Below are 72,089 nucleotides of genomic sequence, written 5' to 3'. Positions count from 1 at the left end.
ACCAACTTAGTGTTTCTTTGGATAAAAGTCAATGCAAATCGAGACTTGCATAACACTTTCCTAAGGTTTACATTACAAAAGTAATGTAAACCAGATGCAAAGTGTTAGTAAATCGGGCTGCAGTTGAATAAGTAGGGCAAGGAGAAGCTCAGGATCCACAGGTAATCCATGGGTTTTCCACCTAATTTTGTCACCATCCTAGAGGCCAAGGTGCCACAGTGCTCCTAAGCTGGCAGCTGCCACAAATTAAGAGACAACTGGCTAACATCCGTCCTAAGCTGGCATAGCAGAGCGAGGTTTTGACCATCCAGAGATTGGTGACCGCAGAAGGCTTGGACAATAAAGGTTCTATATATGTATATATAAATAAATATAGCCACTCTGTAGTTATAGTGAGGGTTAACAGAGATGAGAATTTCTCAGATTTTTGTCCCTTAATAAGTTTGCACCCATTTGATGAAACTGGTGGATGGACAGTCCTGTGTGGCAGCCTGCTCGTAGCAAGACTCTCCCTGTGTTCTGCCTGCGGGGGTGAGTGAGCGACCGGCCATGTGGGCAGGGGGCTCTTTTTTTCTTCTATCGCCTTCAACTCTTTGCCTCACAGCGGTTGGTCTTGATGGTCGGTAGAGGGCAGCGTGAGGATCGCTGAAACCATCCGAGTCCTCTTCCCTCCCCTCTCTGTTGGAGTCTGACTGCGTACTGTATACTGTGGAATGGGGCATGGCCTGCGAGCCCTGGGAGCATAACGCCAGCATATATTTTTGGCCAGCCTAGATATGTGAATCCATTGGAGCCGGAGCCCCCTGACCTGGGCTTCTGCTTGTGGGACACGCCCAATTGTGTGACACCGTACTTGGGGAACTCGGAGGCCACCGGCCTTTGTTAACACTATTCTCCACTTGGAGGGCTCGTTGTGGAGGAGGAGGGCCCCATAAACCTGCATCATGACGGGGAGTGCCTCGGAGTGGCCTGGGACTGCTGCTGGGTGCCTGCTGTGTGGAGTTATGGTGTCACTGCAGCTGAAATGTGATGGGGGGATAGCCTTGAGTTCCTAGATGCACAGAGAGCACTCACCAGGGGCCAGATGGACTACCTGGCCCAGCAGCACTCGCGGCAGGAGGGGCCACCGACGCCATTTCACCGTGCCTGGAGGCACACAAAAGGGCAGCATCACTCCCGTGGGATGCACAGAGAGCACTCACCGGGGGCCAGACGGACTACGTGGCCCAGTGGTACTCGCGGCAGGAGGTTTGCGGATGCCATTTCACCACGACTGGAGGCGCACAAAAGGGCAGCAGCACTCCCTCAAGGTGGGACGCACGTGACTAAGTCCGGGCCAAGGGCGGGCCCGTCCACACCAGTCAGAGCCTGATGGAGACTGGGCTGGGCCCCCCTCTAACAACAGGCCCCCCGCAATCCTTCGCCGATCTCCAGGTACTGTCTTCTGACTTTACTTTCTGCCTCCACGTACAGTGTGCAATGTGCAGTATTGTGGCGGAGCGACTTACATTGACAACTTAAAAATGAGTAACCTCGCAGCGATTAAGAGCAAGAGGGCCAAGGGGACCTTGGATGCCTTTATAATGAGGGCAGAATCACTGCTCTGCCATGAAATAGCACTAACAGAGAGGTGGCTGTCTCTTGATCCTACCTTATTTCCGAGGCGATCCTCACTAGGAACACACAATCTGGCTGGCATTCCCAAAAATCAAACTCTAATTCAAACTTGTTCACCACCATTCAATTCAGGGGCAGCACTGGCCGCCCTGGATACCCTGGTCCCCGCACTTGATGACTCGATAGCACCACATATGGATTCCTCTAACGGGCCTGGTATAGCCTTTAGGGCCCGGACTTCTCACCTACACACAGAGAGCACAAGGGTTAAGATGAAGGCATCTGTGAACCACAAGAAGGGTGCGGGCCCATTAAAACAAAAACAACAAAAGGGGCCTCAGCGTAATCCTCAGTGTGATTCTGTGGTGAGGACCTGTTCCATAGGCACACAGACTACAGACGCCTCTTTGTTAACGCAACCACCTCCCTTGGAGGATAAAACGGCCACCATTGCCACCTTGGACAGTGTCCTTGAAGGGATTAAGGAATCCATAGACAAAAACTTTGCTCTATTGGACGGTCGTCTAGAGCATCTGAACGGTGCATTGACTAACTTGTCTGGACGTTTAGAGTTGTTTTCCCCCTATGTACCTCCAGGCACTGAGGGAGGGCCAGGGCCTCGGCAATGCTTCCGACCATCAAAACTCAGCCTTGGTTCCCCTAGAGAAATTGTTGGCCATGACACCGGTCATTGAGGACCTGCTAAGTAAAGTACTGGGTGTAGGTCTAAATAACATACTGTATAATCCCCCAGTGAGCACACTAGATGATGGCAGGACAGCTAACCCCCTTTCAGCAGTGCTCTTGCAATCAGTCTCAGGGGGAAGTGTTAGCTTTAAGAGCATTTTTAATTTAAATCAAAATAAAGTGCCAGCCCAAATAGCACCCAGTGACTCACAAAGGATGGTCCAATTCATGCACTATTTTTAGGGAAAGGTTCAGGGTAAACGGTGAGGAGGTGACTTTAAATCTACCACCAAAAGCCACATCTTACACAATAATATTGGTGAATGTACCTCAACTAACCTCCAAGTCAACTGAATCTTGGGAGTCCTTACGTAACAAGGCCCTTTGTTGGCTCGGATCTAAATCCGGCCTAACTGATGTCCAATTTCGGGAGTTTAACATGGCAAGGAGAGTAGGATGGGTGGGGAAAAGAGATAAGAGGTTCCCTGGCAACTGCATTCTTCTCACATTTGGAACACCAAACCTAACACAAGAGATCTTGTGCCAACAGGGTTCCTATCATGTGACCAATCATGGTATAAACGTACTGCCCTTGGGTTATTTTTATCCTCCTACAAACTATACTTCCTATGTAAGACAGCAGACCCCGGCTTACCCCATGAATCACTCCCAACCCAGCCTACGCTTGTTTAACAGATATGAGGGGCTTTCTTCCCAGGAGGACATTGATTGACTCAGTAATAGCAGTAGTAATGTGGCACAATCCCAAACTCCGGGAATAACTTCGCCATGTATAGTTCCCACGGCCAACGTCGAGCAAGTCGACATTGAGGTAGGAGACATTCCTAATAATTATGATACCCAGAATGGAACAACTTAATTCTCCATAGACATCACTCATAGTGACACATCAAATAGCCCTGATGGCCCCTATGCCACCCTTTCCCCACCGATTGCGCATCTCAGCCTGGGCCCAGTACTAATGAAATGGATATTCTGATTTGGAATGTGGCAGGCCTTAAAGCCAAACTGACTAACCCTGCCTGGCTGGAATTTATTTATAAATTTGACATTATATGCACTCAAGAAACCTGGACTGATAATATACAACATATTAATGGTTATAAAACATTCCTCAGCCCAGGGGTCTCTTCGAGTCAGGGGAGGAATAAGGGTGGCCTTTGTACCTATGTGTCCTATAGATTAAATGCACGCAAGATAGACCTTGCGGAGTCCAAGATCTATTATCAGGTGCGTGAAATCAATATAGACAATAGTTTTAATTAGTCCTAATACATTTTTATAATAACACACCTGTTGGGCACATTGAACAAATTCTAATGCACCTGCAGAGAGACTTGGATAATATACAAAGGAGTGCTGGAAAAGACTACTGCATAATTTGGGGTGGGGACTTTAATTGTGGACCCTGCCCACATACCGTAGGAGATGTCTGTGGTATTGAATTAGATGATGATACTGATTCATCCCATTTCTTACATTCTGCTCCCGGTGACCAATTCAATTTGTTAAAATACATTTTGGATCTGAGTTTTGCTAACAATGTATGTTTATTCCCAACTCCTTTTAGTAACACTATTAATGGTCGTGGCCTGTCTTCAGTTATAGACCACATACTAGTATCAAATAGATACGCAGACAGAATACACTATTTTAAAGTACATCCCATTGCTTTTAGTGACCACTACCCCATTAGCATCCTTCTAGATCTTCCTGCCAAGGTGCTAACTAGCAAAACATTGGCTATCCACCCGGCGGAAGATATTGTTATTAACAGACAAAATGGCTACACAGTCAAATGGGCAGGCGCCAATACATCCGAATTATGTAAGCACCTTTTAACTATTTGTAAAGACGACTTCATGGTCTGCCTCGACGAAACTGCCAACAAATCTGACATTCTTAGCTCCTTTATAAATATATCCCAGTCTATACAAAATAGATTACGGGTAAAAAGCAAAGCACGGGTAGATAAGAGGAGTGGCTGGTTCGACTCTAAATGCTCAAAGCACACGGGGAGTAAGATAAAGGGCTAGACTAGCTTACAAGTTATCCCTTAAGGAACACAAGTCTGCCATAAAGTTAGAATTATGGCAAAACCTAAAACTAGAATCAGATCTGAAAGACATGAAAGGTTTCTGGAAGGCCATGAATGACCCCTTTTTTGCTCCGGGTAATTCGCCCGGCATTAAAATCCCAATAGGGGAGGATAAAGGGGTGACTCACTTTTCTGGTCTATATAACAACCTGGCAGATCCCCAAAATGAAGAGGCCTTAAGCATAAACTCCTCATATGATCTTCCGATTGAAATCGATTTTGATGCAGAGGAGGTAATTTTAGCTATAAACGCAAGCATGGGTGGTAAGGCCCCGGGCCCAGATAGTATACCAGTGGATTTATTTAAATCAAGTCCAGCGCTCTGGGGACCCTTGTTAGCTCTGGTCCTAAAGGCTTGCTCCACCTTGGGATCTACACCCACCTGGACGGAGTCTATACCCGTCCCTATTTTTAAGAAAGGTAACCGTGATGACCCGTCCTGTTATAGACCAATATCACTACTGGACTGTTTTACAAAGGTGGCCGGGCGTGTTGTGTTAAACCGCCTCCAGCTCTGGGTGGAGGAACAGGGCAAAATTTCAGAACTACAGTACGGTTTCCGTCAAGGCTTGGGAACCGTCGAACAGAGTATGAATTTGAACCCCCTGCTGAGAAAATATTTACAGGCCAAAAGGGGGAGTCTATTTTTATGTTTTGTTGATTTGAGTTCAGCTTTTGATTGTGTCAACCACCAGAAGCTATGGAGTATTTTAGAGACCATGGGGGTTGATCCACCCATCCTAAATCCTAGATGCCAGGGCCTGGGTGAGCTATGGAAGAGGTGGCGAACTCAGCCACAGCTTCACTGTAAAGAAGGGGGTGAGGCAGTGGTGCGTGCTAGCACCCCTCCTGTTTACCCTTTATATCAACAGTCTCGGAGCAAAACTAAGTAGCGACTGTCAGGATCTCCCATGTATAAAAAGACGACCAATTGGAGCATTGTTACATGCGGACGATGCTGTCCTATTGGCTCGTACCTCCCTTGGCTTACAAAAAGTCATCTCTAGCTTTACTGCCTAGATGTCAAACCTTGACCTCCATGTAAATATAACATTCCCAATGAAATGTTGTAAGCCCAGTATCAAGTGCCGATATTTCTTCATTGATAATAGGAAACTCGAATTTGCTACTCACTTTTCTTACTTGAGCATTGTATTTGAAAGAAGGGGTCTATGGTCTAAAGCCATAGAATCTGGAAAATTATTATTTTGTAAAGCAACTGGTGTATTGATCCACTTTGCCAGAAAATTAGGAAGGCGCCCAATCGCAGATCTACTAACAATCTACAAAGCTAAATTAACACAGATTGCTATGTATAAAGCAGGCATCTGGGGTTATGCTAATGTTGAGTGCCTGCAGCTAGTAGAAAATAGGTTTTTAAGATATCTCCTAGCGATTGCTAATAGTACAGCCATATTCATATGCCACGCTGAACTAGGTTTGCCCTATCTTTCAGATCTGATTAAACTACAGCCTATCCTGCTGTGGCACAAGGCTTGGACCGGTACTTCTACTAGTCTGAACAGGGACTTGATTAACAATTGCCTGTCCCTTGATGAGGCAGACCGCATTCCCTAGTTGACCTATGTTAAAATTTTCTTGGAGGATCTAGGACATCCTGAGTATTTTTCCAACCCTGACAGTTTGAATAAGGTCACCAGAAATAATCTTAAATCTCTATGTCTAGATCACTTGGAGACTATTAATTTAGCTACTAACATTGTGAAACCGTCAGTGAGAGCACACCAACTACTTCTGACTTACTCAGGAATACAACCATACCTATTGAATACTACAGGAACTTATGATAGGTTGTTACTGACCCGTTTACGCCGGTATTTTTCACATCAGAGTCACTTTTCCAAATATTTACGATTGGTCTTGCTCTCTATGTTTATGTCCGTGTGATAATATCTCTGCTCAGTCGACAAATCATGTTATGTTTTTTTGCAAATTTTATTCTATGCTCAGGACAAAATGGATTTTACCTATTTCAAAGTGGTATGGCCTGAGACAATGTGGACCTGCCTTTTTAAAGCTGCAATATTTGAATGATGTGACCCGTGACTGATCATATTGTCAAATACCTGAAAGGGGTGGTTAGATACCGGATGACAATGAACGGTCCTCCTCTTCCTTAAATTGTCTGAGTTCTTTTTTAACCTATTTTATTCGAATTATGTTGATGTATGCTCTCTTAATATGTATTGTGCTTTTATAGTTTAACACTTTTAAATCGAATAAAGCGTATTCTGATCTGATGAATCTCCAGGAAACATTGCAGACCTGTTGCACCCGAGACATTGTTGGAGGATTGACATGTTTCCAGCATTTGGGGAAGGATTGCAAACACTCTTGCCCTCCACTGCATTTTTCATAGACTTTTGTATTTCACGTAGCAGGAAAATTAATAAACATAGGTATTATGGTGCACAGAAAATTCTTGTGGGTATTACAAGTCTGTAGGGTAAGTATTTTTTAAGCTATAAGGCATGTTAAGTTAGCTATATCTATTGCAGGGGGATTGCCCCAAAATTGTGCCCTATTTCACAGCAGTACTGCAGTACATAGCGTTGACAAGACATTGGGTGATTGGCTAATGACTGCCTTTAGAAAAGTTAAAAGCAGCCATGTTGTTTTCAGTTACAGTGTGCCTGTGTTCTGCATTACGCCTTCAGATCTAGGTAAGTATTAGGTTTGGTAAAGTGGTAATAGGTAGGGAAAAAAATATTTATATGTTTCTATATATTAAAAAAATAAAGAGAGTACTGCGGTACTACCTCAGAAGTAACGCGGTACCCCAAAAATGTTTACAAAATTAAACATACACTATAATCCAAAATTATTTTTACCACTGGTAGTGTACTAAAGTCTATATTAAATTTTCAATATATTTAAATATGATCCAAAAAGTAAATAAAGTAGCATATTAATAGCTAGAAATTACGCACCACATGAAAAAAAGTGGAGTTCTCCCTAGATTGCTATAAAAATGTATAGAAACTTTTAAATAGAATTCCCTACCTATCACCACCTAAATAAAGTGGTAATAGGTAGTGAACAGCATCAAAAAAGCCCTAATACTTGAGTATATGCAAGAGCCTAACCTAGAACTCAACAAAACGCAGACTGCAAAATGCAACAAAACGTTGATAATAACTACATGGTACTACTAAAAATGACATGGCTGCCTTTTACTTCTGGTAAACACAGCCATTAGCCAATCTCATACTGACTTCTCCTACCCATGTACCACGGTGTACCACAAACTTACCACGGTAAACCAAGTTCTTTAAAATGTATAATTGTATCACTACCTACACTATTTAAACATACTTTCAAAAATTAACTTTTACTCCTCATAATGTATATTGCTGCCACATAACAAATACGTTTACATAACAATTACATCTGTTCACACACTTCACACTATGTCTGTTTGAATTAACATCCCCCACTCTATGCCACCCCACTGTATGTCACTCCACTTAATGCCACTCCATTCTACCCTCTTTACGTCACTCACTACACACCATTACATTCTATGCTAATTCACTGTATGCCACTCCACTCTTTGCCACCCAACATCACAGACTCTACTCTACAGTATTATACTGTATGCCACTCTGTGCTATGGCACTCCATCTACCCTACTTTCCTGTTTTCCCCTCAACTGTATGCTATTCCACTGTATGCTATCACACTGTAAGCAACTCCAAGCTACAACACTACACTCTATGCTATTCTACCCCGCACCATTTCAGTGTACACTTCTGCACTCTACACTACTCCACTGTATGCCATTGCACTCTATTCCACTCCTCAGTACTCAACTGTGGTATACGCCCCCTCTACGATTATCCAGTGTTTACTATTACCCTGTACATCACTACATTCCATGCCTCTCCACTACATGTTACTCCAATGTACGTCACTCCACTCCACCAAAAATTTAAATGTATACCTCATAATGTATATATTCCTGCCGCATAACATTTACATCTTTTACACACGTTCACAATACATCTTTTTCTATTAACACACTCCACTCTACTCTGTGCCACTCCACTTTACGCCACTCCAGTCTAAGCTACTTCACTCTACACCACTCCACTTTATGGCACTCCACTATATGACACTACACTAATACATCGTACCCCACTCCACTCTACTCCACTCCACATTACACCACTCCACACTACATACTCTACTTTACGAGATTATACTTTTCGGCACTATGTTCTATGATACTTCAGCCTATGCTACTTCACTGTTTGCCCCTCCACTATACGGTACTCCACTGTACATTATTCCACTGTACGCAACTCAACAACACTACACTCAATGCTATTTTACTCTATTCCATTCTACTTTGGGCCACCTCCGTGTACAACCCTGCAAACTACACTATTCCAAAGCATGACATTGCACTCTATTCCGCAACTCAACTCTATGACACTACAATCAATGCTATTTTACTCTATTCCATTCTACTTTGGGCCACTTCCATGTACAACACTGCAAGATACAGTATTCCAATGCATGCCATTGTACTCTATTCCTCTCCGCTGTACTCAACTGTAGTACACGACACTCCCCTCTACCACAATCTAGTGCATGCTATCATACTGTACAACATTACATTCTATGCCACTACGATACATACAACTCCACTGTATGTCACCTCATTCTACATTTCTATAGTCTAAACTATTCCACTGTATGACACTTTACTATGTGCTACCACACTATATGGTACACTTTACTCTATGTTACTAGTGACCGCCACTAAACTCAACATTGTTCCACTCATCACTGCTCCTCTGTATGCTAGCCAGTGTATGTCACTCCACATTATGCTACTGTAATGTACGACCCCCGCACTCTACGCTATTCCACTCTGCACCACTCCACTGTATACCACTCCACTCTACTCCAGTCCACTAAACACTATGCAACTGTGCACCACTACACTGTTTATCACTCCACTCTTCACCAGTCCCCTCTATACCACTCCACTGCATACCACTCTATTTTAGTCCACTCCGCTCAATTCCACTCCACTCTACAGTATTCCACTGTATGCCCTCCACTCTACCACACTCCACTGCATGCCACTACAGTGTACTCCATTTCAGTAAAACCTTTTCCACTGTAAGGTGCTACACAATACGACATCCCATTCTATGGCACTCTATGCCAATTCACTCTATGCCACTTCAGTCTACACCACTCAACTGTTCCTCATTCTACTCTACCCCAGTCAATGACACTATACTGTACAACAGAACACTTTACAACACTATCCTCTACTGTACTGTACCACACTCCACTTAACGACACTCCACTCGACAACAGAAAACTGTACAATTAGAAAACACACTTTTGTCACAAATGTATTGAAATTCCCTTAAAAAACAAAGGTTAAGGATTTGTTATTGCTATGAAAACTTCATTTCTTCATTCCATATAAAACCAAATTCAACTATACATACATTAGAAGTTCCAAAGTTATAGTTATAGATTATGTTTAGAATTTATGCACCACCTTCCCATTACTATAAGTCACGCACCTCCGTACACAATCTCACCTCACTCACTACACTACATTAATATACATTATCTACTGGTGGTCACCAGTAGGTAGTTGTAGGAATGGCCATGTTTCCATGTTTTTTGACTTGCCTTTATCTTTAGCGCCATTTGATTAATTTTCATGAACTTTTCCAAAGCAAAAGTGCACTGGGGATTTTACTTTATATGGAAAGTTTGGGGGTGATCTGTGAAGCAGGGGGCCGAGAAAAAGGTGTATCAAAAAGGTGAGATTCCCATGTTAATTCCAATGGGGATTTTGAACATGACTACAGGCTGAATCATTGGCCGAAATTACACCAAATGTGGCAGAAAACTAGCTCTTGGTCCAGAAAGAGTGATTTTTGTTATTTGTTTTTTTTTTTTTTTTTGGTAAACCTTTATTTCAAAAATCAGGACACAGCTATTCAGCCGACAGCCCGAAGGTTCGGCAGCATTGAGAGTTAGATACAGTGATGTGTCCCCAATACAGTACAAAGAGTAGTGCAAAGGTCCAATTTTAAGTAAACACAGAAAAAACTCACAACAAACCCCAGCAAGGCAAGGACATTGAAAGCCCATGGTGAAAGCCCCCAGGGGAGGCCGGACCCCACTCGTCTACTAGTTACAAGACTGTGTACGGCGGAAGAAGGGGGACAGCAGAGGCCCAAAACGGTTCCTAAAACCAAACTGTGCTGGAAAGAAGATCAGGGGGAAAGCTGTTCCTCGGGAGGTTCCAGATCCGGGGCAAGACATATTCCCCCCCTGTATTGGTTCCACCGCCCCCAGATGGCATGCCACTTCCGGGGGTGACCTCTGGAGCAATAGACCGTCTTTTCCCTAAACATGCTCCAGTCCATGTTCTCTTTCCACGCGGTCAGTGTAGGGGGTCCCGAGGAGCCCCACAATCGCGCGATATCCCGTTTAGCGACCATGTTACCCAGAGTCACCCATTGGGTCTGCGCCTCATCGAGGTCAGTGGGCCCCCAGACGTTCAGGAGGCAGCACCGCGCCTCCGGCTGCACAGCAATGCCCGTCACCTCCCCCATAACTGCATGGACTCTCCTCCAGAACTCCACAATGACACCACATTCCCAAATGATGTGCAGGAAAGTACCCACCATACCACATCCCCTTCTGCACAGGCCATCCTCCGAGAATCCCATGTGGACCAGCCTTGGCCCCGTCACATACACCCGGTGCAGTATTTTAAGCTGCACCAGCCTCAGGCGCGACGGGATCGCAACCTCCTTAGGAGAAGAAACCGCTGACTGCCAGTCCTCATTATCCAACTCAAGGCCATCCCTAGTCCACTGTTCTCTCAGCCCCAAAAGCATGTCTGCCCGGACGTTAATCAATTTCTTATATATGAGCGAGATCGTGTTCTCGGGCATATGACCATCAAGGACCCGGTCCTCAAGGGGAGAGGACTCCGGCACCTTCTCACCCTCCACGAGGACTGATCGGAGGGCGTGGCGCAGCTGGATATACCTGAAATACTCGGAGGGCCCCAGCTCATACTCAGTCTGCAGCTCCTCGAAGGACTTCACCCTCCCCTTATGCAGCACATCTCCCACCTTGGATATACCTATCAGGTCCCACTTATCAAAGCCCTTCGTATGCCAGAGTCTTCCCAATCTCTCCGATTCAAACAATGGGGTAGCGAGGGTGAGCCTATCCTTCCAGCCCAGCGAGTCAGTCGCCATCTTCCATACACGCACCGCTTCACCTGTGGGCCCCGTGAGGGACGGGTCTAGGGACCGCGAATACAACGCCCTGTAGTAGTTGCCACCACGCAGCCACCACCTGTCCATGGCATACCCAGGGCTGAGGGCGGGGCCATAAAACCCATGGTTGATCGCACTCAGCTGCGTGGCCCAATAGTACCGTCGGATGTCTGGGAGCGCAATGCCCCCATCGTACCATGGGAGCGTCAACTTTGAAATAGCTATTCGCGGCCGCCCATCCCACAGCAACGTCCGTTGGAGGCCTTCGACCTCCCGAAAGTATTTGGCCGGTACCCAGTCCAAAGTGTTCTGGAGGGCGTAGAGGAAGCGGGGAAGAGACATCATTTTGAACAGGGCCGCACGCCCAACAAGGGAGAGCGGCAGCCTCCGCCAACCTTCGACATCTCACCTCAAGCGTGCCAGGGGAGGGAGCAGATTCTTCTCGTAGCGCACAGCAGGGTCCATGGATATAAAGATCCCCAAATACACGAAACCCTGCTGGGCAACCTGTATCGAACATGTACTAGGGATCGGTGGGACCTCGCCACTAAGAACGTACAAGTACGATTTGCCCCAATTAATAACAAGCCCCGAGTTCCTACCGAACGATGCGAGTACGTCACAGACCACTATAAGTGACTTCTTAGGTGAGGCAAGATACAACAGGATATCATCGGCATAAAGCGAGATACGGTCCTCGTGATCAGGCGACCACCGAAGGCCCCGTATATCCGGGTGCCAACGTATCCACGCAGCCAACGGCTCAAGGGCGAGGGCGAATAACAGAGGCGACAGGGGGCAACCCTGCCGAGTACCCCTACCAAGCTGAAACGGAGTAGATGCCCGACCATTCACCACAACATTCTCTAGCGGCCCCCCGTACAGCAACCTAACCCAACTCACAAAACCGCGACCAAAACCAAACTTGGCCAGCACGGCCCACAAGTATGCCCACTCCACCGTGTCAAAGGCCCTCGTGGCATCTAGAGACGCCACAATAGCCGGTTCACGCAGCGTGCCCGCCCTGGTGATGACGCCATGAAGACGCCTAAGGTTTAATGCTGTGTTTCGGTGCGGGATGAAGCCGGATTGATCCGTGTGGACCAAGTCGCCAAGTACCCGAATCAAACGGGTCGCCAGGAGTTTAGCCAGAATTTTCGGCTCAGCGTTGAGGAGTGAAATGGGCCGATAGGAGGCGCACCTATCTCGGGGTTTACCCTCATTATGTATGACCACGATCGACGCCAGCCGCTGATCCAACAGAAGGATCCCATCCCCCCGCGCCTCCAAAAACATGGCGCGCAGGTGAGGGGCGACCCTATCCGGGAACAGCTTGTACAGATCGATCGGCAATCCGTTCGGTCCAGAGGCCTTACCCGAGTTTAACGCGCGAATAGCCCCCGCCACCTCGTCGACCGTTATGTCACCATCCAAATCGTCCCTATCTATGTCAGAGAGGCAGGGCAACTCGATATCACGGAGGAGATCAGACGAGTCCTCGGGCGGCCTGTCCGACACAGAGGAATAAACCCTACGAAAATACTCCGCGAAACACTTCACAATCCCCTCAGGTTCCACAATCGCCTCTCCCCTCTCTCCCGTCAACTCTGGCACCACTCTATTGACCCGTTCTTTCCTGTCCAACCACGCCAGGAGTTTCCCTGCCTTATCACCAACATCATACAGGCGGCCCTGCTGTTCCCTACTGAGGGTCTTAGCGGCGTTCGTCACCAGGTCCCTATACTCCGTCTGCTTCAAGCAAAGCTCATGCAGTGAGGACTCTGTAACCTCCTCCTCCATAGCCCCCTCAAGGGCCGCGATCTCCTCCTCTACCTGCCGTACCTCGCCATCCCTCCGACTCTTGGCAGCCACCACCAGGGAGAGGGCTTCCCCCCGAAGCACGGTCTTAAAAGCTTCCCACAGCGACACCGCCGAGTCCACGGTTCCCAGATTGTCCTTAAAGTAAGTATCTACCTTCTTTACCAGGGCGCTGCGCATCTTGGGGTCTCGGAAATACCATGGGTTGATGGGGGCCACCCTCCCTCCTCCCTCCCGACCTAGATCCAGCCGGATCCACACTGGCGAGTGGTCAGAGATACCGCGTGCCATGTGCCTCGCCTCGGATACCAACGAGGCATATGCGGCCAGAGTGAGCAGGTAATCAATCCTGGAGAGGCTACCATGCGCCCCGGAGTGGAACGTGTATTGACTCTGTGTGGGGTGCCGGAGCCTCCAGCAGTCTATCAGACCAAGCGTGTCTAGGAAGTCTGGAAGCCATTTCTGAGCCCCCCCTGTGTCCCTGGGCGGGTATCTATCCAACAGTCCGGAGCCCACAGCGTTGAAATCCCCTCCCACTACCAGCATACCCCCCGGGAGAGTCAGCAAAGCCCTGCCCAGATCAGCAAATGTGGAGGCCTGCAGGGCCGGCGGGACATAAACCGAAACCAAAACCAAAGTCCTTCCTTCCCACCGCCCCGCCACCGCCACAAACCTCCCCCTATCGTCAACAATGGTGGAGTCCACCTCAAAAGGCAACGATGCTCTAACGAGGATGCCCACACCCCTGGACCCAGAAGAGAATCCCGAGTGTGCAATGAATTTATACCCCTTCCTATTCAGGGCATAGCACGTATTACCTATGAGATGCGTCTCCTGCAGCAGGGCAACATCTGGCATTGAGCGTTTCAAAAATTGCAAAACAATCCCCCTCTTGATGCGATCCCCCAAACCATTAACATTCCAGCTTATAACACTTAAGCCTCTACCCCCCCATCCTCAAACGGAAAGAGGCCCACCCCACACCCGAGGAGCCACCATGGAACAGCCCTGAGGATAATCATCATGCCTTGCAGAAATAAACCCCCCAACAACAAACTCCAAATCCCCGAAACTCCCCCCACCCTGCACCCCTGCTGCAGCTTACAAAGCCCCCCCAACTTGCAGTGTGCCTGTCGCCCTACAAAACCAAAAGTCTACAAAAAGTACCCTAAGGGAGGAAAAGAGCACCCCTCGTCCTCCCGCAACCCTCCACAGTTACTGCACTCTGTTCAAATCTTCAAGGATAGTCAAATCAAGTCAGGCCGGCTCTGAGATATCAGCCCTGTCCATCCCGGCCACTGTCTCCATGCTCGGCTGTGTCGTCCCCCGTCCGTCGCCGGGGCAGAGCGTCCAGCCATTCGTCGGCCATAACAGGAGAGTCAAAAAAGAATGTCCGATCTTCGTGCACCACCCGTAGTCTGGCAGGGAAAAGCATGGCATACTTCAGATCCAGTTCCCGAAGCCTCCGCTTCACCCCCAGGAAGCTCTGTCTCTGTCTCTGCACCTGCTGGGTGAAGTCCGGATAAAAATTCACCGACGCGTTCTGGAAGGGAACTGGGCCCGTCACCCTCGAAGCTTGCAGGATAGCGTCCCGATCTCGAAAATGAAAGAGCCGGGCGACAATCGGCCGCGGCGGGGCACCCGCCTTGGGCCGCCCGCCCGGCACCCTATGGGCCCTTTCCACCGCAAAAAACTTTCCAAGGCCCCTAGGCTTCAGATGATTAAGGACCAAATCCTCAACAAGCAGGTCCGCCGAAGCCTCATCCGAGGACTCCGGGACCCCGATGACGCGCACGTTGTTGCGCCTTGCCCGGCTCTCGAAGTCCTCCAGCCGGCGGGCGACGAGGTCACTCAGCTTACGGACCTCGGTCTGCAGTTCTGCAACATCATCAGTGAGGCCCGTGGTCTTGTGGTCCAGGTTCTTAACGCGTTCGTTCGTCTTGCCCAGGTCCGAGCGGATCAGATTGACATCCACCAGGATGGCATCCACCTTATGCGCCAGGGCCTCGAACTGTCTCCCCATCGAGGTCTGCATCCCGTCGAGCGCGCCCATGACATCCTGTAGGGAGAGCTCCGGTGTCACAGGCGAGTCCTCCTTCTGGGCATCCGGCGCCTGGCTCGATCCACTCGGCGATGCTTTCTGGAGAGCGTAGCGGTCCATGCTGTTGACTTGGGTATACGTTCCCCGCCTGATAGACTTAGTCTTCAGCCGATCCCCTTCTGCTTTGCCCAACATAATGGACTCCAGGCAGTCCAGTGCAGTTAAGACTGTTGCCTCTCAGGGAGAGGAATAAGGAGTGAGCAGTTCTGCCTTATGCTGCCAGAGTAGCCCGCCGAGCGTCCTTGGGGTAATAAAGCCACCCAGAGCTCTCCAGTGTCCGGGCAGACAAAGGGAACGAAATCGAAAGTGAAAGAGCGGGGACCTCCGTCCGACAGTTCACACCTCGCCTGGCCGTTGTTGATCAACTAGGAGCCGGGCATCCTGCCAACTCTAGCCCCTGGCATCCCCGGGAGATGGGCCGCAATCTTCCGCCAGGCGTAAGTCCGGTTCCCGATGGGCGATCCGACCGCGGGTAGCATCAATCGCCTCCCTGACAACTCAGCAACACGGTGCCATGCATACCATCAGGATTAGAGACAGGATAGTCGACGGAGGGCGCGAGGGTCTCGGGAGCTCTAAGCTCACGCGGCCATCTTGGTCAAGCGCTAGGCTCCTCCGAGCTGATTTTTGTTATTTGATGTAAATCTGTTCAGTAGTTTTAGACTTTGAAAGAAATCCAAATTTGGAATTTGGATATCTAGGGACGCTGATCCTCTGAGAATCCAACAGTCCCCGTGCTGATATCTGATTGGCTGCCAACACTTCAACCAGGAAGTGTTGGCAGCCATCTTGAGACTCTGATGCTGAGTCCCCAATTTATTTTTTACAAAAAGAGCAAAGGTGGGAGTGTCAGGATACCCTGACCCCCTCGCTCTGGTCCTGGGGTTTCCCTGAGACCCTGGCAGGACAAAAAAGCATTTATTTAAAACATTTTTGCTAGTAATTTGTGACAGATTCATGAATCCGTAGGAAAGAAGAAAAACAAGAGTGAGCTTGTTTACTGCATAGCCCCAAGAAGTGCCAGGCCTGCGGGCATAACAAAGAAAAGGATGGGGTGTATGCAACCCCCTCTCACTGTATTTTTTAGTCCTGGGGGCCACCACCTCCTCCAGGGCTTTATTTACATATTTGAGGGGGTGAATGGACCCCCCTCCATTAGGCTCTTTGAACCCCAGGGCCCACCACCTCCCTGATTTTTTATATATTACATGGAGGGGGCCACGTGGACCACCCATACTGGGCACTATAACTCCAAGGGACTCCGCCTCCCCCGGGCACAAAACAAACAATTAAAGGGGGCACACTTCTCTGCATTACCACCACACAGTCATCTGCGCCCCCTCATATGTAATACTACAAAATTTCATAAAAATCCAGGTGATGGCTTTTGTGCTAGGCGAAATAAAAAAGGTCTATTGAAAATGCATTGGATTTGAAGCCTGTTTTAGGACCCTACTTTTTTATTTGCACCCCTGTCACCTCTACGTGTGGTAAACATAAGTGGCACACCAATGGAGGTATATTGAACCATTTATTTATGCTCAAAAATGACCTGCTTCAGTTTCACAGAACCCTTTGTTGTTGAATTAGATCCTATTTCACATATTATACTTATGAAAGAAACACTATGATTGGCTACATGTAATATTGGTCTACTTACATAGCCCCAAAAATACTTAAAAATCACATTGAACAACAAATGGACTAAACTGTATGCTTTCAAAATATTAGAGCATACCTATAGCTATTTCAGTCAGATTTTAGGGCATGTGACTATGTAAACCAATAGAGTAGAGAAACATAAGGGAAAGCAACCATTTATATGCTATGCATTTTGTGATTTGTTGAATCCATATGTGAAAGACAGATTAACTTTAATCACATTATAAAATAAACAAAAACTATGCTATTCAACAAATACAATGGAGCTGTAATAAACATTGCTATTGGATTATATATATCTTTAGGCTGTGGCTTTGTTTTGTAATTTTATATATAGGTATAGCTACAGTTAGCATGATGCTTTCAATATTTTACCCCAAAAAAACTAAAATTACACTGTATACTAGATATCAGGCAACACTTAAACACACCTACAAAATGAGAAAGTGGACATTCCAAAAAGTAAAATGGCAAAGATACTAATATATGTTTGCCAACTGAGAAAGCTATTTGTCCTTACAATATGGTTATGCATGCAAAAAAGATTCCTGCAACTGCTGCTAATATTTCTAGAAAACACACCTACAAAAACAAACAGACTAATTGTTTTCCCTCGTACAGTTGCACAAGAAGGAAGAGCATTAGAAATAATATATGAAAACAGTTTAAAAATAGAGTACATGCAAATGTTTCCAATATGTTTCCAGTTCAAAACAATTACTGCCAAACTGAAATATAAACAAAATGTTAAACTAACTGAGGAAAAGGTGTTTGATATGAAACAAAAATGATTTATTGTAACTATCAATCGCATGAAATCAGTAACACGTTTAGTTTTAACATATAAATTATATGTTAGGAAAGAAAATGCATAGGTTAAACTTTTCAAATATCTTTGGAAGCTGTTGGAGACACACTCCCAGTGGTGAATCATACTTTCAAGAACACTAAATAGGTCCTATCTGTAAATAATGAAGGACGTTGCTATGAAGTAATGCATGGCTCTATGATAGGGTTATACAAAAAGTTAAACAAGTAACAGACCACTGAAAACAGGATTTTGAAGAGACAGCTACTAAACATCCTCTTTAGAAATGGAATTGCCCTCCATATGCAAGATTCAGACGAAGTCTTTGGAAAAGCTAGAGTTTTTCAGTAGTTTAAAAAAAAAACATTTGCAAGGAAAAAAAAAGATTTTACAAACATTGGCAAAGGCCCATTTACTGATCTTACACAGCTACAAGGCCATTCTTTAGCCTGTCTTGATAATGAAATATGTAATTCAACTTTTCATTACATTAAGATGCTCTCAACTTATCAGTCAACTTTACACTTTGTCAAAAAAACAGCAATACATTTGGGCTAAATAAAATACATTGTACTCTACTACACTGTAACACAGTGAAAGTCCTATCAATTACAAACAATATACAATCAAAATACCTTAGTGGCAAATCTAAAATCGGTGTCCAAATATTGTATACTCACAAATTACAACAGAAAATCCAATTATTGATCTGACACAGTATGAATTCGATATTTTGGAATTTAATGAAAGCATCTCTGAATTGCCATATAAAGTGTGTATTTGCTGTAAATGGACACATTATGCCAAACAAACTAAATATATGGATTTACTACAAACAACAGACAAAGAAGATACAGCAGCTTGGTGGAAATTTGCTATTTATCTTATTGTGGAAAACAAATATGATGTTTGTGCTGATCAGATCGTATGTCATTCTTGCCTTAGAAAACTAAACCATAACTGTATGCCTTGAGATGCAATTTATATTAATTTGGAGATTTACTCTATACCTTCAGAATTTCATTTTTTTTATTTACATGAAGGTATATTAATTTAAAGTTTACATCCATGTTATACTATTATTAGATTGCAGCCTTAATCTGGGAAATTTCAACAACAAGAATTAGTCTGTGTACCATTAGATGTAAAACAAAACATTGAAACTGTGGGAGTAGAGCACACATTAGAAGAATCCTTTATCGTGTTAGTTAATGGAGTGCCAACAAAAGTTATAAAAAATGGGCAAAGAATTAATAAACATTTCTAAAATACAAGACTCTAATTAAAATCTGTTAAAAAATAACATTCTCTAAAAAAAATTTAACCTTAATGACTTCATATATGTCAGGAGCTCACCTGTTTTTCTGCAGAAGCGCCCAGGAACTGAAGACAAGGTCCGCTCCCTCCCCTAATCACCCGTCGTGCCTATCAAACCCTAAGCAACAATGGTGATTAGAGGAAGAAGGGAGACAAAACAAGGAAAAAGGGGGAAGAAATCCCTCGACGTGGTTCACCTTCCACGGGTCTTTCGTCCTAAACAAAACTAAAAAAGAAGGGGCATGTTAGATGGCAATGTGTATTTTCTTTATGCAACAACTATAAACCCTTGTATGAGTACCTTAATACTCCCTTCTTCTGATAAGGGCTGGGGAAGATGAAGTATAGTCCAGGATACTGTGCTGTGTGGAAGGAGTAGAGTACATAAACACACTTAAAACAGTAAGAAATACACAGCTAGGTTTATAGAAGTAACACAGTCTTGCTACACTACTGGCCGGTAATTAATGAGCTGAGTTGAGGTGATTGGAACTTAATGATTCCTTTACGTTTTCATAACTACACGTGACTTGTAGAACTTCTAAGCATTTGGAGAATAAAATCCCCTGTCTTCATGTAAGAGGTTCTTGAGTACATAGACAACAACAAAAAAAGGCAGCGCTGAAACACTCTGACCGTAAACTTCAGTTTCCGCTTCTTTTCAGTCTCGGTAAACAAAGTCTCGACTAGCAGTAAAGGGAAGCAGGCTGGAATGGGGGCTTAGGAGAGCAAATGAGCGGAACTACAGAGCAGGGGTGGTCCGGCGGACAGGCAGAACCAACAGCCAGAAGTCCGGCCGACAGGCGGAACCCAAAGCTATCGTCCCGCCTGCCCGCGGAACCAACCCATACTGCCATCCGGCTCGGTAATTTGGGGGCAGAAATTGAGGCAGTCTAAAGGAATAAGGAATTTACTGGAGCCAGGGATCCAGCATGCCGTCAGGGGTCCCAGAAGATAACGGCAGCAAAAGGTACCGGCGAATGCACAAACAGGTATACAGTAAACAGGAACCGCCGCCGGGAGTGAGGGACTCGACGCAAACCAGAAGTGCAGAACCAAAGCGGGAACACTAGAACGCAAAGCGCGATATCCGGGGTGAGTCAGGCTTTTTAGCTTGCCTGACTCCCTCGTGCATGCACGTTCCCGAGCCACCATCTTGAATTAGTGTTACCGGCAATCATGACAATATATACCACTGACCTGGTAATGAAATATGAAACTAACGTTGGTCAGTATGAGAAAAATATTAAAGAGCAGTTGGAAGAAATATATGAGTATTTTAGTATACAACTACTACACTCTAAGGAATTATTGGGTGCTGCCTTCGAACTGTAGCTAAGAAAGAGGCTACAAAAAACACCAGTTAGTATCATGGAAAAATCTTTAGAGGCTAGATAATATCCAATTTTATTTCCAACTGGAAAAGGAGGGCAGTATAATGATCGTCCTATTCAAATTTCTGCATAGGAATATTATTCCACAAGACTGTATCCGGAGGATAGGCAAAACATACCTTACATTTTTACTTTACAGTATGAAAGTGAATTATCAATTACCTCTTATGCTGTTGCGCATGTGATGCAAACTGGAATAGGATTTAATAAATTAACAGCTAAATATTTCCTTAACCAGGTGGAAAGCAATGACAAAAACCTGGAATTTAACTTAATAAATATTATGGCATGTTAGTGAGGTACAAATGAATATTGGTTCTGAAGACATGGAGAACTATATATGTTGAGGAATTTGGGTTCATCGGCTTGGTTTCTTTCTTTAAGTTGTGCTGGAAACTTATGGGATGAATTATACTCTTTCCTAATTGAAGATAACAATAATTTCACAGCTGTTGCATTTCAGGCAACTGGGAATTATGTTATTTACATTCAGCAAATGTTTGCAGAATATTTACTCACAAATTCCAATGTATGCTTATGTTTTTAACAAATAAAGTGAAAAATCCCCTAGGAGCAGTTGTTGAGTTCTTTTGGAGAAAAGTGTACCAAGCGAGAGATGCACCTCCTTTCATCTGCTGTTATGGATTAAAAAAAAGCACCTTAATTTGGATATGACTCAGGTGAATCTGTTCCTAAGTTTACTGAGCAATATTTTACTTGTGACATCCCAAATAGAGAAAGAAACAAAAACTGTTTGAAAAAAGTATTCGTTTTCAAAATCACAACTGCAGAAAATACTGCATACAGAAATTTAAAAACTAACCTGAACAGTACAATAGATGTCATTTTGGTTTCCCCAAGACTAATTTGAAGTAAAGGAAAAGTCAACAATATTTTGTCTTCTGTTAGGCATGCCGTTAAAGGAAAGTCCCATAAAAGCACATAAAATGGACACACCTCACAGCAGATTAATGACTACAATCATTTAATCTGCATAAGTGGAAGGCTAATATTGATATACAATATGTTACTGACAATTCTACTGCTGTTGCACATTATGTGGCTTTATATATTACCAAAGCTGAAATAAACAGATATGAAGGGAGTCAGGGAAGATATATCTGCTGAGCAATCTTTAACTAAAAGGCTGTATCAATTTAGCCTTCAAATGCCATCTCATAGAGAGGTTAAATATTATGAGGTGGGTGACCATTAATGCTCTTCAAGTTTATGTGCTAAATCTCACACCATTCCATGACTTATTTTAGAACTAGCATCCTCTCGAAGAAGAGTTTAAAAATGTTTACCAGACATTGAATATCTTGCTCACTTTGAAACTGAAAACAAAAACATTGTGAGAACAAATTTGTTCAGCACTTAATACCTTAACAGAAGTCATTTATTGGAACAGTTATCATTATATGATATTTCAAATTTATTCTTCCAGAAATAATGTTGTTGAGAATGTTTATCATGGGAAAGCTCATGTCAATGGAACAGACGTGTTCTTATTACGTCAGTCCAAACCTACTTTAATTATTCACCAGAAACGTACATGTGAATATACTGCCACTAAATACTTTAATTTAATGTTACAGTTTTTAGACCATGACAAAAAAGGAAGAATTGATTGGAACATCAATATCATATGAGACAGCTTTTTATGAGTACAAACACTATATTTGAATAGCAGAATTCCAGATCTATGTTGACATGTTAGACCAAGAACTTTAGAGGAGAAAGAAATCCAATCAGAAATATTATACAATTCTGCAAGTATTAATACCCTTTTAAATATTACACCTGTTGACTGGCTTGGACAACCACATATCGGTAATGAAGGTACTGTTGTAATGGGTGAGGTGGAACTTGCTATGGGGGAAATTCGTAAGGATGGTGAAATCTTCAGTTACCTTCTATCACAATTAAAAACTCAGCATTGTGAAAGATTTGAACTGATTCAAACAACTGTCGATCATGGCCTTCAACATGAACATAGTTTATGTTTATGTTTATATTAACATTGTCAGTCTATAATAAAATATATATGAGGCTAGGCTGGTACAGGTAAAGGTTTCCTTATAAAAGTTATAAATGCTTACCTTCAAAAAGTTACAAATTCAAACTTGTCATACAGTGTTACTGCACTAACTAGATTAGCGGAACATAAAATTAAAGGAATCACATTTCTCATATAGTGAAATTACCCAAAATATGGGACAAGCAAATGATGAAGAATATGGTAAAATATTTATAGATATTAGGCCAGTAATTGCAACTGAAAAAGCAAAATATATACTTTAAACAAAAAGCATATCTAATTTAATCATTTATAAAGTGTGGCAATCACCTGTGTGGGTCCCAAGGTGCTGGAATTGCTAACTGCCTCTTAGAGATCTGTTCAGGCAATGAAAATATGTGGAAGGCAAGGAGAAATCACTCAAAAAATTGACCCATTGAGGTCCGCTGAACAAAAGCACCTTGATCCTGGTTGCGTCAACATCAAAGTTGTAAGTCACAGCCAAAGCAATACGTAGTGTTGATCCATGCAGTGAGGGCAATGCCCCAGTCCTGGTTCATGCAGCAGCAAAGATGCCTTGGTTCCGATGAGCAAAAAGCTGCATTGCAGAGATTCACCATTGTAAGAGGATGCCGTCAACGTAGATGCAGTGACCTTGTGTAGTGGTGGTTTAGAAGGCGATGAGTTGGGGCTGATCCACATAGTGATGCCAATGGGACTGTTCTGGTTACACAACAGGAGCGATGGACTGTTTCCTATCCATACAACAGGAGCAATGCACCAGTTCCGATCCACCCTTCAGGGGAGATGCACCAGTTCTGTTCCACGCAATGGTGCCAATGTACCTGTTTAACAGGGGATGCATGGGTGTTGCTGAAGCAAGCCCCTTAGACTTCACTTCCAAGGGTCCAGTACTGGGGTAGCACCACTTGGCAGATCAGACTCACAGATGGCAGAGTCCAGGTGCAGAAGCAGGTAAGTTGAAAGTCTTTTATGTCCCTGAAACTTCAGATTAGGAGTCCAGCCAGCTAACCCTTGGTGTCAAACTAGGTTTAAGTGATGCAGGTCCAGTCCTTCTCCCCCAGGCAGGGGAACAACAGGCAGCTGGGCAGCAAGCAAGGCAGGAGCACAGCAAAGCAGCATTCCAGTACAGTGGCAGTCCTTTGACAGCACAGTAGTCCTTCTTCCTGGCAGAGTCTTCACAGATCCAGAAGTGTATCGATGAGGTGGTGTCAGAGGTCCAGTACTTATATCTAGTTGTGCCTTAGTAGTGGAGGAGACTTCAAAGACAGGTCTTTGAAGTGCACAGAGGTCCTCCCTTCTTGCACTGATTCCAGATGCACTACAGAGGGGTATGTATCCCTTTGTGTGGGGGGGGCTGGACACAGCCTTTTAGTAAAACGGGAGGCTGGGTCTAGCTACTCCCTGACATCCTTCCAGGATGACACTTCAAGTGACACCTAAGTTCCCATTGTGTGTAGCTATCTAAGGGGAATACACAAAGCCGGACTGTCACCCTTCACAGATGTGTATCAGATAGAGACAGCAAACACCATACAGCTAAATTATGAAACTGCCAACTTTCCTAAAGTGGCATTTTCAGAACTGCAATTTAAAATCCAACTTCACCATAAGCTGTGATTATAAATTGTGATTCCAGAGACACCAAACTTGCAAAGTCTATCCCTTCACAATTGGAAATTACACTTAAAACATGTAATAAGGTAATCCCAATGTTAGCCTATGGGAGAAATAGGAATTGCAGTAGCGAAAACAGAATATGAGACTTTCTTTACTACCAGCACATTTAAAACCTTAAAGTATATGTCTGCCTCTTAAATACATTGCACCCTGCCCTCTGACTTGTCCAGGGCCTACCTTAGGCATGACTTATATGTATAAACAGGATAGGTTTGGGCCTGGTAAGAGGTTTATCTTATAATTGAAGATTATCCTGCACTCAAAAGTAATACTTGTGAACCTAGTAATCAAGGTAAGTGTGCTGCTTCATGACGGGGCCTGCCCTTCCCCATTGATAAATGTCTGCCTCCGTAGTTCACCCGAATGTGACCTAGATATCAAGTGCACTACTAGTTAAGCCCATAGGCTGCAATGTATCTCATACTTTCTATAAAAATAACAATCCATAATATACACTATATTTTTGCTAGTCTCAAAAAACTCATTAACACTTGAACAATTTGTCACACTAAACAGTGCAGTTGTGTTTCATACAATGTTACATCACATAAATTTGAAATGAAATAAATTCTTAATACAACACAAAATTAACAATCATGACTTGTATGTAGATCTCAATGCATTTTGGGTGATTTCAGTCTTCTTCAGGGGTAGCTGTAAAATCAATGATAATCAAATTACCATATAACAAAGAACAGTAACTTAGAAACAATGGGGCATTTTAGAAACACCAAAGGGCAGAGCAAAATATCTGGAGAAAGCATAGAAAGCTCCATCCATGAGTTGCATTCACATGTTGAATTTGCTCTTAAAAATCAAATCTATGCTCAAACACCTGTGCTCACAAACCACCAAACCTCTGCCAATCTTATTTAGATAAAGACTTCAGGTTAATCCTCAATACCCAGCTGTCACTCATTACGGCTAAAAACATCAGATAATATGTGTAATGGGCAGATTGTTTTAGTGCACATCCCCATCTCAGTGAATTGTACTGCAAATCCCAGTATACATTTGGAAACCCACTTGCTGAGCCAGTATTCACAGTGGCAAAGCTGTGCATATGCACCTGCACTAAAAACACTATTCACCTCGTCAACCATTAGCAATAAATTAATACCTCTCCCCATGCATCCCTGTGTGTGATGTGGTTGCATAAGATTGCGAACACAGTAGGTGATCCCGTAACACTCACCTGATCACATCACGTCATACACACAGCTCAAATTTTAATAGAGAAATACAACAATCATACTCTGCCCTGAAATGCCAATAATGTTCTAAAGCATACTCAGAAAGTTCCATTACCTTAATCACATGATTTCCATCTCTAATGCTGAAAACTAAAACATACGCTGTCCTTCATCAGATCTCGTCATGCACAAACCTCGAATTCTGCTACAAAAAATCCACAATCATTTTTCACCCTGCAATGCGAACAATGCTCTAAGGCAAACCAAACTGTTCTAAAAAGAATGCCGTCCTATGTCACACAATCATACTGTGTCCACTCCCTTGCAGAAAAAGGAAAGCTTGAAGTCAGGTGATGCCCTTCCCTATAAACCTCAAAAACAGACTCACAACACAACCCTAGCCGATCTGGTGAACTGTGTTCCAAAGAGACAGTCTCAATGGTGTAGAAAAACGTTCTAATGTACATAAATGAAAATAGATTGAAAAAAGATATCCGCTTCACCGTGCCTTGTGCTGCAAGTGCCTCCTCTAGCCCAGTGAAACAGCATAGACCTAGTGGTTATGAAAAAGTGAACAAATCACTGATGGATCAGAACCTAAAACATATTCTTTGATATTAGAGCTACATGGTATGTTGTAAATTGAATTAAATCAAATGAAATCAAGACACATCTATGAATGCATTAATAAGCATATCCTAGCTGATAATGAATATCAACAAAGAAATACCCTATAAAAACATTTCTTCCTTATCATTTAACCCATTTGATGGCAAACTATTCAAGAACATTATTCAAACATTTGCTCTCTGCGCTAAGGATTTCTGGATTTTGATGTTGGGATGGATGGTGGTCCTCTCAATGACTATAAAGCGTAGCTGTGCTATATTAGGACTGTAATTGTAATATGATGATTAAAAGTCTCAAATCCAGTGAAAATGTGTTCAATATCACATACTACTTGGCCATGAAGCTTTTATTGAAATTAAAATGCATAGGTTTTAAGACAATTCTCAACCTGTGATTACACTATTTCATTATATGGTATTGAATACGTGTAGTTGCATGAAGTCTTTGGTTCACATCCTTTTTCATGGTATATTCCAATTGTTTCAAAAGTTGTCACTGTTCTTTGAGTTGTATTGAATGCTTGTACTTCCTGGATAAGTTAATAAATAGTTGATGCTTCTTCCATTGTGTATTTCTTAGTGTCTGCCTAATTTGCCGTAATATGAGCTGTCTTCAAACAACATGTTTGTTAGTGGTACAGGATATGAAGAGTAAATGGAAAACTGTGTGAATTTTATAATTGAAGATAATCCTGCTCTCAAAAGTAATACTTGTGAAACTAGTAATCAAGGTAAGTATAGTGGTTTGTGATGAGGCCCACCTGTCCCCGTTGACAAATGCCTGCCTCCTTAGTTCACCCAAAGGTGTCCTAGAAACAAAGTGCACTGCTAGTTAAGCCCATAGGCTGCAATATAACTCAACCTTTTTATAAAAATAACAATCAATAATTAAGCCTGGGTATAAAACTCTGCTTGTGGAGGATGTGGTGTTACCATTAAATTCCAAATACCTCAATAGAGCAGAGTGTTTTTTTGTTTATCGTGCTAGAAATGTCCTTTCGCGCATGCCGGATCAATTTGCAGGGCACTAGCGATCGTCCACAAGATTTTCAGGGCCATTTGCAGGCGCCATGAGATTTACTAAGGGGAGGGCCGCATGCTCCGGTGAGATTTTACGGTTGCCAATACTCCATTCGGGCACAACTGCGACTTCTGGCAGATGTTTTCTGCTGTACCCTATCCTGAACGTGCAGGATCCACCACAGCTGCAATCTGGGGAAGATTATCTCCTCGAGAAGCATCAAAAAATAAATTCCTGCAATGACGATTTGGAGTTAAAAACCTCCTCAAATGGACATTTGTCTTGGGTTTCTTGTGCGGGGAGCCATTTTAAAAAAAAGTTTTTTTCAACTGGAAGGAAGTGCCCCAGAGTCTCAAACTTCCTGTTCCTGTCCAGGTGCCTCCTCCCAGTGCTTTGTCCATCTCCTGGTTACTTTGTATTTGTATTTTGAGCTCAAAGGATCTGTCGTGGCTGACCCTGGTTTTCTCCTCGGGATGACGCTGATGCTATAGAGGGGTCAACCTCCCATCCGTCCCCAGCCCGGAATACGTATAATACCCTCGGACTCGGGAGACAGGTGGGCGAGGGAAGGAAGGGAAGGTGCTGCAGGGAGAGAGACCTGAAACGAAACAAGCAGACGTTTAGACACTGCGCATGTCTTCCCCTCCCCTGTCTCTATTTTCCTCCCGCTATCGGTTGTTCAAAGGGTGTTCTGGCCGTGGTCTTTACCCAGTTAATACCACTGGCAGGGTGGAACACGGTCTTTGATGCGGTTTAGAGCAGGCTCGGGGGTCAGCTCTAGCACTCCAGAACCCTGAGCCAAAGTAGCCCAATACTTCTTGAGTTATCGCGCTGTCACAGTATTCTTTCTCTCTCTTATACTCCCGTCACTCACGCACTGGTTTGTTGTGCATACGGGGAGAGACGGTCTTTGGTGTTTAAGGCTGAGGGTGGTGAAGACGTTCTGGTAGAGACCGCCGGGGGCGCTACTACTCCAAGCCCGGGAATCCGTGGGGCCGAGGAGCGCCGAGTGAAAGGAGTCTTTAACGGAATGAAGTACAAAAAAAAGGAAAGAACGGAAGTACGTTGGGTACCCTCTCGCAGTGCCCTGACAGTTTGGGGAAACTGGAGAGCTCTCGGCACCCGATTACTCTCTGGCCAATCCACAGGTGCTCGCGCTGCCACTCTATGCTCGCTAACGGGGAGCAGAGGAGCGCGCACCAGGGGTATGGCAGCCCGGAAATGGGCGTCCGGGAGGATCCGAAGGCGCTGTCACTCACCTCGCAAACACGGGGTAGATGCAGCAGCGGTGAGTTCGTCTTGGAACTCGGGGTTTCTCTGGAGGGAACTTCGAGCAGGGGAGTCCTGCTGACGAGGCTGGAGCTGGGCTGCGAAGGTGCGGGCCGCTGAAGTGAAACGGGCATATCCGGAATCATTGGCAACGCCCCCCGGCGTCGGGACGGCTTTTATTTCCGGACGCGCTAATGGCCGCGGGAAGTGTGGGTTCACTGCGCCACCTGGGAGATGTAGTTTGGTGCGCTTGTTCAATGTTGGAGGGTCGCTCGGTTTCGCACCCGCCCGTATGCTCGATCATGACAGGATCACTCTTTGTGTCTGCTGCATATCCCATTGAATTTAAGGACTTTGTAGTTCAGATTTCACAAGTAAGTTGAACAACTGCTGTTGTTTGGTAGACTAGAGCCATGCACCTGGATTTATTTATACTTTTAATGGATTTTTACAATGTATTGTGGTGGGTGGCCTGTTATTTTAGTAGAGTCCTAGTGATATTTTTGCATTTCATTTTTTTTCTTTTGTAAAGGAAATATGTTGCACAGTTCACTACATTTTCTCAATATTTTTTTGATGCATGTGCTATATTGATTAAATTCAGTATGTGGCCTAGTCTGCCAATTGGCTCTCCATCCAGTAGGCCCAGTGCTCATCATGGGTGTATGGAACAACTGTTTCTGAGGTGTCTGTTGAATTTGAAAAATCATTTAGGCCATGGATGGATTTAGATTGAAATACAAATGTATTTTTCTGTGATATTTCATGTTTTTATTTCTGCAAACTGTGTATAGGTGGGGCCATGACTTTGAAGGATGCGTGTAGTTGTAAACAGAGATTTTTTAGCCCTGTTAATTTTTGGTTTTGGCATTGCTGAATTAAAGCTGTGTTCTTTGTTTTACCATGCCTCCTTTGTCTGGCCAGTGAGTGTGTGTTTGCTATATCCACCATTTGGCTTTGTTGCACATGCCATGTGGCCAAAGGCAATTTTGCAATTATATTCCGTGTCCATGGGCCTGCATGTCTTCTTTGTTTTTTAGGCCTCCTGCCTCTTATTGTGACCATGTGGCTGGCGGCCATTTTGTGTAGGCAGCCAGTTTGCTTTTGCAATAGGCCTGCATGTCTACGCTTTGTAGTGGCCATGCCTTCTTGCTGGTTGATGGCACCATGTGGCTGGTGGCCTTTTTGCCTAGGCAGCAGCTCTGCTTTTCCCATCGGCCTGCATGCATGCTGTAGGAGAGTAGGATCTGCTTCACATGGGTACCCCTACTTTTTGCTGGTGTTTCACTGTTTTTTGACCTTAGTATGGCTGTGGCCCTGCTAATAAGGACCCCAGCCTAGCTGCTTCCTCTCTAAAATGGTTTCCATGTACATTAGGTTCATATCTAATTGGATTCTGGAGTGCCTTATAAGCCCCTAGTATATGGTATACTATGTACCTAGGGCATAGGTACCTCAAAGGCCTACCAGGGGCTGAAGCATGTATTATACCACCCCTGGGAAGCACTCCAAAATGGCACCACAAGTCTGCTACTGCAGCCTGGGTAAGGGTGTGCTTGCATCACTTACAGTGGTATAGGCTACCTATATCACTCCATAGCACACACATATAAAACCTATAAGTCACTCCTATGGCAGGCCTTAACAATCCTGAAGCAGAGTGCTTGGTTTTTATGTGAGAGGGTGCCCCTGCATGAGCAGAGGCCCTCTGCAGCATTCAGAGTACCTCCTCTGATGCTGTTTGTGGTGCAGCCTGACCATAAGCTCTTAAGTGCATAATAACCTCGCGGTAAATGCTAACTTTGGGATGGCTGCACGGAAACATGTCGTGTTTGATGTCAAATGCTTTGGAAAACTGCCCCCGCCAGTAGAGTGAGAGACATGTTCACACTGGTCTAACCCAGTAGGACTTTCCAGAGACATAGCATCACAAAATGGATGCCTCTGCCACAGACACGGGTCTGGCCTCCTGCTGCTGACCGAAACTCCGGCAGGTGAGGCCTGGACAATAAGTTTCCTGTCCCAGGGAGGTGTAACCACCTCCCCAGACAGGCAGATGTGTATTGGGGCTGGGCAGGAACACTGTCTTTGAAGTCCTGCACTGGGAGCACACTTGGTGTCCCTGTGCATAGTCCAGTTCAAACCGGTTGCAGGGGCTACCTGCCCCTGCTCTGGTGCAAAACTGGACAAAGGAAATGGTTGTAACCACCCCTCTTTCCCAATCCTCCCATAGGTGGGTCCCTATAGTATGTCCAACCCCCAAACTTAGTATAAGTATGGGAACCCAGTCCTTGCGACTTTAGATTACCCTGGACGAAACTCTGCAACATATATCCTGGACCTTCGACGTTCTACTCTGACTAGAAGACTGAAGAAATCTCCCTTGGGGTCAAGGAGTGACTCCCCTGCTTGGCAGGCACCAAAGAAGCAACTGACTGGTCTGCATTGCTGAAGCTGCTGCCGGACATCGAAGTCTTTGCATCACCAGAGGTGGATTTCCAGACTTTCCTGAGGTTACCCTGGGGCCCCAGCAAAGCTGAGGCCCATGACTATTGTGGGTGATGTGGAACCTTGACCCCTGGACAACGTGAACTTTTGCAGCAACACTATCTTCTGGGTCTTCCTTGAAGTTGTGCTTTGGGATCTGAGTAGCCCCAGCCTTGAGCACCTCCTGCACCAAAGATTGCTGGCCTCCACTCCGCGAGTGCCCGTGGGCCAGTTTCAAGTGCGACCGCTTGAGGCTCCTTTGCGATCGCTAGCCCGTTAGCTAGTAGGTCACCACGAAGGCAACTCCTCTTCTGATTGGGCTTTTCTGGTTGCTCCAGATGTGCCCTGACTTATCCTTGCTGGGTGAGTCCTCCAGACCTTGCTGGTCTGCACCACAGTCCTTTCTCTGAATTCCAGTGACTTGCCCTTGCCAAGGCTTATTGGGTCCAATCTGGTCGCTGACACCGCAGCACTCGACAAACTTTGTGGGACAGTTTGAATCCAGATCCTGGTTGTCATTGGCACCTCCTGGACCTCGAGGCTGAAGAGTCAAGACACCCATCAACTCACCTGAAGCACTCGACATCTGTGGGCATTGGTCCATCCTGCCCTCGGTCACTGGTAAGTGACCCAGACTCTGTCCCCTCTGCTTTCAGGTTCCTTACATCCTAGATCCAGGCTTGCATCACTTCGGACACTTCTCCTCTTCACGGCAGCAGCACTTCTTCACCAGCGTCCATTGAAATCGATGACGCGACCTGACACCAAAAGACACCTATGCACCTGGCTTCCCTGGGCGAGGTAACACGAGCACTCCGGTGCTCCCATGGGTGCTAGCCCTAGAACTGCCTAAGTCCAAAATGGTTTGGTCCTGACTCGATTCTAAGTGTCCCTCATCTTTAAATTTCCAACCGCGACATTGCCCATAGAAGCTAACGGGAACCCGCGGTTGTGTTTACACACTGTACATGGCCCCCTGTGTCACTACCTTGGGTGGTTCCATGGGGTCCCAGAGATTCTACCGGCTCTAGGCCTTGTGTCTAGTTCAGTCGTGGTTCTTATACCACTTTATTGGTATGTGGTTTGGTACGCCCCTAGGCCCCAAACGTGTATTTGTGCTATTACTGTTGATTGCTAACTTGTAAATTAAGTACTTCGGACTTCAGTCTCATAAAGAGACTAGAGGGGTGTGTTTTATCCTAAATACATATATTTTAAATATATACCTGGTGGGGTTGTCCTCTCATTTGGTCATTCAAGAGATTATACACTGGTAAAACAAGCTGCTTTACATTCCTTCAAGACTTAGCCTGAAGGCTGCTCTCCATAGCTACCACTAGGATAGCTTTCAATAAAGGTTGTCTTTAACCTATTCACCATAAGGGGTTGTTTGGACTGATACAGGGTGCGCGCTATAATTAGTGGACAGCATATATCAGGCCAACTTCTCACACATGCGTTCTTTGTTTTCTAGGCTTCCCGCTTCTTGTTGTGACCTTGTTGCTGGTTGCCATTTTGCGTAAGGCAGTGCATTTGCCATAGCCTTGCATTCGTTCTTTGTTTTTGGCCATTCCTTCTTGCTGTTTGTTGTTGTTGTTATTATGCATGTAAGTCTTCTTATTTTGTACAGGAAAAATGTTGCACAGTTAAGTGCATTTTCTCCTTGTTTTCTAATACATGTGCAATATTCTTTTAGTTTGATTTACTATATGGCCTAGTCTGCCAATGGGCCCTCCAGCCAGTCATCGTTGTGTGTAACATCTCTTTCTGTGTTTTGTCTGTTGGATTAAACAGTTTTTGAAGGCCATGGATGGATTTTGAGTGAATTACAAATTGTGTTTTGTTTCTGTAAACACTTTTAGCCTTGTTTGTTTGTACCGCCGTGTGGAACGGCTCAGGCATCTTCACCAACGCCAAATGCCGTGAGGGGAACGGCATACAATCCCCAGCAGCCCCTTCCCAGCGCAGGGAAACACAGTCACTACAGCGCCTCCAGCTGCCACAAAAGCGCTGCTAAACTCCTGCAGCGATGATGGCCCGTCCTTGCCTGTCATCGCCCGGAAGAGGCAAGACAGGGCCATTTCTCTAACATTCAGGATTCTGCCTCATAAACTGAATTCGCCAGCAAGGTACAGTGACCGACTAACTTGAGTGTTCCACTATCTGTAATTGGTTGAAGACTGTGAACTTTGCCACTTATTGGCGACCCTAAATAACTTGCAACTTGCACCCTAAAGAACCCTGCTGCTTGTACATTTGGACTTTGTACTTTTGCACATTGCTCGGTTTATTCTTTTAATTGTATTTTAACAACATTTGTACAGTTTTGTGAAACCTGAATTATTTAATAATGACCTGAGGATAACTGTAACCTAGTGATAGTATTTGTACTTCTCTCTTTTGGACTTTGACATTATTATAGGGAATAGCACATTGAACTTTACATTTTGTGGGGTGGGCTAGTGTATAGTTTGTGTATTGGTCGACCCTTTTCTCAAGGATACTTAGTTGTAGCCCTATAGGTATTGTAGGTAATTAATCGATCAACACTATGGGGAAAAGGAAGCAGGCGGCGAGCCATACATCGAAAGCACCAAGCAAGCATAGGAAGATCAACATGACTTTGTTGAACTATTTAACAGGGGCCGTCGGAGATATTGAAAGATAGATTATCTCCGTGGAGGAAACATTAAACATTGATACGATAGATCCATTATTACTATCACAAAAAACAATGGATAGCACTATGCCAAGGGATGTAGAGGTGGTGGAGAAAGATCTCCCTGGCAATATTCCCCTTGAGCAGTGGAAAATTGGGTGTATTCAGGAAATTTCCGATGACATTTCTCTTGGGGAATTAGAAAGTGATCAATTACCTCCTCCAAAATAAACCTGTAAATCGCCTAATTCGAAGATACCCAACAACACTGTAGAAGGTACAGTTGTAATTCACCCGATTCCCACTTCCACCCCCAGACTAACCAAGACCCACCCAAGAAAGGCACAGGGGAAATTGCAGGGTGTAAAAAATAAAATGCAGGAGGAAGGGGGCATCGTAAGTGCCCCGAGGGGGAAAAACACCCATAACGAATCTACATGTGAACTGGTAAATTTGCCGTCAGTTATTAAAGACTTAAAGGAGTTTGTTACACAAACTATCAATACTCTCGTGGGCAGATTGGACGAAATTGAAGTAGTCCTAGAGAAATTTCTAGCGGCCCAGAACAAGGTCATGCAAGAAAAGGGTGCAGCAACTCACATACACACCCAGAGAAGGGAGTCTTAAAAACTATACCCCGGCCAGTTAAGGGATCACAAGGAGTAAGTGAACAGGGCTAGCGACATGATTTTTTTCCAAACGTACCTGTGATTATAGAAAGTAGAACCCCACTAGAGAGTAAGGTGCATAGATCCAAAGAGACAGGTGGGACTGGTCACAAAATAGCTGAAAGGGTGGGGAAAGCACAAGCACAATGATTAATAATGTCCCTGGGGTGACATATAGTGCACAAACACTTAACCTGCCACCAGCAGCTATACTGTATACCATCATTTTAGGAAATGTTCCCTTGCTTCCTTTAGCAGCAACGCAAACCTGGCCCGCCCTAAGAAATAAAACCATAAATTGGTTGGGAAATAGAACAGGTTTAACCAACGTATTCTTCAGGGAATACAAGATGGTGAGGAGAATTAACTGGGTAGGAAACAACAGTAAACTCTACGAAGGCGATTTTATACTTCTCTTACTAGGATTACCTGCCTTGGTAAGGGAAATTCTATTGAGAATACACCAACCAAACCCAACTAATACTAGTGTGCGAGTTCTGCCGCTGGGCTTCTTTTATCAGCCACCAACCCCAACTAAACCCAAAAATTATGGATCTTATAGACAGTTTTTGGATGGTCCCCGCTATAATCTAGCAGTGTCAAATAGATTTGGGCCTTTAGCTACATTGGATGAAAATGACTGACAACCAACCAGTAGGTACCCGTCTGAGAGCGAGAACGACCATATTGTTGAAAACCCAAGTGTATTAACCCAGTTTTGCTTGATCTAGGTTGAGCGAGCGGATGAAGGGGAAAGTAACCTTAATAGTGATGATTTTTACGAGGTAGATTATACGGAAAGAATTGACCAACTAGCAGGAGCATGCAGAATCCTTTTTTGGAATATAGCGGGCTCAAGGAATAAAGTGAACGATCCGGTTTGGTTGTACTTTATTAGCAAATTTGATGTTTTGTGCTTGCAAGAGACATGGGTCATCGATAAAGTACACATCAATGGATTTAAAACATTTCACACACCTGCTATCTAGTCACTGAGGGGAAGACCTAAGGGGGGGTTATGCGTATATGTCTCAAATTTGCTAGGGGTACATAACATCGAGATGGTCAGCTCTGAAATGTATTACCAAATCGTCCTAATACATACGGATTCAAACTGTGTATTGGTTTTGATTAATTTTTATAACAATGTATGAGGATAATAGTAATTTAAAACTAAAAGGTGACATTGAAACTATTCCTATTTGGGGTGGGGATTTTAATGTCAGTTTGTGCCCATTCGCTGAAATAGGGAAATGTGGTTTAACTTTGGATGTGGATGATCCTCTGATTCACTTTTTACATTCAGACAAAGGAGAGCTGTTTAATGAGATCATATATAAACACGACTTTGGTTTCTCAAATCGTTTATGCACGCCCAAAGTGGAGTTTGGCCACACATTTATAGGCAGAAGTGCTAAATCAACCATAGATTTTATCATCATGCCAAATCGCCACGCAAGCTATGTGATAGAGTACAATATCCATCAAAATGTCATGAGTGACAATTTGGCAATCAGTGTAAAAGTAGCTATCTCCAAAAATGTATCATGGAAAACTCATAATAAAGTAGCATGGGTGCAAAACATAGAATTGGGAAGACAAAATGGCTATGCAATCCGCTGGGCGAGCTGGGACCCTGTGGAGCTAAGCAAGGAAATAGTTACAAAGGCATTAGACCCTATCCTAATATGTTTAAGTGACATTCCGATACATGAAAATGTTTTAAAAGCCTTTAACTGTATTTCCGGGACAGTTAAAAGCACGCTGCAAGTAGAATGTAAAGGTACGCGCAATTTTAGGAAGGGATGGTTCGACAACAATTGTACAAAAAGTTATTCAAACCTAAAGAACGCTCTACATAGAGCGGCAAGAGATAAAGAGCAGATTAGGGCCTGTAGAAAGTTGAATAATGAAGCTAGGAAAAGTAGGATTAAGGAGCTAAAAGAAAAGGCCTGGAAGAACCTTAGCGATGCCTCCTCGAGCAGGGATAGCTTGAAATTCTGGTCAGCAGTGAACGCCCCATTCCTCAATAATAAATTAGATACACCAACAATTGAGGTGGCGATAGAGGGAAGAACTTTGGTAGACTTTTTTACAAGCGCCTACTCCAAACAGAGGGCTACAGAGGAAGCAGTCCATAGCCAAGATATAGGGAGGGCCCACCAGAATTGTACGCCAATTAATTTTCATATTTCACTCCAAGATGTTACTGCGGCAGTAAAGGCAAGCAAGAGTGGCAAGGTCGCTGGCCCTGATAGGATACCAATCGATCTCTTTAAGTCGAATCTGGAGATGTGGGGCCCCATCTTAACCAGGGTTTTACGAGCATGCTGTGAAAAGGGATTTATAAGCACATGGTCTGAATCAATTATAGTCCCCATTTTCAAAAAGGGTGACCGGGAAAACATTTTTCTCACTGGTTGGCACCTCCAGCTCCCTCACCCACCTCAGATGACCTCTTCTTGCCCCTCGATGCTTATATAAAACATGAAGAAAAAAAAGATTAGTGGTAAATAAAGAATCTCTCCAAAAAGTTTTTTTGGCAAGAAAAGGCAATCGCAATAACATTACATTATTTTATATCTCTAGCCCGGAACGTTAGTGGCACCACACACTTTCAGTAGGTCATCGACCTCGATGACCTACTTGAGACGGCCGCTACATACGACGGAATTCACATGGACAGGGGTATATCATAGCCCTACGACTTCGTCTTTACATATTATTGCACGGGAATTTTGGTTGTTATGTGATGCGATAAGACGCAAGTTATTCTAGCTTTTGAAGATAAATATTGGATCCACTGAAAGTGTGGGGTGCCACTACTGTTCCGGGATAGAGATATAAAATAAACAAATAGGTAACTGGTCAACTTCTAAGTGGAAGACTCTGAACGTTTACGGATTACTTCTGAGTTTGATTCAATACTCATATAAGCCTTGAAAAAGTTACTCTGTAACGAAACACGTGTCGGCTGCCGGTCCAACGTTCTACAGGAGGATTACTGATATGTGCCCTCCATCTTTGAAATATAGTGCTATTGAAATTATTTGCTTTCAAACACATTGCCAAACTTGTATGTTCCATATCTTTATTAAATTGAACAACAAGTCAAAAACTATTTTGCTGAATTTGATTCTTGTAACAATAAGAGAAATATCCATGAATTAATCTGAACTGATTAGAGTGCTGAGGTTTACTCTTATGTTGAACATTTACACTTTGACAGTAGTGGGGTGTAGGTCATTAACCTTGAGGGGCACCAATACTGTAACGTACATTTGGAATGCTTACAAAGAGTGATGTACTACCAATAAGACCACCGCTACCATTGATAAATATTGTAAAGAATGATTAGGTAGCGCCCAGTACCTGTCTAGAATAAAGGTCACATAAAATAATATATGTAAAGTTAACTTACCTGCATGTGAGCAGAATGCTTGCTAGTTGGGAAACAAATATTAGCAATACAAGGCCATGGGCTGCACCCCTTCCTGGTACCACCTTCTGCAAGGAAGGCGGTACCTTGCTACCACCTTTTTTGGGGCACACTTACCTGACATGATGCTAGAGGGCAGAGGAGAGAAAATGTAGAAAATATAAAAACCAGAAATACGAAGGAAGGGAGTAAATAAAATAAGAGAGAAGTAAAGAGAAAAAATTAAGTACAAAACACACACAAAAGTAGACAAATGTGCAAAATGCACACTTAGAAAGACAAAGGATAAGATAATAAATAAAAAATATCAGAAAAAAAGTTTTAAAAAGCAAGGATTGAGGAGAATGAAGAAGTATCAAAATGTAGGCTCCAGCACCATAAACAGAGTAAGAATCAAGATGGCCAAACTATGCGCGTCTGCGTGGTTCAGTTCATGCGATCTTTCTGCCCAAAAATGTAACTCACATTGCCGTATGGCAGAAGCTTCACGCGAACAGGTGGGGCAAGAAGCTCCGCACACTCGTGGAACCCCGCGTAGTTCAGCAGAGTTTTCTTGCAACTTTGCAGAGTTTCGCATGGCGTTGCTACACGGACTCTGCCCACCCTTTTCAATAATATACATCAAATTTTTGTTACTTTCAAAAAGTTCATTAACACATAAACAAATGGTCATACTCTAAATACTGCATTTGTTTTTCCAATAATGTTACTTCACATCAATGTGAAATGAGATACATTCTCAACATGACACAATTAACAATCACAAGTTTTGTGACTGTGTGTATCTGTGTGAGTATCTGTCTTAGTGGCTGTATAGGTGTGTGTGTGAGTGACTGTATGGGTGAGTTAGTGAGTGCCTGGCTGTGTAAGTGGCTGTATTGGTGAGTGAGTGAGTGAGTAGGTGTGTGAATGGCTGTACGGGTGAGTGACTTGCTGTGCGAGTGGCTGTATGAATGGGTGAGTGGCTGTGTGAGTAGCTGTAAGGGATAATGAGTGGATTTGTGAAAGGCTCTATGAGTGTGTGAGTGAGTGTGTAAGTGGCCATATGGGTGAATGAGTGGTTGTGTGAGTAGCTGTATGAATGAGCGAGTGGGTGTATAAGTTGTTGCATGGGTGAGTGAGTGGCTGTGTGAGTAGCTGTATAGGAGAGTGAGTGGCTGTGTGAGTGGCTCTATGGATGAGTGAGTGGGTTTGTGAGTAGTTGTATGGGACTGTGATTGTGTATATGAATGGTTGTGTGGGTGTGTGAGTGGCTATATGAGAGGTTGTATGGGGGTGTGAGTGGGTGTGTGAGTGCTTCTATGGATGATGTCATCAATGATGTCATCAGTGATATCACTGGCCATTTCATGAGTTATATAAAATGTGATGGCATGAGCAATGCATTGTGGGGGCATAAGTAATAGTTAGCTCAGGTAAATATAACTGCTGAATTTCTATAGTTTTGTATGAGTGAAATCTGAGTCTCACTATGCTGTCCTTGTAACCTTTGTTTTTTTCAGTAGATTTCAAATTCAATTTCTAAAGTATTATGTCCCTCTAATGCTTAGTTGTTTTTAGTTAATTTGGAGAGTTTATTTTTAATATTGAGGGACTGATTACGATGGTGGTCAGATGAGCGTCCGACCGTCATCATTGCAGGAACCATGGGGGTGGTCATAAACATGCCTCTTTGCATTGAGGCTTATGCTGTGGCCCAGAAAGGGGATGCAGCACAAGCCTCTTTGCCAAAAGGCATGTTTGTAACCATCCCCACACCCTGTGGCAGGAACCAGGCAGTGCCTGCCACATGATGACGGGATGTTTATGGGGCATCACAGGTGCCTTCCCAGGGCCCATAGCGGCAGGCCATGGGAGACAAGGTCCCTGCTAGGGGCCCTAAAAAAACCTTTCCACAAACTTTTTCACGTCAAAGAACCAATGTGAAATGGCTGGTGGAAAGGTGGATCATAATCCCCACGGCGAAGCCTGAGAAGGCACTGCCTCCATTGTGGGGAAAGCAATCTGAATGACTGCCTGACAAAGCTCTCGGTTGGTTCCTGAGGCAATGCAGTCTGACCGACCGCATCCTAATGCAGTGGTCTGACTGCGGTTATAGATATCGATGGGATGGAGACCGACAGCACATCAGTGTTGGTCGTCCCACCAACATCACAATTGGCCCCTAAGTGTATTACAATTGATTTTGATTTTTTATTTAGTTTCTTTTTACTGAAGACATTCTTTTTATATAAATATACTAATACAAAAAAACATATGTGATTTATGTAAAGTTTATTACGTTTTTTAATGTAAATAATTGTTTGGGTACTGCGGTACCTTCACGAGTCCATAAACATAGAAAGACTATTACTCTATGGTTTTTAATCCTGATCATGTGATCAGAATGAATCTGCAGGTCTGAATCCTCAGATTCCCCAAAAATGTTATAGATTACTGTAATTATGTACACACCTCCAATGTCATTAATCATATCAGTGTGAACATATTTACAAGTAAATATAAATCACCTTGCATCTGTTTTCCAACAAAGTTACCCATTTTTCAAATTTTGGGAACCTGCAAATTAGACCTGATTCTTGAATTCACTTGCATGCACACCCAGACTTTGTTTTATGATTGGATATATTAAAAACCCACACCTGCACGTGAAGTCTGTAGAAGGAGGATTAAGAGCCAGTGGTGCTCTGCTTTTGCAGAATGGCTGAAGCTATACTGTGTATCCAGGATGAGTATCTGCAACCTGCTGAGGAGGAAGATACACCACCTTACAGAAAAGAAAATGATGTGTAGAAGCCTTCTACGGAAAAGAAGTTAACAGCAGTGCAATATTCGCTGAAAACAGTTATCCAGATGCAGTGCCAAGAAGTATTCACATGGGACAGGTTCTATGTGGAGGCACCAAAAAACAATTCATGAAAGGCTCTATAACCAGATGATTTGAACGAAAGCAGGTGCAGCAAGACAGTCGACCTCTACAGCAGCCTTGGGAGAACCACTATCAGCTGCAGTCATTACAATACCAGCAACCCACAAAGAATTGAGTGGCATGGTTATTCACTGTGTGAAATGCCAAAAGCTTGTTACTGTAAAATTTCTTCTGTGGGTGCATTTTTGGAAACAGTGAAGAAGTTTTTTTGTTTTTTTTTTCCTTCCTGTAACTACATAATGTTTTTTGAAGACTGAAGACAGTTGCTTCTTTGCATTTCCCTATTCTTACCCTTTTTACTACTCTGTTCACTTTTTGTTAAAAAAAGAAGAAAAAAATTCAAATATTGTTAAAAAAACCTTCTAGAAAAAAATGTTCCTGTTAGAACCACCATCTACTCAAACAAAGAGCTAACTCTGTGCCAGTGACATAGCGGAACCCTTTGGCCCTCGGTAGCGGGCGGCGAAACTACTCACTTGGACACCTGGCAACCTGTGAGGGGACCCGCGAGGCGGACGCCCTCGCCTGCTCACGCTGTTGGAGTTTGCTGGCTGCCACACGAAGGGAGCGCCGGACTACGGCTCCCAGCATCCTAGCAGGTACCACCCCCTCACGTCAGCACTTCCGCCCGGGGGCGCTAAAATCAGACGGCTCCCTCGGTGGAGCGAGAGACATAGCGGAACCCTTTGGCCCTCGGTAGCGGGCGGCGAAACTACTCACTAGGACACCTGGCAACCTGTGGGGGGACCCGCGAGGCGGACGCCCTCGCATGCTCACGCTGTTGGAGTTTGCTGGCTGCCACACGAAGGGAGCGCCGGACTACGGCTCCCAGCATCCTAGCAGGTACCGCCCCCTCACGTCAGCACTTCCGCCCGGAGGCGCTAAAATCAGACGGCTCCCTCGGTGGAGCGGGAGACATAGCGGAACCCTTTGGCCCTCGGTAGCGGGCGGCGAAACTACTCACTTGGACACCTGGCAACCTGTGGGGGGACCCGCGAGGTGGACGCCCTCGCCTGCTCACGCTGTTGGAGTTTGCTGGCTGCCACACGAAGGGAGCGCCGGACTACGGCTCCCAGCATCCTAGCAGGTACCGCCCCCTCACGTCAGCACTTCCGCCCGGAGGCACTAAAATCAGACGGCTCCCTCGGTGGAGCGGGAGACATAGCGGAACCCTTTGGCCCTCGGTAGCGGGCGGCGAAACTACTCACTTGGACACCTGGCAACCTGTGAGGGGACCCGCGAGGCGGACGCCCTCGCCTGCTCACGCTGTTGGAGTTTGCTGGCTGCCACACGAAAGGAGCGCCGGACTACGGCTCCCAGCATCCTAGCAGGTACCGCCCCCTCACGTCAGCACTTCCGCCCGGAGGCGCTAAAATCAGACGGCTCCCTCCGCGTCGCGGGAGGCGCCCGGGCGGCGCCGGGCTAAGCCCGGGACAAGGGCGGGACCGTCTGTGGCCGTCCGAGGCCGATAGAGGCCGGGCTGGGCCATTCCATTTGGTTCGCGAGGCAAGTTGGTCATCTGTCTACAGCCACAAAAGGACTTCTGAGAGCTACAAGATAAGTCGGGGAGGGGCGTGTAGGTTAAACACTGTTGGCCTATTGGTAAACACCAAATTTGGGGACACAACAAATTGATGTGTTACACGTTACTCTTGTTATTACCTGTGTGTCATCAGCGTTGGGCAACACTCATTGTAGCGTGTCAGCTAATATATTGTGGATCCTTACATCTGGGTTAGTTTCAGGCGATAATCTGAGAACACGTACCTCGAGGAACCATACATACGATATTATACGTCCATAGCCCCAGTGGTGATATGGGGAAAACCAAAAAAACTCAATTAGACCAGGGGCGGGAGTTAAGGGTACATTGGATGCATTTATTACGCGAGCCGAATCCTTGTTGACGCACGAGATACAGTTAACGGAGCGTAGGTTGTCCCTTGATTCTCTATTGGCACATAAACGTTCCTCGTTGGGGACAATAGCGGAATGTGTTACGCCTAGGGTAAGCATACCGGCAGGTCAGGGACTTCCCATGCAGAGTAAAAATCAGGGCTCCACAATAGTACAAGTCCACACGAACAGGCGAGTAGGTGGGGATCAAGAGTTACCGACAGTGGAGGGGTCTGTGGCAGATACATTGGTTAGAGGGACTGGGGGAGTCCATGAGGGAGTCCACGAGCAGGAAGGCATCACACCCGGGGGCGAGAGGGATCCCAATGCTCTACCAGAGAGGGAAAGGGAAGTAGTCACCCGCTCAAAAAAAGTGTTATTAGTGCCAGACCCCTCTCTAGAAATTGTCACCACTGAGACCTCAAAGTCCACAACTAGGCCACAAAGTAAGGGGACATGTAAAACCAAACAAGACATAAAAGCAAAAAAAGGAGGCTCCAGAAAAGACCCTATAATAGTTGAGGATGAAAGTAATAGGCCATCCTGCAAACAGTGCGATTCCTGCTCCCCCGTTACCAGAACGGTTTGGCCGCAGGAGTTATTGAAAATACTCGAGTCCAAATTGGAAGTCCTTTTTCTTAAACATTTGGCTCCCTTGGTGGAAGACATAAAGAAAATCGAGGAGAAAGTCAGTAGGTTGTTAGAAGCGGAAAAGGGTGATCACCCAGTGCCCCAACAAACCATGAACCATGACGGGTTAGGGATCGCACCTTGCCCGGGACGGGCAGGGGCGAAGCAGAGGGTCGTTCCAACTGTGAGCAATGATAAAGACATACCTCCTATTTTGGCGCTTGTGAGTCCACAACAAGAGGTTAGCACAAAAGGGCCGACAGCAGCCCACAGCCTCCCGAATGTCCAGGTGCAGAGCTCTCCGGGTTTGCAGACGCTGGATTTGCCCCCAGCATCTTGCCCTTACACAATAGTCTTAGCAGGGGTTCCAGCCCACAATGGGGAAAGAGAAGAGACCACAAGTTCCTTGATAAATAAGGTCAATCACTGGCTGCATAATAACGTGAAGGAATCCAAGCATCAGAGTATTCATATTCTCATGGCAAGGAGGGTAGCATGGATTGGTCCCTCGGAGAAGAAGTTTGCAGGAGACTGTGTTATTGTTAATTTTAGACACCCAGAGCTGGTAAAAGAATTGCTTGGTTACAGTTATGTGGCTTTTGACAGCAGGACGACCATAAAAATGCTCCCCTTGAACTTTTTCTACAGGGACCATGCAAAAGAGTCATGCCAAGTGCCACGCAGAAGAGGGGAAATCCCTATAACAAGGTCGTACAGACTGGGGTCAGTCTCAAATAGGTTCATCCCACTGTCTGATGCGGCAGTGATGGACGAACTAGATTGACTGACTCCCGTTGTAAACACGGAAAATTTACCCCCTCCAGCTAATGTCACGCTAAGGGAGAATGTTGGCATTACAGGAAATATTCTCTCACTTGAAATCCCCCAAAATGAGGTTGCAACTATCTACCTAGCCAATAGTCCAGCTTCAGAACTGAGTAGTTTAATAGGATTGGTGTCCCAAAAACAGTGCACCACAGTGAGGAATGAGCCCATCCGTGGGGTTGGGGAACTCAGGGTGGTATCGTGGAACATTGCTGGAATCTCGACCAAATTAAGAAACAAGGAATGGTTGGATTTCAGCAAAAAGTTTCACATTATTTGCCTTCAAGAAACATGGGAGTTGGATAGTAGTGCCCTGCATTTAGAAGGGTACAAAATGTTCTTTGTGCCCGCACAAAAATCCTTGATGGGAAGAGCTAAAGGGGGACTAATAACGTACGTGTCTCTGGCATTACAAGGGACTTGGGAGGTTATGGGCTGGAACTCAGACAACATTCAGGGTCTTAGTTATGGTAAAAAGGGGTTAAAATTTGTACTGATAAATTATTATAATGCGGGCCAATCAATGCAGAGGCTGGCTGAACTGAAGGACAGATTGGCTGACCTGTATTCCGGGGGAAAATGCCCACCAAATGTGTTTCTGGTGGGCGATTTCAACTGCCACCCATGTCCATACTTGAAATGGGGCGGGGGAATATGGAACTCTTGTCCATCCATTACGGATTGGCACCTTGAACACACACTGGAAGGCAGCGAATTGAGTAAGATTCTGGGCATATATGATCTAGCCCCCACAATGGATTTAATCAAGCCCAGGATCCCTAACATCATTAATCCATCGTTTAAAGGCAGGGGAAGGGATACCATCATTGATTTTATTTTTGTTTCACATGGGTTCAAAAGTAGGATCATAGATTTTAATATAGAGATTAGTATTTTTAGTGACCACAACCCCCTGGTGTTGTCATTGTTGGATGCGGATTCACCTGTGCAGTCAAGGCCCAGGACGACAAGGGGAAATTTGGAAGCAATTGACCAGGGCAGGCGAATATGTTGGTCCAACACTGATGGGGAAGCATTTTATAAAAAACTTATTGCATACCCAGAAAGCGGGATATGGTTGTGCTTAAATCAAGAAATTAAAGGTAAAGAATTGATAAGCGCATTTGAAAGTATGGCAAGGGACATCGACAGGTTATTGAGGATTAAATCGCCACCAATGTTCAACCTTACACCTAAATGGTTTGACAAAGCATGCTCCAGAGCCCAAAAAGATTTAAAACGGGCACTCAAAAAGATGCCGAAGGACAGGAGTAGGATAGCGGATTGTAGGGCTCAATATAAATCGGCCATAAAGAAGAGGAAAAACACTATCCATTACGAGGCCTGGGCGAATTTAAGGGAGGCAGCCGAGATGAGAGATATGTCACGTTTTTGGAGGGTGATTAATGATCCTAGCTTCCAGCCCCCGAACAACGAGAAGGTTACCTGCAATATCTTGCCAGAAGCTTGGGTCTCTCATTTCAAAAAGTTGTATAACCAGGGCAGTACCATGGTTCAACATATCCCAGATGCAGGCATGTTACCAAGTTCATGGGTACCGTTCACAGTGGGCGAGATTAAAGACGGAATACATGCCCTGACAAGGAACAAGGCCCCAGGCCCAGATGGGATTCCCCCTGATTTATTTTTATCCCAGGTAGATTTGTGGGCTCCCATACTTACAAGAGTTTTTAACTCAGCAGTGGAAAGGGGAATGCCCAGGTCTTGGTCAACTGCCACCATCGTCCCCCTATTTAAAAAGGGTAATAAAAGTGATCCTCAATGTTACCGCCCGATTTCATTAATTGACGTGTCAGCAAAGGTTCTAGGGAAGGTAATTCTAAACCGTTTAATGGACTGGGCTGAGGAAAACAAGATCATTACAGATACCCAGTACGGTTTTAGAACGGGTCGTTCCACATCAGATCAATGCCTCAATTTATACAACCTGGTGGCAAAGTACACCTTGGCTGATGATGGGACAGTCTATCTTGCTTTTATGGACCTGACGGCAGCCTTTGACCGAGTCAACCGAGAAAAATTATGGAAGATTCTAGAGCTGCTTGGGGTGGACCCTAGTTTGATTTCTATTTTAAAAACTCTACACATGGATACAACAGCTCAGGTCAGATAGAGCAATGAGGGGAATCTCACTGATCATTTTGCCTGCACTGGGGGGGTGAGACAGGGTTGTATTTTGGCGCCCTTTTTATTCACGTTATACATAAATGGTTTGGACAAAGCTCTGGGAAAATTGGGGGTTGATTGTCCTTGAGTGGTCAATAGAAGCATACCTGTCCTTTTATATGCGGACGACGCAGTACTCCTCTCACGAACAGGGAGGGGCCTACAGTCTCTTATTGATGGCTTTTGTGGGTTTATGGCACACTTAGACTTATCCCCCAACCTAACAAAATCCTATATTATGGAAGCAGGGAAAAGACCAACGAGGAATTTTAGTTTGAACAATGGGGGTCACAAACTAGAGAAGGTCGAGGTTTTTAATTATTTAGGGATAATTTTCGATAAACACCTCAAATTTACCACACTAATCTCAGAAAAATGTAAACAGCACATGAGTATAATGGGCTCAATTATGACCCGAGCCACGAGGTTAGGCCGCTGGTCACCGAATGAAGTATTGAATTTATATAATTCAATCTGTTGTTCCAAAATCATGTATGGGAGCGAGGTTTGGGGTACTAGAAACACCTCCATGATACAACTGGAGGAAAATAAGTTTCTTAGAAGGATTTTGCAAGTACCACAAAGTATCCCGGCCTATATTATTCATGAAGAGCTAGGGCTCCCTTACATTTCTGACAGAATAAGTCTCAAACCAATAATGTGCTGGATTAAAATTTGGACCAATCCAGAGGCTAGCCTTAGTAGAGAAATAATCACAGACTGTATTAAAAGGGATAAAGGTCATAAAATACCATGGCTCAAATACGTAAAGGACAAGTTGAAGTGGCTGGGCTATGCTAGTTGTTTCGAAGAGCCCACATCTCTGACGACCCAATCAAAAACACTCATAAAAGCAGAATATTTGAGGCGGGTAGCCTGCTCCCGAGAAGACTGTGAAATACTGAAAGGGTCAGTGCGATCATATATACTCACGAAATCTGTTGCAGGTCTAGAACCTTATCTGGCGCAGATTTATAACAAAAATGATAGATTTTTAATGACCAGATTTAGACTGGATCTTTTACACCATATTTTAGCTGTTCCCGCGGGTTTCACAAAAGACATTGGCTCAAAGGGTCCCTGTGGCAGCGATCTGGGATCTCCACAGGACACCCTCCACTTTGTATTCGTTTGTTTACTGTACGAATTTCCGCGGGCCGTCTTTTTAAAAACCATCCTAAAAGCGAATAAATTCACCCATGTCAGGGTAGCTCTTTTATACCTAAAACTTTCCTCGGAGCCTCTTACCTTGTTTTGCACTGTGAATTTTTTAAGACTTGCTGCAAAATTAAGGAAGTCGAGACAAGAGACATAAGTTAAGAGCGTTTGCCGTGTACTGTAGGTGGGGCAAAACAAGTAAAAGTCTTTCATGAAATTTGACACAAGCGGTGCATATAATAGTAGTTATATCCGAAGAAGTATGTAAATGATGAACTCGATGGTTTAGCGCGTTGGGGATGTTAAAAGGTATTTTAAAATGTTATAGTTCTTTTATAATACTTTGGTGCCGATTACGATCCGGTAAAAACCGGGTACGAACCGTCGGTCGGAGCGTATTCTCCGTCCGACTCGTACCCGGTTGGAAAACATTACAAACATGGAATTACGTTTCGCACGGAAACACCATTTCCGTACGAATCGTAAAAAACACCGACCGACGAAAATATGCATACGAATGTGATCCGGGAATGCTGCGACGTGACGTCGGGACACTTCCAGGCAGCGTTTCACGACCCAGGGATTACGATTCGAACCGACAGCAGTCCGGACGGCAATATATTTACGGCACCCAAAAAGTGCCGGAAATGCGAAGTACGGCGCGAAACGACCAGAGTAGGTGGCCCGGTAAGCGCCGAACCCCCCCCCAGCCCCCGCATGTACGCGCCGTACCCCCCCAGCCCCCGCATGTACGCGCCGTACCCCCCCCCAGCCCCCGCATGTACGCGCCGTACCCCCCCAGCCCCCGCATGTACGTGCCGTACCCCCCCAGCCCCCGCATGTACGTGTCGAACCCCCCCGTGTATGTACACCCGAGTACGTGTCGAACTGTACGTGTCGAACCCCCGTGTATGTACACCCGAGTACGTGTCGAACCCCCCCGTGTATGTACACCCGAGTACGTGTCGAACCCCCGTGTATGTACACCCGAGTACGTGTCGAACTGTACGTGTCAAACCCCCCCGTGTATGTACACCCGAGTACGTGTCGAACCCCCCGTGTATGTACACCCGAGTACGTGTCGAACTGTACGTGTCGAACCCCCCCGTGTATGTACACCCGAGTATGTGTCGAACCCCCCCGTGTATGTACACCCGAGTACGTGTCAAACCCCCCCGTGTATGTACACCCGAGTACGTGTCGAACTGTACGTGTCGAACCCCCGTGTATGTACACCCGAGTACGTGTCGAACCCCCCGTGTATGTACACCCGAGTACGTTCGAGTCGTACCCCCACCCGTGTATGTACGGTGCGTACCCCCAGCGCGTAGCGCTGGGGGTACGCACCATACATACACGGGTGGGGGTACGACTCGAACGTACTCGGGTGTACATACACGGGGGGGTTCGACACGTACTCGGGTGTACATACACGGGGGGGTTCGACACGTACTCGGGTGTACATACACGGGGGGTTCGACACGTACTCGGGTGTACATACACGGGGGGGTTCGTCACGTACTCGGGTGTACATACACGGGGGGGTTCGACACGTACTCGGGTGTACATACACGGGGGGGACATACACGGGGGTTCGACACGTACTCGGGTGTACATACACGGGGGGTTCGACACGTACTCAGGTGTACATACACGGGGGGGGTTCGACACGTACTCGGGTGTACATACACGGGGGTTCGACACGTACTCGGGTGTACATACACGGGGGTTCGACGCGTACATGCGGGGGCTGGGGGGGGTTCGACGCGTACATGCGGGGGCTGGGGGGGGTACGGCACGTACCGGGCACCTGTTTGGACGTCTCCATGGTTGTTATAGGGGTTCGGTGCGGACGGTCTTTTAACCATACGGTTGTACATTCGGACGCCCGGGACGGATCGTGATTCCCCGGTCGGACTTCGCTTTTCACGTTTGTACGGTAAATCGTCCGAGGACGTGTCGGACACTTTTTCCGACCCGAGGACGTGTGGGGAATTATTCCCAATGTGATTCGTATGGTCTTTTTCCCATGCAAATCGTGATTGCCAGTTCGTACGGCACTTGTACGATTCGTACGGTAAAAAGACCGGATACGAGTCGCACGGGGAATTTTTTTACCGGATCGTAATTGGCACCTTTGTTTTAAGTAGTCTATGATCATGCATTTTATTCTGGATGATGGTATTTTGCACCTTATAGATGCTTGCACCATGCACTTTAATAATCTATGAATTCATAGCCTTGCCAGTAGCCCCTGTGTAACCCGGCCATTAAGGCTCTGGACTGGCCATTTAGAAATGCCCTATTTTGTCTTTTTAAATGATTTTTAATGCGTTAAATATGTTCGCAATATTATATTGTAATATGTGTAATTGTATGTGCTCTTTTCTTGGATGTTTTTATATCCGAATAAAGATATTTTGATGATGATGATGACTGTATTTGTGTGAGAGTGGGGGTGTCAGTGTGTGCATGAGCATATGCCTGGATGTTTTATTGGATGCATTAGTGTTTGGCTGGGATGGCAGTGCCTTCTTTGGTGCATGCCGGGCTGTGTCAGAGCCTACATTAATGCATGTACAGGAGTGTCAGTGTATGTATTAATATCACCCTGTGTGTGTCATTGTATGAGTCAGTGTGTGTCTGGACATTAGAGTTAGGTTAAGTGTGTGAGTGTCTGCATTGGTGTATGTCTGGGTTTTTCAAAGTCTGCTTTGGTATATGCCTAGGTGTGTCAGTGTATGCATAGATGTCTTTTTGGATGCATTAGTATTTGGATGGGTGTGTCGGGTGTCCACATTGCTGTATGTCTGGGTTTGTCAGTGTCTGCATTGGTACATTCATGGGTGTGTCAGTGTTTGCCTGGGTGTGTTATTGGATGCATTAGTGTTTGGTTGGGCTGGGTGAGTCAGTCTTCATTGCTGCATGTACTTGTAGTGCTGCTGTCTATTTACTTTATTTCTGAAAATATTGGGACAAGTGAGTTCTGGTACCGTCGTCATGTTGAGCTTAGCTCCATGTTGTTAAATTTAGGAACATCTACTTGATTTCTAACCCTGAGTTGTGGAGAATATCCATGGAATTGTTTACATTACTTTCTGAGGAATGTCTGACAGAATATCGACGGACAGAAAATCGACCTACAAAAATATCGACACAAAAATATCGATGACAAGAATATCGAGATCCTATCTACAACAAGGTAAGTACAAAAATATTGAAAATAAAATATAGAATGTCAAAAATATCGTTATTAAAAATATAAATTATTTTTTAGTTAAAAAAAATATGTAAAATAAACCAAATAATACTTATAAATAAAATAAACATAATTAAATATATGTTATAATGTTTAAAATTTATAATTAATATATATAATGTAATAAAACATTAATTAAACATATACATATAATATATAATATATATACTTACTTAATAATACATTTTAATATCTGTTTTAATAACTTATAACTTGTTAAAAATTATTATAAATTACAAATACATCATACACATAAAACAATAACATGAATACAAATTAAATAATTATATATAACACATTTAAAAAATTACATTTATTTTGAATATTGTTAAAATTAATTATATATTACATTAGCTAAAATAATACAAAAAATATTAAATATCAGAGCGAATAAAACTACTACTCCAGCTCAAAAAAAAAACAGTAAAGAAAATGTTGGATAGCGTAGAGCTAAAAATTACTATTTCCACTCCAGGGAGTGTAACAATAGGGAAAGTGTTGGATAGCGTAGAGCTAAAAATTACTATTCCCACTCCAGAGAGTGCAACAGTAGGGAAAGTGTTGAATAGCAGAGGGGTAAAAATTACTATTCCAACTCCAGAGAGTGCAACAGTAGGGAAAGTGTTGGATAGCGTAGGGGTAAAAATTACTATTCCCACTCCAGAGAGTGCAACAGTAGGGAAAGTGTTGGATAGTGTAGGGGTAAAAATTACTATTCCCACTCCAGAGAGTGCAACAGTAGGGAAAGTGTTGGATAGCGTAGGGGTAAACATTACTATTCCAACTCCACAGAGTGCAACAGTAGGGAAAGTGTTGGATAGCGTAGGGGTAAAAATTACTATTCCCACTCCAGAGAGTGCAACAGTAAGGAAAGTGTTGGATAGTGTAGGGGTAAAAATTACTATTCCAACTCCAGAGAGTGCAACAGTAGGGAAAATGTTGGATAGCGAAGGGGAAAAAATTACTATTCCCACTCCAGAGAGTGCAACAGTAGGGAAAGTGTTGGATAGCGTAGGGGTACAAATTACTATTCCAACTCCAGAGAGTGCAACAGTAGGGAAAGTGTTGGATAGCGTAGGGGTACAAATTACTATTCCAACTCCAGAGAGTGCAACAGTAGGGAAAGTGTTGGATAGCGTAAGGGTAAAAATTACTATTCCAACTCCAGAGAGTGCAACAGTAGGGAAAGTGTTGGATAGCGTAGGGGTAAAAATTACTATTCCCACTCCAGAGAGTGCAACAGTAGGGAAAGTGTTGGATAGTGTAGGGGTAAAAATTACTATTCCAACTCCACAGAGTGCAACAGTAGGGAAAGTGTTGGATAGCAAAGGGGTAAAAATTACTATTCCAACTCCAAAGAGTGCAACAGAAGGGAAAGTGTTGGATAGCGTAGGGGTATAAATGACTATTCCCACTCCAGAGAGTGCAACAGTAGGGAAAGTGTTGGATAGCGTAGGAGTAAAAATTACTATTCCAACTCCAGAGAATGCAACAGTAAGGAAAGTGTTGGATAGGGTAGGGATAACATTTACTATTCCAACTCCAGAGGGTGCAACAGTAGGGAAAGTGTTGGATAGCGTAGAAGTTAAAAATAACATAGGTATAAATAAAATATTTAATTAAAATAATTAGTGATTTAATTATTAAATAACTCAAAATTATTTACAAATACCAATAAATAATTATTACAAACATAACTACCAAAGAATAATTAATTAACAATACATTAATATTAAATATCAATAAATAATAATTAATAAATATTAATTACCAAATAATAAATATTAAACAATAAAATATTTTTCATAACCAAAAACATATGAATCATTAAAAAGTAAATACCAATTAAAATATATTTAACCATTTAAAAAAATATATACCGCAAAATATTAATTATGAAACATTAATTAACAATTAAAAAATATTGAACTATTAAATATTTTTCATACGCCACACATTATTTACCAATTAATAATTACTTATTAATATATTAATTAGAAATATCAATGCATAATATTTAATTATATTTAATTCACAATTAATGATTAATCAACAATTAATTATTTTTCATAAACAAAATATTATAATTTAAAATATTTACCAATTAATAATTATTGTCCAATTAATTAATTATCAATACCCAACAACTAATTTAATAATTACTTAATTAGATTTCAATTACTTCCAACACTATTCCCCTATAAACGCACGACGCACTCCACTAATAAAATAATACACTTAACATAATTATCAATTAATCAACTAATTAAAACTAATTGCCAATTAATAAAAATTAATTACCAATTAATACTTAATTAACAATAATATAATTATCAATACCAATAAATGAAAATAAATTATGAATTAATTACAATTAAATTACTTCCCACCCTATTCCCCTATAAACCCACAACCCGCTACGGAACTTAAACGCAAAAATGTATTAAAATCAATTTATAATTCCTAAAAATTTATAATTAATTCCATATAATTAAATTACTTCCCACCCTATTCCCCTATAAACCCACAACCCGCTACAGAACTACAGAACTTAAACGCAAAAAATAATTAAAATTAATTTATAATTCCTAAAAATGTATAATTAATTCCATATAATTAAATTACTTCCCACCCTATTCCCCTATAAACCCACAACCCGCTACGGTACTAAAACACAAAATTGACTTAAAAAACCATTGTTAACATATAAAAATTGTATACATATATGTTAAAACCAGTAGAACACTTAACTAAAAACATATAACACATACATATTAAATACATATTAAAATACATAACAATAATATAAATATCGATATTAGTAACACCAATATTAGTAAAATCGATATATTTGATGTCGATATTACTAACTTCGATATTACTAACATCGATATTAAAATACTTACCTTAGGATCGATATTCTGTCCATAGATATTATTGACATCGATATTCTGTCCCTTCGATATTTAAAACTCGATATTTGTGTAGGTAGATATTTTAGTTTCAATATTTTGGCTGCTCACCCTTTCTGAGAGAAGCAAACTCTGACATTCAAGGTATCATCCACTGAGCTTCAGAACAGGCTTGAAGGTAGAGTTGTGTATTTACCTTCAGATGTTGAAAGCTATATTGAAACTGTGGGTGTATAGAGAGATCTGGAAGGACCGCTTGTTATTCTAGTAAATGGTGTTGCCACGAAAAACAAAAAAATCTGGCAGGAACTAGTGGATGTAAATAAGGTGAAGAAAGCTGCATTATAGAAATCATGTGTACTATAAAGATGTAGATGTTGTCTAACACGAAAGTTGCATGGAGGAAGAAATGTTGCCTTCAAGTGGACAGTTTAAAAAAGTGGATAAAAGTAGATTTGAAAAAAATATATGAGCATTACAGTATCCATCTACTACATTCATTCAAATCAGGGTATTTGTGGTGCCATTGAACTGTTTCAGATGCAACAAGCTAAAATAACTCCAATGAGTGTCTGGAGAAAAGTTTAGAGGCTCAATAATTTCCTCAACTATTTCGAACTGGAGTAAGTGGACACTATGATGACAGCCCTCTACAAATACCTGCAGAAAAGTCAACTAGATTATATTCTGAGGACACTAGATTTCATATCCCATATGTATTCTATCTGTTGTTTGAAACAAGTTGCTTCTTCTTAGTTTTCTTTGGAAAAAAGAAAAAGTAAACAGCTGTTGAAAGCACCTTCTTAAGAACCTCAGTACTTTTAATAAACATTTTGAAAGTATCCTACCAAATCCTCCAAGCAGTAGTGACTAACACTGAATTTCATCCTCCATTCCTCTGGGGTTAGTTCATACTAACTGACAAAGGCCTCCTTTATAGTGGAATACTCTCCCCCTTCTCTAGAACCAGTATGTTGCCCCTCCCATCACCACAAAAATTACTTTCAAAGGTACATCGACAATCCTCTTCAGAGATCCTCTGTATCTCTACAGGTACTTTTTATGCCATAAATAACCTGTCTATATCAACTCCCTCTTTTAAGTCAGGAATCAAGTCAATGAATATATAAACTCTTTCTTCTGCGCTGGACAAAATAGCGGTGCTACCACAATATTTGCTAGACTCTAACACATATATTGCCTCCAAGTGTACCTCTGTGACACTCCAGCCAGCAAGACCCCTTTCTCCTCCAAAGCTCTCTTAGCCTCAGCTTTGCTCTCCTCTGCACCTAGCAGGGCTAGTTGCACTTTCAGGTCAAACTCAGCCTGTCTAACCTTGAGGTTCTCAGGGGACTGGGTTTGGAAGGAGACAGGAATTACTGCATCATATACAAGAGAGAATTCTCTCTCTGGGGAATACCCTCTCTCCTCTGAAATCTTTTCCCCATCATTTCTCCACTCCTTTCCCTCCGTCCTAAACCCTCTGCCCTTTGGGTTCATGATTCTGTGGTTAACTACAATAAGGTGCCAATTACGATCCGGTAAAAAAAAATCCCGTACGACTCGTATCCGGTCTTTTTACCGTACGAATCGTACAAGTGCCGTACGAACTGGCAATCACGATTCGCATGGTAAAAAGTCCATACGAACCGCATTTGGAATCATTCCCCACACGTCCTCGGGTTGGAAAATGTGTCCGACACGTCCTCGGACGATTTACCGTACAAACGTGAAAAGTCAAGTCCGACCGAGGAATCACGATCCCACCCGTGCGTCCGAACTCACAACCGTATGGTAAAAACACCGTCCGCACCGAACTCCCATTGCAACCATGGAGATATGTGCCCGCATATGCGCCAAACACCCCCCCCAGCATCCATACGTTCGAGTCGTACTCCCCGTTAATGTACACCCCCCCTGTATGTACACCCGTGTACGTGTCGAACCCCCACCCGTGTATGTACACCCCTGTACGTTCGAGTCCTACCCCCACCCCTGTACGTGTCGAACCCCCACCCGTGTATTTACACCCCAGTACGTTCGAGTCGTACCCCCACCCCTGTACGTGTCGTACCACCGTGTACCCACACCCCAGTACGTTCGAGTCCTACCCCCACCCCTGTACGTGTCGAACCCCCACCATGTATGTACACCCCAGTACGTTCGAGTCCTACCCCCACCCCTGTACGTGTCGTACCCCCGTGTATGTACACCCCAGTACGTTCGAGTCATACCCCCACCCCTGTACGTGTCGTACCCCCGTGTATGTACACCCCAGTACGTTCGAGTCCTACCCCCACCCCTGTACGTGTCGTACCACCGTGTACCCACACCCCAGTACGTTCGAGTCCTACCCCCACCCCTGTACGTGTCGAACCCCCACCGTGTATGTACACCCCAGTACGTTCGAGTCGTACCCCCACCCCTGTACGTGTCGTACCACCGTGTACCCACACCCCAGTACGTTCGAGTCCTACCCCCACCCCTGTACGTGTCGAACCCCCACCGTGTATGTACACCCCAGTACGTTCGAGTCATACCCCCACCCCTGTACGTGTCGTACCCCCGTGTAAGTACACCCCAGTCCGTTCGAGTCGTACCCCCACCCCTGTACGTGTCGTACCACCGTGTACCCACACCCCAGTACGTTTGAGTCCTACCCCCACCCCTGTACGTGTCGAACCCCCACCGTGTATGTACACCCCAGTACGTTCGAGTCGTACCCCCACCCCTGTACGTGTCGTACCCCCGTGTATGTACACCCCAGTACGTTCGAGTCCTACCCCCACCCCTGTACGTGTCGTACCACCGTGTACCCACACCCCAGTACGTTCGAGTCCTACCCCCACCCCTGTACGTGTCGAACCCCCACCGTGTATGTACACCCCAGTACGTTCGAGTCGTACCCCCACCCCTGTACGTGTCGTACCACCGTGTACCCACACCCCAGTACGTTCGAGTCCTACCCCCACCCCTGTACGTGTCGAACCCCCACCGTGTATGAACACCCCAGTACGTTCGAGTCCTACCCCCACCCCTGTACGTGTCGAACCCCCGTGTATGTACACCCCTGTACGTCAGAGTCGCACCCCCAACACAACCTCCTAAGTACGGAGCGCACCCCAGGCCCCAACATCACAACCGCATGTACGAGTCGTACCAAGCCACAAACAAGGACAGCACCGTACAACCAAATGGCCCATGTACACACCGTACACACGCTCAAAACGCACGTACACAACAAGGAAAAACCAAAACAACACAAGAATACACTATTCGAATGGCACAAAGCCACTAAACATGGCCAACAAACACCAAAAAACACACCTTCACTGACCTGCAACTGCCAAAAACAAACAGAGGCCCAAAACACCACCACTCCTTATAACACACCCACCCAAACTTAAAAAACAGCCACACCCACCAATGGACCAATAAAAAGGGCCCACACACACAAACCATGAGCCTTTGCAACAGACTCACTGCTGCTAGACACCACAGACAACTTACAGCACCTTACTACAAGCTACACCACACCTTACACTTGCACATCTCCACACAACCACCTTCACAAACACACCCTCATCACATTCCCACACACACACACCTGCACAACCACACCCACACACCCACAACCATCCACACCCCCCCCACCATCCACACACCCCCCCACCATCCACACCCACACCCCTCACCATGCCCACTACCAAGAATCCAAAGTTCAGTAACCGAGAGTTGGAGGTTCTTGTTGATGAAATCCTCAGAGTCGAGCCACAGCTCTTTGGAACATTGGTCAGAAACACCAGCTTGGTAGCAAAAACAGCCATGTGGCAGACCATCATCGATGCTGTGAATGCTGTTGGGGACACCAGAAGGACCAGGCAGGAATGCCAGAACAGGTGGTACGATCTGCGGAGGAGGGTCAGAGCCAAGAGGCAGGAGGAACACGACCAGGCCAACGCCACCGGAGGAGGGCCCTCCCGCAGACCCGTACACTACCAGCCCTGGGAGGAGAGGGTGATGGCCATACTGCCGGTGGAGGCAGTCGAAGGATTAGAAGGACTCCGAGACCCGGGTGAGTACACAAACAACGCACCTCACATGGGGGGAACGGCATCCACAACCAAAATCACTAACAGGCACGCAACCACCCCAAGCCATCGCATGACTCAACCACACTCCATGAACACGCACATGCCACTGCTGCCACCATGCCCCATGCACCCAGCTGGACAATGTCAAGTCACAGGCCACAGAAGACACCAACACATGACACGGTAATCCGGATGGCGGGAGGCTGGGCACCAAAAATCACATAGTGCAACTCAGAAGCAGACAACAATGCCCTCTGCCCATATGGCCCAGGTCACAGCCAGACAAACAGTGTGTCCCAACACAGGAATGACTTGCCAGCAAATGGCGGACGCCTTGCATCAACACATGGGGGTGAAGGCACTGTTTTGCACATGACAGCAGCTAATGAACAGCCAACATTGTGAAAGAGTGGCAGCACACACCACCACAGCAGCAGCGCACAGACACACATCACACCCAATGGGTGCCTGGAGATCAGAAACATACTCACTTCAACAAGCCAAGGCACATTCAAAGATCTGCTAACAGTGTGTGCCCAGGAAGCTGGCCTGAGGTGACAGAGGGTGACACACAGAGGGAGGGAAAGGGGGACAGAGAAGGAGGGAGAGGGGGACAGAGAGGGTGGGAGACACAGGGACACGGACAGAGGGAGGAGGCTGACACACGGAGGGAGGGAGAGGGGGACAGAGAGGGAGGGAGAGGGGGACAGAGAGGGAGGGAGACACAGGAAGACGGACAGAGGGAGGAGGGTGACACACGGAGGGAGGGAGAGGGGGACAGAGAGGGAGCGAGACACAGGGAGAGCAAATAAGCCCTGTGGCGTGTGCGAATGTCTGCTCGTCAGCAGGTAGACTGCGTGCATGTAGACAAGGGTGGCCAGTCCCAGAACCCCCCCTCTTCCCCATGGCAAAACACAGGGCTATGTCACAACCTGTTCACGAGCACAACGACAGCTACCTGGATCATATAAGTGTGTGGATCCACTCCATGTGCACATGTACAGTGCTACACGGAAGGCGCCAATGCATGGCTCGCCACACCTGCCCACTCCACTGCTGACTGCAGTCACACTTGACGCAGCAAGTAAGACTGTGCCACACATAGTTAAAGGGGCCAAAGTGGTTCCCAGGGGACACACCCATGCACAAGTGCACTGTGAGTGGAATGCAAGACAGATCCCAATTCCAAGAGGAAATGTCCCAACTTTGAAACAGATGAAACATGGATGTTGCATGGACCAAAATTAACATTGTCTCTCTCACACACAGGTCAACGTCGTGGTTCACCCCCCAACACTGGGGGGGAAGACTCACAGGACCCGGATCTGCGGGAGCCCGATCCCACCGGCAGCGACCACTCTCACCACTCTGTGGACGACCCCGACCGACCTGGCACCTCTGGTGTCCAACCACCTGCAGCACCTGCATCAGGTACAACTGTGCCAACCACCACCCCCACTCCTGCCACATCCCAGGAGACACCCAGGATCCCTGCCCCATTACCACAATGCAGCCAGGCTGGTCAGGAGGGACACGGTGTCCCGGGCACCCAGGAGGAGGCAGGGGACAACGCCAATGCCACCCCTCAGGGGTCCCGGAGACCCGATGTACCCACAAGCGCAGGCCAGGTGCAAGTGGGCAGGGGTGGTGGGAGTGGAGGACGGCGGAGGCGCGAGCCTGACCAGTTGGCTGGGGAACCGGTATTTGCCCATGTCCGAAACATCATGGACACATACCGGCAGGACACCACGGGCATGGCCCAGGTTGTGTCCACCCTCAATGAGATCAAGGGGACCCTCGATGAGATAAAGACCCAGCAGGCCCAGCAACATGCGGAGCAACATGCCTGTCTACTGCGACACCATCGGAGGATGGAGGACAGACAGGCTGAGCAAGTGACGGCGTTCCAGGGGATTCACGATACACTCCGTCGGATGGCCGACAACATGGCCGACCCTCCCTGTGCCAGAAGGCGGAGAACATCACCACCCACAGGGAGGGATCAGGAGGAGGAAACATCCGATGAAGCATCCCAGACGTCGTCACGGCCTGCTGCTGAGGGTCCCCGCAGGAGGCCGGGTCGTCCACGGAAAGGACCGTGAGGGTCGGCGCTACATCACCATCTCCCAGGACACCTGGCCTGGCACCTGGCCCACTGGACCAACAGCATCACAGCATCAAGAGACATTCTCTGCCACATGGCCCTGCTGGTCACTGGCTGACCAATGTTGACAAAGACTGTGGCATGGACTCTGAGGATTTCAAATGGCAAGGACACCAACTCCCCTACTGAACTTTGGATTCCAAACTCCCGGAAAGCCCCTCACTTTGTCCCCCCCCCCCCCCATAATAAATCACAGTATGAAGAGTAGATGCCTGCTGGTTGCATTATTACCTAACATGTGTCTTGTAAAGTCTAAACATGCCTGAGTCATCTATTGTCTTCAACCATCCACACCCTGGGGCCTGAGTCTGGCACAGGACACATGGGTCACAGTGTATTAGGCAAGACAGACACGGAGCAACATACACACCCGTGATGGGCCCAACCAGCTGAGGGGGTGGCCGAACAACCGTGCTGACAGACACATTGAGTACAGCAACAGTCATGCGCAGAGGTCAGGGATCCAGTCCAGTGTCCTGGGGGGCACCCAGGTATGTGTAGACAGGTGGCAGAACCATGTCCTGCAAGCTTGAGTCCGGTGGATGCAGAGAATGGGGTCATGGACAACATTGGATGCATGGGGATGGCACATGTCACAATACCCACAGAGTCATGGACATCATGCCCAATACACAGTCTCAGCACACACACACAGCTTGCATCTTGCTACTCGACACATTGACACATAGCCACAATCAGGGAATACCATGGCAGACATGATGGATGCACCGTGGCAACACACCAGCATTGACTGAGAAGAGGCACCTTGGAGGCATAGGGACACCTTTATTAGTCATGTTTTCGGGAGTGCAGAGGCTACTTGAAGTACACATGAACACATCATGTGGAGTAACATGTGGGTCCAACACTGGAACCCCCCTTCTGCAGCACAAATGTGTGTTCGCCATGGAACTGGCACACAAGCCTCGGCTAACAGCTCAACACCCACAGCTGCTCACGGAGATACTGCCATACACCATTGATCCGCTGATGTGGAAGTCCCACACCATGTCAAGCCAATGCTAACCGTATGTGTCCGAGGGCAGTGTCACACACATTGATGCCATCATCACAATCCCCTATCCCATCACTGATGACTGTCTACCAGGCAGACCATCTATTCAGGTGTACACAGCTGCATGTCTTGTCCCATGCTGATGCCACATGGCTGCAGAGGAACCAAACATCGACAGGGCCAGTGTGCATACATCGTGAACACCTGCCACACCCAATACACCCCTGATGCATCCCTTACCCTAAGGAGACTTCCAAACGTGTCCGTGCCTGTAACGCTGAGTCAGCCCACGATGTCGTGTCCAGGAGGAATAGCAGTACCACAACAATGCAAGCAGCAGACGGCATGCGCAAGTACCTGGGGAAGAGAGACACACAAGAAGTCAGCCACAAAAAGCACAGCCACTTGCATGTGCATTGACTCGACACATGTATGGATGACAACATGCTAGGTCACAATTATGACTGGGGAAATACTACCATCACTGCCACCATCACTCCAGTGACACACCCACACACACCTCTGACTCACGTGCCATACATGCAGGTGGACACACACATCACAACACGTGCCACACGGGGACCAATGCGTGCACACTCAGACACTGGTACTCACCACTAAGCAAAGAAGTCGCGTATGAGCCGAGTCCGGATGTCCTCTTGCGGCTCCACATCCTCCACATTACTAGCCCCATTGCCAAGCCCTTCGTCCTCCACGGGTGGATGGTCCTCGTCATGTTGATTCAGGATGAGTGGCACAGCTCTTTCAACTGCCATGTTGTGCAGCATGCAGCAGACCATGAAGATCTTGCAGACCTTCGCCGGGGCATATGGGAGTGCGCCGCCGGTCTTGTGTAGGCACCTGAATCGGCTCTTCAGCAGGACAAACGTCCTCTCGATCACTCGCCTTGTCCGGCCATGGGCGGTGTTGTAGCGGAGTTGGGCCGGCGTGATGGGGTTGCGGAAAGGTGTGAGCAGCCAAGGCATGTTGGGCCAGCGTCCCCTACATGGGAAGCACATGGACATCGTTAGAAGTGGTGAAGCGGTCGTGCTGGTAGGTTATGCAAAATACAGGACAAAATACAGGACAGACAGACTGTACCCACCAACAACACATGCCCGTTCGTTGCGCAGCTGCATCATCATTTCAGGCATCCTGCTACGCCTCATGATGTAGGCATCGTGTGCTGATCCTGGAAAACGAGCACAGACATGTGAAATCACCATGTTGGCCTGACACACCACAAGGGCATTAATGGAGTGGTAGTGCTTTCGATTGTGGTACGCCACCTCCCGTGCGTGTGGTGGTACCAAAGCTACATGTGTTCCATCTATGGACCCAATGACATGGGGCATCCCTCCCAGGGCATAGAGTCCACGCTTGACCTCAGTCATCTGTTCAGGGGTTGGGAACTTGATGAAGTCATCCAGGTGAATCAACATGGCCTCTAAGAAATCATGCAGCACACGGCAGAACATGCTCTGGGACATGCCACCAACATGAGCTATGGTATTTTGAAAGGTACCCGTGGCAAGAAAATGTAGGGCAGCCATTACCTTCAGCTGGGGTGTCAGTGCCGTAGGATACCTGTGCTGCGGTTGCAGGTGGGGTGCCAGTCTCGCCGTCAACTCCACAATCAACAGTTGGGTGAAGCGGTAGAGCCGGATGCTGTCATTCTCCTGCATGGCAGCCAAGTCCGGTCGGGCAAGAGGCGGCGCTCTGCAGTAATTAGGAAATGACAAGGAAGAGTGAGGGCACTACGACAACAAATCATATGTACTGAGCACATGTTAATCTGTCAATACACATATGCTACATAGGGAGTCAGGTATGTGCTACATGCCCAGGACACGTATGGCTGCCAGGTGACCCTCCTACCAAGACCCAGCATACACACGGAGATTGAGAACCTCCCCATGCCACGCCATGGGAATAGCTGTGTCCCAGTGCAAGTGAACAGCCAGACGCAAGACAGGACTGACATACGCCCACACATCAGCAGCAGTAGGATGCCGATTGCAGAGACTGGTAGCGGAACACTGGATCCACAGGTCACATGACATTACACTAGGACAGCCCACACACCTTGCCATGAAGGTGCACATGTCATGACTCACCACACATTCCTTGTGAGGATGCTGACATGTCCTTGTTACGCTACTCCGTGTCCCATGCATACATGTGCACCTCACTTCCGATACCACATGTGGCATGGTGTGCGGAACAGTGTGCAATGACAATCTACACACAGACACATGTTGGTTGCTGCAACGGCTGCAGCTTTTGAGGGTGCTCCAACATCAACCTGATGGGAAGCCCCCACACATACATGACATAGTCACATTGTGCACCGTGGGTAGTGACAAGTCAGGTGTGATAACCCCTGTACCGGGCATCAGGGGACACTTCCGTGTGTTGGTGTCCGTGCCATGCCAGTGACGCTAACCCCAAGTGTGCAGTACGACATGCACACATGTCAAAGGAGTCAAGGCCATGCCTGGCACACATTGCACCATCACACGGTACATCTGTACACATCTCATCATACATCTGGTGCCTTCTCCACTCAGGAGTCATGTGCCACATCACAGGCCGTCACACCTGTGCCCCACACATGTAGTAATGCACAGATGAAGCCTTGATGTCAATTAATGGACAAGTATGTCCATCCATGGACAAGTATGTCCGCCCTATCCCTACCTGTGTGCCGCCTGTCACCACTGTGATGTGTGAAAACCGCTGTACTGCTGCGAAGAGGGCCTGCGTATGTTCCCATATCACTATGGGAGTGCTGCCGTATGTGTACCCATCGTGATGCCGAGCGTACAGGCATGTGTACGGCCTGTACCACTACGACTACGCATACGCGAGGCCACCCATAGTGATAGGGCCGTGCTCACGCCTGTACGCTGACTATCACTATGGGTGTCCTCGCGCATGCGTACTCGTCGTGGTATGGGCCGTACACACGCCTGTACGCTCCCCATCACTATGGGTGTCCTCGCGTATGCGTACTCGTCGTGGTACAGGCCGTACACACGCCTGTACGCTCCCCATCACTATGGGTGTCCTCGCGTATGCGTACTCGTCGTGGTACGGGCCGTACACACGCCTGTACGCTGACTATCACTATGGGTGTCCTCGCGTATGCGTACTCGTCGTGGTACGGGCCGTACACACGCCTGTACGCTCCCCATCACTATGGGTGTCCTCGCGTATGCGTACTCGTCGTGGTACGGGCCGTACACATGCCTGTACGCTGACTATCACTATGGGTGTCCTCGCGTATGCGTACTCGTCGTGGTACGGGCCGTACACACGCCTGTACGCTCACTATCACTACGAGTACGCATACGCGAGGAGACCCATAATGATAGTGAACGTAGGCACGCGTGTAGGGGCCGCTGCAATGCATTTGGGGTGCCCTAGGGCCCCAAAACGCACCGTACCTGTGTGTGACGTTGAAAATTACATAGGGGACAAGTATTAAGGCCTACATGCATGCTGGTTGTCATGGAGACCAAGTTCACATTTCGAAATTGTTCTGGAAGGTGCACAGCAGAAGTCAGTTGGAATTCTTCTACTTTGTTGCAATGTGTTTGTGGGGCTGACATCATGCAGGAGAATGAAACCGATAGAGAACCCTCACACTGCTAGGTTTGAAGGGATTGGAGGAAACATAGGATGCAAAGGTGAGTGACCAATCACTCTGTACCCCTGTGCATGAGATGGGCCAGCAAGGCAGATATAAGGCAGCCAGGTCCCATGAGGGAGCACTTGCCTGCACATCTCTGTATTCCACGACCCAGCTGCTGCTACTGATTCCCTGGAACCATGTCAAGGGCTGTGGAGAGGTCACAGCCATTCACCCTGGAGGAGAACATGGCTTTGGTGGATGTGATCCTCCCACAGTACCCCATGCTGTATGGGCGACCAGGTTATCAGGTGAGTGCAGTGTCCACTGGCACAGACTGTGCCCCTTTTTCGTGACTGTGACTTCTGGCATTGTGTCCAGGTGTGACCCACATGCTATGTACTGTAGGGGGGTCCCAGGGGTGGGAATGCCTGATGTCTCCCAGCAGTGCCCTGAGACAGGAGGGGTGGGGGCCTATCACTCCCAGCAGTGCCCTGAGACAGGAGGGGTGGGGGCCTATCACTCCCAGCAGTGCCCTGAGACAGGAGGGGTGGGGGCCTATCACTCCCAGCAGTGCCCTGAGACAGGAGGGGTGGGGGTCTGTCACTCCCAGCAGTGCCCTGAGACAGGAGGGGCGGGGGCCTATCACTCCCAGCAGTGCCCTGAGACAGGAGGGACGGGGGCCTATCACTCCCAGCAGTGCCCTGAGACAGGAGGGGCGGGGGCCTATCACTCCCAGCAGTGCCCTGAGACAGGAGGGGCGGGGGCCTATCACTCCCAGCAGTGCCCTGAGACAGGAGGGGTGGGGGCCTGTCACTCCCAGCAGTGCCCTGAGATAGGAGGGGTGGGGGCCTGTCACTCCCAGCAGTGCCCTGAGACAGGAGGGGTGGGGGCCTATCACTCCCAGCAGTGCCCTGAGACAGGAGGGGTGGGGGCCTATCACTCCCAGCAGTGCCCTGAGACAGGAGGGGTGGGTGTGATGCACAGTGTGAGCCTGGATCATTGATTGTGTAGTTGCCCTCATTCCACCTGTGTCCTTTCAATGGCACGTACTGCTTATGGCCTTCCCCCAGAGGATCATGTCCCTATGACAAAGGTGCAATGCGTTGGATGCATACTAGGCCTTGTTGTAAACAGTGAATGTGTTCCAATCTGTGTCCCTGTGACATGTGCCAGGTGTATTGATGTAGTGTCACTTGTCCATCCTCACAGGTAGACGCCTCTGCCAAGGAGCAGATATGGCTGGACGCCGTCAGCGCCGTGAGGAGGGCGGAAGGTCGGAAGCGGCACCTGACCCAGGTGAGGAAACGCTGGCAGGATATCCGGTGCTGGACGCGGAGGATCGCACGGCTCCTGTTGGGGGACTCACCTGAGAGCCACAAGAACCGCGGGCGCCGCCGTCTCTCCCACATCCAGAAACGTGTGCTGGCGGTGGTCTTTCCTGACTTGGACAGGCGTCTACGGGAGATGCAGCAGCCGGAAAGGGGTAGGTACATGTGTGTGTTTGTTGTGTTTCACCAGCATTTGTATGTGCACTGTTCCATGGATACACTTCCAGGGTTTATGGTGCTGTGCAGATCATGTTCCCCTCAGTATTGCAGTGTTCTCCTGCCTCCCTTCCCCTCCTTGCAATGTGTTCCCTGGTCTGTGTGTAGTCACTCCATCACAAGGTTATGTTGCCTGACACCTTCTCTAAGTGTACAATGCCTGCAGCATCATGTGTGGGGGTGGTGTGTAACAGGTTGTGTGACCTTGCCTGTGCCCTGTCCAGTTCTGGACTTGTGGGTTCCATGTCAGTTGGCACTAATGCTGAGTCCAGACATGGGAGTTAATCTCTCGAGTGGCAGGCCTTCCAGCAGGCATGTCCCATGTGGTGGCCTGTGACATGATGTGCATGATTGTGCGTTAGGCCTAGTGCAGGGATGTTAGCATGTGTCGCAGTCATTCCCATTCAGGAGCATGGAGTTGTGTGGCCACTACTGTCCCCAGGGTCATTTTTTCCTAGGTCTCATGTGTGTAAGCCGAGAATGTCGACAATCGCTGTGTCTACAGCATAGGTTGTGCTCTGTGCCATTGTCCCCTGCAAACATGTATATTGACGTGAGATGTATTACAAGTGTCCACTGTACAGCCTGACCTGATTTTCCTATTACATACTCACGGTGGCCATTGCCTTTGTGTCTTGTTGCAATCATCTGATGCTGCCCATTTGTACATGATAATTTGCACTGCCGCACCTTGGGTAGTTTGTGTGCAATATAGAAGTTTAGCATCCCATGTGTATTTCACCCAGACTAAGAGATGTACGTGCTTCCTGTGTCTCCATTGATTTGTCTCATGTAGGGGGTGGGTGGTGCGGGCATGTCCGACATGTCAAGACCTGATAACTCCTTGCTAGGACTGCCCAGTGTGTGATGTTTGCCTGGACATACACTCAAGGTGCAGTGTGCCAGTCAGGGTGGCCATGTTCTCAGTATTACCTATGCTGCATGTGCCTCTAGTTCCTGGATTTTGTCCCTGCTCATCCCAATTTCCTGCCACGCTGTGCGGTGCAGATGCAGTGCTGGATTGTCCCCAGGGTCATGCTCCTCAGTCAAAATTCAATTTCATCTCATTTGCTATTGTGTCATGCTCTCCATGGATTTTCAATGGCATGGTGGGTCAAAAAACTGTGTCTTGCATGCCATACATATGTACCTTGTGATGTAGATATAACTCTTCCTTTGTTTCAGGCTATGCACTGTTACCTACGTAGATTTGACTCATGTGACTTATGTATACAGGTGTATGATAACTTCCTGTCTCTTCACCCTGTCCACAGCATCGTCGGGGGACACGGAGGGAGACATGGACACAGACGGCGCGGAGGGACCGAGCACCAGTGCCAGCGGTGACATCAGTGCTGGCATTTCGAGTGGGACAGAGGCGGTGGAGAGTGACCCCGGGGACCTGTCGACTGGCACAACAGACTATGAAGCTGACGGGTCCGAGGGTGATCACTCCGAGTGGGCGGTGGCTGCACCACCATCTGACAGCAGCCCTACATCTGGCACCGCCCTCTCCATTGGCATCAGCCGCCTCCCACTTGCTCGTGTCCCTTCCCTACGTGCCCGGTCACCACATGTCTCCTTCCTGCCAGGCACCGCACCCCCTGCCCCTGTCTCCACTGCTGCCGCCAATGCTGAGTCTGTGGACATCCAGCGGCAGTTGCAGATTGGTCAGACTGCGATCCTTAATGTCCTCCATGGCCACAGCCAGGTCCTCAACAACATGGAGGCATACTTGGAGGGCATTCATTCATCGCAGGCTGACCAACGCAACTTGCTGAGGTCCATAGACTCCACACTGACTGCAGCATTGGGTCTCCTGCAGCGCTACGTCCCACCCCCTACCCCTGCTCCTTCCACACTTCCCACTCCCATGCCTGTCCCACATACACCCAGACGTAAGCATGCACCAACCACAACAGACACAGGCACCACACCAGCAGGGAAGGTCCGCCGCACACCTCCTGACACGCACACACAGGGTGCAGTAGGCACACCCACTGGGTCGGGGGGCAAACGTGTGACACGCAGCCAGAGTGGGAGTCCGCATTCCACCCAATCCACTCCCTCCAAATCCCCTCCCCTCAGCTCTCCTGGCCACATCTCCCCCAAAGACTCCTTCATGGCCGCTCTGTCCCTGAGCCCCACAGTGACGCCACCACGCAAGCGGTCAAGGAAGTCCTCGATCAGGGTGGTTGAGTCCCCCCCCTGTCCACACCCTCCCCCAGTGGTGCTGCGACCCATCCCTCTGACCCCCCCCCTCCTTGGGGCCTGTGGTTCCTTCGGGTGCAGGGGAGTCCCTGGAGGATCTTGCTAAGGTGTGCAGCGAGATCCTGGCCTCCGCCTTTGGCCCTGCCCCACCCCCTGTGGTGGAGTCCTCCATCCCTGCACCCACGATGCCTACCCTTCACCCTCCTGTCCCTGCGGTGCCTGTTTCTTCCCCCCCACATGATGCCCTCACCCCTGTGGAAGACGATGGATTGTGACTGTGCAGGCAAACTAGGGGACACGCATCCCACTGTGTCCCCCATCCAGCTGGGACTCCTGGACTGCCCTATGGCCTTTGTTAAAATTGGACTTACGTCATACTAGTTTTTTTCTCATGCTGAATAAAGCTATTTATTTTTGGCCTTGGAACACTCCTGCATTGCTGGCATTGCTGTTGGTGGGGCTGCTACATGGTTGTGGGTGTTGGTCATGTGTTGGGTGTGTGGGAAATGTAGTAGTGTGCTGCTCATAGGGGGGACCCTGGGATCTGTGTGCCATCACACGGTGTTAGCTACCTTTCTCCATTCATGTGAGCAGTTGCTGCATGTTGCAATTGTCCCAAGGTGTATTCCTTCCTCTGTGTACCCAGACTTCTTCCCTGCAGGGTGTCCCCTGACTTTGGCACAGAGCTGTGTGTCCATTAGCTGGGTGTGTGACGTAGTCCTTCACCTTTGCACATGCATGCTGAGCGATGTCTCCACCTGCATCATTCGTGGCATCCTTGGTAGTCATTGTACTTGTGTATGTGGCCTATTGACATGACTTCATGTGTACATGTTTTCTTTTCTGCGCTATGCATGCGTATACTCCCAGCCTCGAACACATGTGGTACATGTACTGCAGGGTCTTTGTGCACCTGACTGACATTTGTGGGCATGGTATCTGTGACTACTCCACCCTTTGCGTTCCATGGGCACTGCTGGGAGTGATGGGCCCCCACCCCTCCTGTCTCAGGGCACTGCTGGGAGGACTCTGCACCCACCCCTCCTGTCTCAGGGCACTGCTGGGAGTGATAGGCACCCATCCCTCCTGTGTCTGGGCACTGCTGGGAGGACTCTGCACCCACCCCTCCTGTCTCAGGGCACTGCTGGGAGTGATAGGCACCCACCCCTCCTGTCTCAGGGCACTGCTGGGAGTGATAGGCACCCACCCCTCCTGTCTCAGGGCACTGCTGGGGGTGATAGGCACCCATCCCTCCTGTGTCTGGGCACTGCTGGGAGGACTCTGCACCCACCCCTCCTGTCTCAGGGCACTGCTGGGAGTGATAGGCACCCACCCCTCCTGTCTCAGGGCACTGCTGGGAGGACTCTGCACCCACCCTCCTGTCTCAGGGCACTGCTGGGAGGACTCTGCACCCACCCCTCCTGTCTCAGGGCACTGCTGGGAGTGATAGGCACCCACCCCTCCTGTGTCTGGGCACTGCTGGGAGGACTCTGCACCCACCCCTCCTGTCTCAGGGCACTGCTGGGAGTGATAGGCACCCACCCCTCCTGTCTCAGTGCACTGCTGGGAGGACTCTGCACCCACCCCTCCTGTCTCAGGGCACTGCTGGGAGGACTCTGCACCCACCTCTCCGATTTCACAATATGTACGCTCATGACATACACGGATGTGGATACGCTCCATGCATTCGAGGTGAGGGTACGTGTCTTACTTACACTGTTGGGGTGGGGGTACGCTCCATGCATTCGAGGTGAGGGTACGTGTCTTACTTACACTGTTGGGGTGGGGGTACACTCCATACGTACGCGGGTGGGTACGGGTCGTACTTACACTGTTGGGGTGGGGGTACACTCCATACGTACGCGGGTGGGTACGGGTTGTACTTACACTGTTGGGGTGGGGGTACGCTCCATACGTACGCGGGTGGGTACGGGTCATACTTACACTGTTGGGGTGGGGGTACGCTCCATACGTACGCGGGTGGGTAGGGGTCGTACTTACACTGTTGGGGTGGGGGTACGCTCCATGCATACGGGGTGGGGGTAGGGTCCGTACATATCCGTCCCCACGCTGTGTGATGCTTGTGCGGGCCGTACCCAGGCCTTTGCCACGTGGGTACGAGCCGTCCCGCCATTGTTGGGGTGACGTAGGTGTGGGCGTGGTTCGACTCGTACCCACGCTCTTCAGGCGTGGGTACGGGACGTACCTGTCTGGTTGTGGTGCCTGTTCGCGTCGTGACGGACTTCCGTTGTGGCGGTCGCTGGCTTATCTGGACACTCCCCCACCCCCTCGTAGTGACCAGGGCATGGGAGTCAGGTATGTCCAGGGCATGTGTGCTGTGTGACTTTGGTGGGGGGTTTGTGGCCTGCCCTGGTCCTGCCACCCCCACCCCACCCCACTTTCCCCCCTCCCTTAGTTGTTCTGACCTTCTGCGGCGTCTGCGTCCGAACCTGTAGAGGAGGTCAATTGCTATGAGGGCCGGGATGACTCATAGGTTCGGGTCCATGTCTGTCCGTCGCGTACTGGTCCTCCTTGTTCGCGTCGTCCTGTCACGTACTGGTCCTCCTTGTTCGCGTCGTCCTGTCTGTCCGTCGCGTACTGGTCCTCCTTGTTCGCGTCGTCCTGTCTGTCCGTCGCGTACTGGTAGTCCTTTTTCGCGTCGTCCTGATTTCCCGGCAGTTTTTGGCTGCCGGAAAATATTCACCGTGCGGGATGACGTCGGTGCGAATCGTAATTCCTGGTTCGTGAATGGCAGGCTGCGAGCGTCCCGACGTCAGGTCGGCGCTTTCCCGGATCGCATTTGTAGGTTTATTTTGTTCGGTCGGGGTTTTTTACGATTCGTACGGAAATGGTGTTCCCGTGCGAATCGTAATTCCATGTTTGTATATTTTGACGACCGGGTACGCGTCGGACGGAGAATATGCTCCGTCCGACGGTTCGTACCCGGTTTTTACAGGATCGTGATCGGCGCCTAGGTGTTCTCCCTTTATAAGAGTGCAGAAGTAGTCCTTTTCAAACTCTTCTTGTGGTGCAAGTTGCATTCTGCCGATGTCCCCCCAGGCTCTTAGGGTTGAACTAGTACTCAAACTTCAACATACACGAGTAAATGGGTGTGTAAATCATCTTATGGGTGTGTGAGTAACTGTGGCAGTCACTGCCTGGCTATGAGTGATGGGTACTTAACTGCTTTTGTGATAGTGTAGCTGAGTCTGCAAGAGCCTCCCTGACTATGTGGGCAGGTGCCAATTGTTTACTATTAAATGAAATACTATAAACAAACACCCACCTCTAATTTCAAACGCATTCCCTCATACTAGCATAATAAAATTAATATACATTCAGTATAGCAATTCCTTTTTCTCCTTTCCTGCTCCCAATGGGCCCATTTCACAAAGGTAAACTGAGACGGAAGTCTAACTTTACAACTGTTAGTATTCACATGGCGCATTTACGAGTAGTAAAGTTAGACTTTTGTTTCACTTTAGCTTAAGTTTTGGTGTTAAGTTTAATGGATAACAAAACTTAAGTTAAACTATGAGTGAGAGCATGTGTCAGTGGTATATGGATCAATAACTGTGTATGTGAAAGGCAATATAGGTGAATGGTTGGGTATGTGAATGACTGTCTGGATAATTTAGTGAATGTGAGAGTATCTGTATGGGTGAGTGTGTGCTTGTACAGGTGAGTGAGTACATGTTAGTATCTGTATGAGTTAGTGGGT

The sequence above is a fragment of the Triturus cristatus genome, chromosome 11 (assembly GCF_964204655.1).
Source record: "Triturus cristatus chromosome 11, aTriCri1.1, whole genome shotgun sequence".
Lineage (NCBI taxonomy): Eukaryota > Metazoa > Chordata > Amphibia > Caudata > Salamandridae > Triturus > Triturus cristatus.
Note: the sequence above shows the minus strand (reverse complement) of the source record.